At 35.0% G+C, this 72,089-nt stretch overlaps 2 protein-coding genes and 1 non-coding gene across 6 annotated transcripts; 2 read left to right on the plus strand and 1 right to left on the minus strand.

The window, feature by feature from the left end:
• The first annotated feature begins 10,022 nt into the window (after positions 1-10,022).
• LOC129902149 (uncharacterized) lies at positions 10,023-14,139 on the plus strand. 2 transcript variants are annotated; one of them, XM_055977217.1, is made up of 3 exons: positions 10,025-10,463; positions 12,936-13,187; positions 13,427-14,139. In XM_055977217.1, the coding sequence occupies exons 1-2, from the start codon at positions 10,245-10,247 to the stop codon at positions 13,182-13,184; spliced, it is 468 nt and encodes a 155-aa protein (XP_055833192.1). In that variant the 5' UTR covers positions 10,025-10,244; the 3' UTR covers positions 13,185-13,187; positions 13,427-14,139. The 2 variants fall into 2 exon arrangements, with proteins under 2 accessions (XP_055833200.1, XP_055833192.1); XM_055977225.1 differs by lacking the exon at positions 13,427-14,139 and having other exon boundaries at positions 10,023-10,463; positions 12,936-13,379.
• A 6,313-nt stretch (positions 14,140-20,452) lies between these two features.
• On the plus strand, positions 20,453-20,524 carry TRNAW-CCA (transfer RNA tryptophan (anticodon CCA)). The gene has a single exon. It is a non-coding gene; the product is annotated as a tRNA-Trp (tRNA).
• Positions 20,525-26,222: 5,698 nt separating this feature from the next.
• Positions 26,223-36,739, minus strand: LOC129902164 (E3 ubiquitin-protein ligase RKP). 3 transcript variants are annotated; one of them, XM_055977251.1, is made up of 11 exons: positions 36,503-36,739; positions 34,363-36,064; positions 32,121-32,936; positions 31,035-31,195; positions 30,754-30,892; positions 29,951-30,034; positions 29,341-29,625; positions 29,099-29,230; positions 28,109-28,308; positions 27,221-27,419; positions 26,223-26,943 (listed from the first exon to the last, which is right to left on the minus strand). In XM_055977251.1, exons 2-11 carry the CDS (start codon positions 35,863-35,865, stop codon positions 26,641-26,643), a joined length of 3,822 nt encoding a protein of 1,273 aa, XP_055833226.1. In that variant the 5' UTR covers positions 35,866-36,064; positions 36,503-36,739; the 3' UTR covers positions 26,223-26,640. The 3 variants fall into 3 exon arrangements, with proteins under 3 accessions (XP_055833226.1, XP_055833211.1, XP_055833220.1); XM_055977236.1 differs by having other exon boundaries at positions 27,221-27,434; XM_055977245.1 differs by having other exon boundaries at positions 27,221-27,434; positions 36,471-36,739.
• Positions 36,740-72,089: the final 35,350 nt, after the last annotated feature.

A 72,089-nucleotide genomic window follows, 5' to 3' on the forward strand; every position in this document is an offset into this window, starting at 1 on the left:
GCAAGCCTCAAATCTACTTCCTTAAGAACAGATTTCGAACCAAAATAAGTTCGAATGTCTCTGTTCTGACCGCAAGTCGATAGAGACAGAATGAAAATCTGAATGATGCAAAGTCTAGAGTATGTAAGATTTCAAGAGAGTTAAGATTTTTGTGGTGCTTCTTGTGTGTATTCGAACTTGTCCTTTGATGAAGAGATAAAATTATATTTATAGGAGAAGAATGTTGGGGTTCGAGTTAGAGATTTGAGCGGGATTTGAGAGGCTTGATTTTTCAAAATCGAGTCAAAAGACCCGTTTGAAATTTGAATAAAAAACTGGTCAAATCTGCTTTTCGATAGAGAAAATCAGAACCCTTAAAAGTGTTTTGGCCTCATGCGCTGATTAAATCTTTAAAAGTCAGATAGTTATTAAGATTTGCATGAAAATGGAATGGCCAAAGTCTGTCATTGTTGACAAACTGAGTTTATACACAAAAATGAAAGAGGAAGATAAGTGAAATGGGTGAGTTCATTGGGTAGTTGGGCTGCTGCGTTTGGGCCTATTTTTGGACAGATTTATCATTGAATAAGGGCTGAATATTTGAGTTATGTTTAGGGAACTTGGCTAAAACGTATAGGTCTATTTAGGTTAAATTGCGCTGTGTTTTGGATAGCCAAATTGCTGACTTTAGACTTGCAAATGGGCTGGGGATGGACAGACTTTCATGGCCTTTTTCCTTCTTTAAATTAATTCTTTTGAGCTTCTCATTTGATAATCAATACAATATATATTATGCGATAAAAATTAATAATAAAAATGCAAAAGGTAAAGTACTAATATCATGAAATTCACCGTTAATAAAATTAAATTATTATAGACATAAGTATCGAGTTATAATTAATTTGGTAAGTATAAACTTGAAATAAAGTAACGACAATTTATTTTAAAGAAGTTGGTAATATGATAATAATAGTAATTTTGATAATAAAAAAATATAATGTTAAAGGTTGTGAAAAATAAGAATAATAAAAATTAGAGTAACAGTAGTAATAGTATATAATAGATAATGACGGTAACAATAGTAATGAACAAAAAATAGTAGTGAAATATAAAATATTTGACTTATTAGTAATTTAGAAGCTATAGGAAATAAATTAGAAAAAAGGAGGGACAAAATTGGGTTCAACAGTTAATATTCTCTGCTATTTTCACTTGTATAAATAAATATTAGAGTTTTTATTATTAATAATAAAATTAATTTTCTCACTATGCTAATTTACTCCATTATAGAACATCATTAACTTATATACTTAATTAGTATTTTTTACTTTTTTGTCCAAAAAATAATGTTTATGCTTTTATGAAAAATTTGTTACATTAAATAAAAAACTGAAAATATCATGATTTCTAAAGAAGTAAAAACAAATTAATAATGAAAGGGTATAATAGGCATTTTAAAAAATTAATTAGGATAAAGAGGGAAAGTTTGATTATTGTTCAAAGTTAAGGAGGGGGGGGGGGTGTTTGATTTTAACAGTAAACTTGAGGGTGATAGTTTAGATGTATTTTTGACACTTATTTCTTCTTTAATTGATTCAAATCTCGTATCATTGTCTTGAGCTTGTTTCAAGCCATACATGCCTTTATCAATTTACAGACATAATTTTTTCCTCAATTACGAAACTCTCAAACTGATATATATAAATCCTCTTATTCAAATCTCATATTTTCTAATTTAGAAATTAAATAATTAAGTATAAAGTCTCTTTTTAAATTTTATTCTTAATTATATAATTTATAGTCACATCAAAATTATATATTTCTATTCTTTAACTTGAAAGAATCGTTTGAAGATTAAAATAACAATTTATGCTTCATGAGCAACAGTTTACACTGTCTCACTAAATCTTATTTACGAAATACTCTATAACTCTTGCCTTAAAAGAAAAACTTAGCTTAGGGCTTTACAAAAACTAACTTATGTCCCATGGACAACACTATACATTATTTCACAAAGTCTAATTTATGGGATACTCTATAACTTTTATTTTAGAGACAAAACATAACTCAAGGGCGTTAAAAAAAATAACTTATGCCTCACCACAACAGTTTATATATTATTTCACTAAGTTTAACTTATGGAATATACTACAACTTACGTGATATGAGTAAAAGTTAGAGCTTATGTCTAATGGGTAACATACCTAAGATCTAACTTTTGCCGAACTTCTAGTCAATTATATTGGTTACTTGAAATATCCTAAATGCCTTAGAACCCATTTGGATGGGCTTATAAGTTGGTCAAATCAACTTATAAGCCATTTTTAGCTTATTGTGGTGTTTGGCTACCAACTTAAAATGTTAAATTTAAGTCATAAAATTCTTAAAGTCACCCAAAAATGAAAAGTTGGAAATCCTAACTTTTTTTGGAGGGCTTAAAGTCATTTTCTTTGACCATGGAAATTACTTTTATATCTCTTATATTTTATTTTAATTTCTAAAGTACCCTCTTTAGCCCTAAAATTCACATTTGCCAAACACATCAACAACTTATTTTCAGCATAAACACTTTTATCTAAACACTCAACTGCTTATTTATAAAAATAACTTTCAGCACTTAAAAGTTCTAAAAGCACTTCATATATAAAAATTACTTTTTTTAAGTCCATCCAAACGGGTTCTTATTAGCGAAATTTGTTTAGTAAGGCCGAAAACACTTTTTTGATGGGAGAGAAAATATCTCCATTTTAGGACCATTTTTGAAATTGACCCAACCCACCTTCACAAATTGGGATCGACTGGTACGGTAAACTCCAGCCCCTCCAGACACTCTTATTATAGGAGTTAGGGGTGTACAAATCAAATTGTCAAGTTAAATCGAACCAACGAATCAAGTTAAATCGATAAAAATATGTAACTTGTGGTTTGATTTGATTTGGTTGATTTGCCGTTGAAAAAAGAACTCGACCATTCTTGATTTGATTTGGTATTAACAGAAAAAAGTCAAACCTAACTCAAACCAAACCAACATAATATATAAATAATTTTTATTTTTTATATACACAAAAAGTTTAATTATAATCTACTTTGTAAATATTTCTTAAATTAGTTTATATCTTTCAATGTTTACATCTGTATTTTAAAAGGTGGGGGCATGAGGCAGGGCGTTTTATGCAGTATAGGGCGAGACGTAAGTCTCAGGGATCTATGAGGCGTATATTTCATGTATCTTCAATTTTATAATTTTATTAGTACTAAGAAATTAAGCAAAAGTAAAGCTTTCAATAATTCTGCAAATAAATTTAAATAAATCACCAATAATACAAATTATTATTTGAGTAACAACACAAAAAATGATTATAGTCATCATTCATCTCCACATTTACTAATCTTTCCACCATCAACTAATATTTGTGTTGATTATTGTTTATATATTTCAAACAAGGAAAGGATAAAAGGAGTAAGAGTAATGATGACAAAAAATGAATAACGTAGCCTAAGAAACATAGTGCTATGAATCTCTATCATATTAGTTCGAGGCACGATTATCTAAAAATTTATTTATTGTAGTGTCATTTTCTATGAGAGGTTCTTTATTTATTTACATATTTTAGAAAAAATTGCTACAATCTGGAAATATGATAACATAAAGTATAAATATCATTACACCCATAGTAAAAATTTTAAAAATATGATTTATAGCAAAAATATTTTAAAAATAATAAAAGTCATAATTAACGATCAGGTACATTTTTACGCCTAGGACTTATATTTTTGCAGGGCGTAAGCTCTATCGATCTATGCCTTCAAATTGCCCCCGGAACATTTTTCGTACGTGTCACGACCCAAACCCGTAGGCCGTGATGAGTGCCCGAACTGGACACTCGCGTATACCCTTGCTAACTATAAGTAAACTTATCCCCTGTTTGAATTATAATGTATCAACAGGCACGATAACATATAAGCCGACGAGGCCATCATAACTGTCACGCCCCAGGAGGGTACCCTACACGCGACCGGCACTCGAAAGCCATTTCTGACCTTCAAGCGAACAACCTGATTCAGTCACACTATCATACAATCACATTCACTCAAAAGAGGGTCCAATCATAACATACTATTCATAATATGAGGGCCGAAGGCAAAACATTATCAACTCAAACAAAATAAGTATAATAGGACTCCTCAAGATAACAGTCCAACCTCCCCACACTCCAGTCTATGAAGCCTCTATCAAAGTCTAGGAGGTGCCAATGACAAGCCCATGGCTACCAACAATCAAAATAAGGAGACAACACGAAACTATGCAGGGAGCTCAAGATCCTCCGAAAACTAGGATGACTCACCAAGTAGCTGGAAGTGTGTAGATAATCAACGGTGCGCCGGTTGATGATCTCTGGTACCTGTCTCTGCATCATGAAACGATGCAGGCCAAATGGCGTCAGTACGTGGAATGTACGAGTATGTAAAATGGTCGAAAGAAAACAAACATCAAGAAAACATCAATATCGACTCAGGATCTCAACTCATATATATACATAACAACTCACTCAAGTGTCCTAAGTCTAACAAGAAATGGTTTAGACGGGACCAATCACAAGCCACTCAACTCAACTGACTCGGAGCACTATCAAGACCTAAATGGGAGTTTCTCTTATTCGACAACCATCACCTATGAGCCAGTGATAGTACAACAATCAAACGTTGTTGCCACGTCCGTCCATACCTTTCCAGGGCATGAACGTCTCCCTAATCATGGATACCATCGATTAGTCAAGTCCTATCATTTTAGGACGATAGAATGGGAAACATCCGACTTTAACGGTTCGATCCCACGGGAAGCATCCGACTTTAACGGTTCCATCCCTACCTACGTTGGCGGCGTAGTTTCTGGAGTTCGAGTAGGGACTATACTCTTACCCGCTTCGGTGCTCGATACTCCTACCATGACTCCATGCTCATAAAACTCCCTCTAATCATCTCAAACAAGCCCTCACGGCTAGTTTTATGTAGAACATTGCCAACTCATCAACTCTATTCTCATTTCAACTCAATGAAGTCATAATGGCAAGTCTCATTTAGATAAGCATTTATAACATCTCCTTAAGACTCATCACAACTCTAAGGCTTTATCCCAACAATTCAAGTAGAATAGCACATTTAGGGAAATTGACTTATGCAACATAATCACATGGTTAAAGAGATCAACAAAATATAATAACAAGTCATCTCCATCAACTCATACTAACATGGAGGTTTTAGGAACTTCTTAGCTCAACAACATCAACACAAATAAAGTCAAATTAATAGGAGACAAAACACATTCAAACACAAACCATATCAAGAAACTCCATTCTCATGGACCTCTAACCTCAAAGCAAGAGTAGGGCACATGGGTGGACTCAACCCATGTTTTGGATGGCTTTACATACCTTAGAATAGATTCTTGAAGAGTCCTTGTTGTTGGGTCTTCAATGGAAACTTGAAGTCTTGAAGCTCTTGGAACAAATCTTTGTTCAAAATAGAGAAGAAGAAGAAGAAGAGAGAGTTTTCTAGGGCTTTTCTAGAGAAAGAGTGGGGCTGAAAAAATGTGTCCCCAAATGCTCAAGGATGATACATATATAATTTGGGACAATTCCCAAATTGCCCCTTCTCAAAAATTCTGAAAAAATAGGCTAAAACGCTCCTGGCGCGATAGTGGCGCATCGCGCCATTGTAGTGCCAGGTCGATTATGCTTAAAACCTGCACATCTGTTAGTGGCGCACCGCGCCAAGGACCAAACTACTGAGGCATGTTCTTGGCGCGATAGTGGCGCGTCGCGCCCTTACGGCGCCAAGGCCATATTTTCTAGGTTCTGGAAATTTGGCTTGAAAAACTCTGCACACCTCGTAGTGGCGCGCCGCGCCAGGGACCAAACTACTGAGGCATGTTCCTAGCGCGGTAGTGGCGCATCGCGCCACTGTGGCACCAAGCCCAGTTTTCCAGCAATTGCAACCCAGGCCTGAAATTCCTGTCGTGCTAGTTCGTCTTAGGATCGCTATATCTTTTGACTCCGAACTCCAAAAATTACATTCTTGGTGGCGTTGGAAAGAAGACTTGATGACCTTTAATTTAATAGGTCGTGCGCCACCCAGATTGTCATCCTTCAAAAGATAGGGTCATTAGAAGTCGACCCCTTAAGCGAACTCCTCCTTAAACTTAGCCACGACGAATCTTTTGGATTGAATTTGGTCCTAGGGGCCCCTTGTGACCCCACATCACCTCCAACATTCTTCAATTTCTCAGGGACTCATCCTAGCTCATGCATGCGCTCCTCAATACTCGAGTTCGACCCTACCCGAATACAAGAAGGGTCCAAATATTAGGGAAATTCTTTTGAGGGGTGTTACAGTAACATATAGGAATAATTGTACACACATACATATACAACTCACATACATGTCCACAGATCTCTACGAGTAAGAATGGTAACATAAGGCAGGATAGGGCCCCCGCCGTACCCCATGAACAAATAAATATATACATCAAGGGTTAGTATCAAAACTAGGCTCCGGCACAATGAAGCGCTTTGGAACTACTGAGTAGAACTCCTACGCTGGCGGATCCCCAAAGTGTGTATCTATACCTGTCGACATAAATGAAGCCCCCCGAGAAAGGGGAGTCAGTACGACATATGTACTGAGTATGTAAAGAATAACTGGAAACATATCTGAAATAGAGAGAGTCAGGGGGATAAATACGTTACTTAGGAAAATATTGTACCTGTACCGTGTGGATCATGAAAACATGCATGCTTATATTATACAATATAATCGGCCCTTTTAGGGACTCGGTGAATTATAATTGTAGGGCTATCTTAGGGCCCGGCGCCATCACTATCTTATCACATCACATCATCATTATATATATATACATACGTACCTGACCCTCTAGTGAGGGACTCGGTGAGTTGTTCATGTCATTGAATTATCATGTCCTCGTATAGCGTATCTGGCCCTTTAGTGAGGGACTCAATGGATAATGCAGTAAACTGCGCATGATTACGTACCCGGCTCGGGACTCAGTGAAAGAAGGGTTACAGTATACACGAGTAGAGTAGTGAGTAACCATATGCAATTTAAAACATTGTCAAAGACTTAATGAAGTAATAAAGACGAATTGTCATTTGAAAATCAGGACGATAGTCATATCAATCATCCCTCAAATATCACTATTGATCATGCCAAAAGAGCCTTAGAAATCATAGGCATGAATCAAGACGATACAAAATAACTCATAAAAGTTAAGGACATTAACTATCGGAGCATTTTTAAGAACAGAAATCATGAATCACCCTCGAGACTTATGAATAGAATTACCCCTAAAGCTCATATTAATTCTTACTTAATTCTAAGACATGCCAAAAGAAAAAAGGGATGGCTTTACATACTCTCTACTTTCCCTCATGTAGTCGTCATATACATATGTGTTGAGGAACGTATGGCCCGATCCTTAGATAGTAACATATGCCGAGGAACATTCGGCCCGATCCTTATATAGTAACATATGCCGAGGAACGTTCGGCCCGTTCCTTATATACATAAATTATACCGGGCCCATCAGGGGACTCGGTGCCATAAACATCTCATCATAACATCATATTTATGTCAAGGACATATCAAGAGAAAAGAAGGGTAGCCTCACATACTTATGCCAAAAACATGCCAAGAGAAAAAAGGTAGCTTCACATACCTCTTATGGATTACCCTTAACCACGTTCGCCTCGTCGTCTTTTGAACCTATTTAACATGAAAGCAATACTAAGGTTAATAACCTTTTACTTACCAATTTCCAACTCTACAACCAAGTATCCATATGAATTATTTCCTTATCCATTTCCCTCGACTAGTTTATTACTAGTTTCGAAGTTGTCGGAAATTGGGCAGCATCTCTCCTATAACTTGCCCTATCCAACTGCTAATCTTAGCAATCATATCACCACCAACAACAAGCAGCTATATATACAATCAAACCACTTCAACATTACTCAATACAACTCCAAACAACTAGCTCAAAACTACGATGCCAAAATAGAGTTTTTAACTTTTATTTCGTAAAACCTTTAACAATACAAAATGGAGGGTCGTGTGGCTGCAACCAGCAGTACCCACACCTCTTTTAGAACACTTTACAGCCCTGCAACACGCAATCCAACCAGCTGCAACCGTAGCACCACAATCACAACACACTACTCGACTTCGATTTGACTATAACAACTTCAATTAAGTTTGTTTCTAACGTCAAGCATCCTTAAACAATTTTTTCACTTCCAACCTTATTTAATACATGTAATATACCTCATAACCACATCATAAACTCCAGCTTGAAAGGGAAAATCTTACCTTGCCTGAAACTCGTCAAAACTCACCTCGGAAGTTCTTTTAGCGCGGCTAAAACTTCGTGGTTGTTTGTTAACCTTTTGGTGCTTCTCTAAACCATGAATTTGCATTAATAACACCTTCATACCATCATGGTATAACCTAGACAATTAATTCACGGAACGAAATTAGAAAACTTACCATTTTTGCTCCAAATCTGTGGCTCTCTCTCCCTCTAGCTCAAGGTTTCTCTTCTCTTCTCTTTTTTTTCTAGACTTTTCTTGGATAAGAATGACTAAAGGATAAAGATGAACTAAAGGTCATAAAACACACACACACACATATATATAGGCTACTTTAGGGTGGTGACACATGTCAGCCCCTAAGTGGTGACACGTGTCAAGCCCTCATTGGGCCAACACACCGCCTCCTCTAACCATGAGCCACCATGTGGAAGGTGGGGCCCACGCCATTGCTTCAGCTGCTGCCACGTGTCACTCTCTCTTGCTGCCACGTGTCACTCTTTCCTTCTCCTCGTGGGTTCGTAATCTCGTCTTACTTTACGAACCTATGTAATCCTTGCTACGCAAGCTTGGTATGAACTCAAGTAGCTTAAGAATGTAAGATTTTCCAGTTGGTAGCTTACGTAAGTACGTCGAGTCCTACGACTCATTACTTGTCCTCCAACTCCTTCCGGATTCTTATAACCATATTTCCAATCTTTCCTACTATGGGGTGTCACATTCTCCCTTCCTTAGAGTTGTTTGGTAGCGTTATAGATTATCCGGCTCTCATGGTAACTTCTAAGAAGCTTACGAACCTTTCAAGAAACTTAAGAGCCTTTCAAGAACTTAAGAAGCTTGAGAGCTTAAGAATGCGTTCCAATACAAAAGTACGGGGTATAACAGTACGTCCCGATACGGAATTGTCCTGGGACTCACTCCAAAAAAGTTTTTAAAAACACTATTTTAGATATAGTATTTCATAATGGGGCTTGTAATATGACCAAAAAAATTGACATGTGTTGTGTCGTCTTTTCATGAGTTTTTGATATATTTTTCTAACGCAATGTCTTGAAGATGTTATTGTACATTTTATAATTTTTTGATTTAATTTATTTAAGTGTCTTAGAGATGCTATTAAACAATAGAATCGCTCATATGTGCCAATTCCCAATGGTATCAAATGTCTCTATACTTCAAATGCTATATAAATCGCATGATCAAGAAACAACTTTTTCAATTTGATCTTTTTCAATCACAAAAACTATAAAAAAAATTAAAAATTATATAAAAAAAAAGAACCTACTAAAACCAACTTTATATTGATTTGATTTAATGAACCAACATAATTGATTTAGTTATTTTTTAATGAGAAAAATCAAACTATGTATACCTCTAATAATAAGGATGCTTACCATTCTAAATGCTTCATCAATTAGCTTATTTTACGAAAAAGGATTTAAAAATGTTTAAACTATGTAAAATTAAATAAAAATATATTTTATTTATAATTTAATCTAAAAATATCTAATGTGTACGTTATACCATAATACCTTATATATATAAATCCCAATCCCAATTACAATGTGGGGCCCACTTTTTATCCCCCTTTTATTTTTGTTTGGTAGGAGAACCTATCAGGCAGCAGCACAACTTTAACCACATGTGTGAACATTACAATGACAAAAATACCCTTGATGAATTTCTGTCAACAACCAAACAGGTCCTTTTGTTGTCTTCCCCTACACATCCTTGAAGATTCTTGAAAAATAAAAATTCTTCCCTTCTTTCATCCTAATTTCCAAAAACAACAGTCTTTCTACAGTCACCGCTTTTTCTTGAAAATCCCACTAAACCCATTTACCCCCACTTTGAAAAAAATACATTTTTTTTTCTGAAGAAAAGATGTATGAATTTGGGGAAGAATTGATAATTGATAGCTTCAAGGTGCCATGGTTGATTTGGATTCAGTTACTGGTGATGATTCTTCTTGTGCTCCTTCTTTTCTTTGGGTTTAGTGTTTTGGATTTTCCAAATAACTCCACTTCTGGTGCTTCTTCCCAAGGTCCTATTGGTTCTTCTTCCCATGGAAACCCGCCTTCTAATTCAACTACAACTCTTCAGGTTTGAAAAAAAATTACTTTTCTCTCATCTGGGTGTTGATTAATTTATGTGATTTCTCTGTTTAGTTGTGATTCAAAGTGGAATTGGGAACTTTTAGTTCTTTTTGGTTGAGAAATTCCTTTTCTGTTTGGTTTGTTAACACATTTGTTTCTGGGTTGTGAAAATCTAACTTCCCAATTTGAGTTGATAATTAGATTGATTCTTTGAGTTGATTTTGGGTATTAATCAGATCGTTTCCACTTCCCTTAAAAATTTGAACTTTTGAAATCGTGTTTGGACATAAATCCCAAAAACTTGAAATATTTGCACATCAGATTTTCTGATCAAATTTCGTGATCAAACCATAATTTAAGATACATTTTCAATATTATTGTTAATTGTGCTCTGGGAAATGCTTGTTGTTTTGATGTGTATGTGTGGGCCCTTGGGCAATAATGTACAAGGGGGAAAGGTGAAATGATTGATAATAATAATAGAAGTGGTATACTAATAATATATTTAGATTATAGTATAACGAATATTTGAATAATTGTGGGATCTAAAAGCTTTTTTCTTGAGTTAATCCAGGCGTGTACATCTTCAATTCTTTTTTCCTTAATTATTTACTTAGATAATGGAAAAACTAATTCATGCTCCATTAATCTCTTTCAGAAAAAAATGAATTATTTTTGGGTGGTGGGGTTGGGTGTTGTCAAAGAAAAGAACAAGTCTTTGTCAAGTTAGGAGAAGTAGATTGCTTATGCCACCAGCCAAAGCATGGAATTCTCAGCTTTTACTTTCACTTTGCCAAGGTTGATAGTACTTAATATTTTCCTAGGTTGCTCGGACTCTCGAATAATATTGCCACACCCATGTCGGATCCTCCAAAAATGCACTATGCACTACTTTTGAAGGATCCAACAAGCACCCTATGACATATTTGAAGAGTCCGAGCAACATAGATATTTCCTACCAAAAGCAAAGGTTGAAAATAATGACCAACTCTTGTTCCAGACTGCTAGACATAATCAATTTAACTGAAAGCAAAATGAAATAGCTAGTGGGATGATAACCACGGGTTCAAGTTCAAATCCCAGCAGAGACAAAAATACTACTCCCTTTGTCTCAATTTATATGACACATATTTTTAGTCAGTCTCAAAAAGAATGAGACATTTCTATAATTAGTAACAAGCATATAGTTGTAATTTTGTTGAAAGTCGTTTCATTTCCCTTGAGTTTGGCGTAAAATACTTTCTAAGTTTAAAGTTATAAATTAAACAGCAATTGAGGCAACTAGCACAACTCTTAAAATTACCATTAAGACATATGTTCTTATCATCTGGACTGAATTTTTCTTGCATTAGCTGGCTACTAAAAGTAGAGACATATTTTGTTAGGTTGTTGTTAGCATGTCCACTTTTTTTTAATATTTGATGAAAATTTTTATTTGCTGACCACCCTTTGTACTAAAGAATTTTTTTTTGTTCTGAGACCTTTTCTTTCATAAGACTTCTTTGTTCTGAGACGTTGTATATGACACGGTCAAAAAAAGCTTTGTGTACTGTATGGATAGGGCACTCTCTTCTTTTTTACGATAGGTGTTCGGACCAACAAAGATTTATGCTACATTAGTCATATTTAAGAGAGTGGTAAAAAAATTGGAAAAAAAATGTTTTAAGATATTTTATGAAGCCGTTATATTTTATTTACCCTTTTTCTTTACTTGATAAGTTTCACCTATATTTGTTTTCTATGAGCTACTTAATAAAATGTGTTCATTTGTTTGTGGTTTGAGCTACTTGCAATTTAAGTACCAAAATTATGGTTTCAGTCTTCAGTGAATAAATTGTTCTTGACTGTTGTCCAACTAGAAACAGAAAGATTCATGATCAATTTATCTCTTGGTGGTTATTGCTGTTTTTTAACAAATATTATATATTTCTACACATTGCTTACAATGAGAGCCAATATGGCTTAGGGTAGAGGATACAGAGGTTGAGGACTAGGATAGAAGGTTAGTATGTAGTCGAGCTTTGTATTTTCTTTTCATACCCAATTTGTTGTTCTTTTCATGAGTCGAGGGTCTTTTGGAAACAACATTTCTACTCTCACAAGGTAGAAGTAAGGTCTGCGTATACACCACCATCTCTTGAGCCCACTAATGGGATTATACTGGGTATGTGGTTGTTGCTCACTGAGAGAGGCAAAGTAGATGGTATTTGGAATAATAGAACTTTGGGCTGAAAAATCAAGGTTTTTAGCTGGAATAATATTGTTACTAACAAGTTGTATTTACTAGTTACTTAAATGCATCTGCAACTTAGTGTTTCATAATACATATAATTTGTGAAAGTTGTGAACATTTTCAAGTGATGTAAGATGCAATTACGATTATTTCCTTTTGTTGATTCAAAGAGATTAACTTCATTTCAGTAGGTAGATCATTTTCTCTGTGCAAGTGTCTTGTTTCTGAACATACTAGTATTTCCAGCATCGGAACCAAAACCAACATACTAAAAGGGAAACGGAAGCTAGCACAAGCCGTGAAATCGCAAGGGCAGATGAATCTCAAGAAAGAGAAGGATCTGCAGAAAAGGACACAACCGTTTTCAAGCTTCTTGTACGTCCGGAGCACCCTTGCAATTACTTTGGACTAGCCAAACAAGCATTTCTCAAGTGTTTGGGCTTTGATTCCGATCGCGACAATTGTAACACCAGAAGACATGCTAAAGAAGACTAATATGTATGCTCTTCTTCACAAGTTCTCTCCCTCTCCCTCTACTCCACACCTCATCTTTTTCATAGTAAATATGAAGAAAGTAAGAATTCTTGGTGTTCCGTGAAATAGTCGAAGTGTGCAAGCCTACTCAGACACCACCGCTCTAAAGAAAAAATAATACGCTTTTCCAAGTGCTTCATATTAATTGCTTTCAAACTCTTGTACCTACTTTGCTGTTAAAAAATTAATCTGTGGTTTTGCAGGGGAAGATGCTATATTAATTTTAGGTTCTTGAGATGCACAAAGATTCAGGTCTTGGAAAGAGTTTGATGCTGCTAGGTATTTTAAAGTGTATAGTGTAAGTCACATGACTTTTGAAGTCCCCCCCCCCCCCTCCTTTTTTATGACCTTGGTGTCTGGATTAGCTTTTGGGCACCTCGATTAATTTCATCGGATATTTGCCATCTCTCACTAGCAACATGTCACTCTGTCCACTAAAGATAGGACAGTTGAAAAGAATCAGCTAGTGTTTTTATGCAATTTAATTCTAACCCTCAATATTGTTTCTTAACATGAAGCAGCTCTTTCATGCAAGCAAATACTAACCCTTCGTTGTCTTCAAAACCAATTGTCTATCTACCATGCATGTATATAGCACTTTTATATTGAGCATTATGCCTTGCCAATTGACATTATATGAGCATGCAGTATCTATTCTTGTAGTCACATGTTTCATATGTGACTTGGAGGATTTGAATTTTATGGTTTCAATCTTTTAAGATTTTTAAGCATTGTAATCAATTATGTTTTTAAAGTTATGGATTTATATCTATTATTTATTGTAATTTAAAAAACTTTTATCCATAAATTTATGTTTGGCATCGAAAGTAATAGGTTCATCTATTTGCGTGTATATAATGGACTCGATACAAAGGTTTAAGGTGTAAATTGGCTAATATAATATACTCCTTTTTTAGTATGTTTGTCGTGCTTTTCTTTATTGTCCATTTCAAAAGAATGTTTTTTGCCTTGTTTGACAATTTTTTAATTCTAACTTTCATATTGCGTAATTTAAGATCACAAAATTAAAAAATATTTCAAGACATTTTAAATTTTTTTATGTTAAAGTAAAATTAGACAAACAAATTTAAATGGAGGAAGTATCGGTAGTTCTTTAATACTATATCATAAAAAATGGTAGAAATTATAGTTTAATACAGAAAACATTATATCCAAGAGTTGGTTTAAAAAAGAAGAATTTGCAGGAAAATCATAAAAATATTAAAGGAATTAAAAACAAGAAGGAAAACATATAATTAAAGTTGAAATAGATATATTTTCACTGCAGTTTAAGAATATAATTTATAATAAAATTACTAATTTCTAAATCTAAAAATAAGCAAAAAAAACCTGTTAAAAGTATCAAACTCCTAAAGTCTATAAAATACTACTTATTCAAAATTCAAATAGTATTCAACTCCTAATTAAAAGGGCTAATTAGTTGATTAGGTCTATCTTAATAAAATTACTGCAATAATAATTTAATAATTCTAAAGAAAATATTCAACACTCCTCCTTATTTTAGAAACTGTAAAATTTTGATCTTCAATCTTGGGATCTTCACACTTGATAATCGAAAGTGATCTTGTGACTAAATATGCAGATTCATCTTTTGGCTTGTAGTGAACCAAGTTCACTTCTTGTTTTGAATGCAACCCTTGAGTACTAAAAATTTTTGACATTTCTTCCTGCTTCTTCATTTGTATTTTCAATCTAAACTTATCCATTTTATTTTTCTAAAACATAGATAACTTCTCCATTGCTTCAATTCCTTTAGGAACATTGAAAGCTCCTTTAAACCTAGCAGGTTCACATTTTGCTTGTGCTTTTTCAATTGGAAGATCATGTTCTAATTTTTTCAGCCTATGATCTTTTTCATGTTCTACAGAAACATCTTCCATTGGAACTTGTTTTGATGACAACAGTTCCTTTTCCTTCAACAAGAATCTGGTCACCATTTGCGATCCTAACTTCGAATATTTCTGTAGGCTTTAATTATTTAAACAAACTCTTGTCATAAGTCATGTGGTTAGTGCAACCACTATTAATCAACCAAAAATTTGTTGAAATCTTACTTGAAATACATGTTGCACTAAAAAGATGGTCTTCTACTTCTTTTTCATTGACCACATGTGCATTTACTTCATAGTTCTCAAATTTATTTTTGCAAATCATTATTTCATGGCCAAGCTGATTACACTTGCTACGCTTCGCGTCTGGCCTTTTTTAACATCTGTATGGTGGATGACCCATTTTTCCACAGTGCTCATAAGGTGGATAATTTTTGAAATTTTTACCCCTGTCTGGGGATTTATGGCTGGTTACTAAGGATCCTTCAACCATACCTGCCTCATAAGTATTCTTTGTTCTTGTTCCTGAAAAAAATTAACTACTCTGTCAAGGTAATCTTAGATTTTGTGTATTTTTTAAGGTAGTTATACATGTTTCATATCTTTCCGACATAGTAACAAAGAAGTTTTTCAACATTTCTTGAATCTTTAAATTCAGTGACTAGTAATCTTGCCTTGTTAACTATGCCAAACAATATGTCCGAATATTCTTTTACTGTTTCAGAATCTTTCATTCTTTGCAACGCGAACTCTCTATTAAATTCAATACGTGCATTCCTTAAATTCTTTCATTGCTGGCATACCCTTTCTTCAGATACTCTCAAATTTCTTATGGTGATGTAAGAGACATAATTATTGTGAAAATAGTTGTTGAAACAGCAGCAAACAAAATTGCTTTTTCCTTAGACTTCGTGATTTTCTTTTTCTTGTGACTCTAGATTTGAGCTATGATAAGATTATTTGGCAATGAATTAATTTCATAATCCTCTTTCATAACTTCTCAAAGATCAAGAGCCTCCAAGTAAGTTTCTATTCTTACATCCTATAATTGATAATTTTCACCATAAAAAACAGATGGTGCCATTCGTGAAAATTATTTTTAGAATTCATCTTTTCATTAATAGGTCTCTCAAAAAAAATTGTTCTGATATAAATTGTTGATTTTAAAAAAAGAATTTGCAGGAAATGAATAAAAATATTAAAGGAATTAAAAACAAGAAATAAAACTTATAAACTGAGGTTGAAATCAATATAATTTCACTGCAGTTTAAGAGTACAACTATAATAAAATTATTAACTTCTAAACCTAAAAATAAGCAAAAAAATCTGTTGAAAGTATCAAACTCCTAAAGTCTATAAAATACTGCTTATTCAAAATTCAAATAGAATTCAACTCCTGATTAAAAAAGCTAACTAGTTGACTATGTCTATTTCAATAAATTACTGTAGTAAGAATTTAATAATTATAAAGCAAATATTTAACACCAAGTCTGAAATATTGTTAGTTGAATGAATTTGAATTTTTGAGAATGGTTTGAAACAATATTGTTAGCTGAATGATGGAGAGACATGAGTGTTTTGGTATACAACAACAACAACCCAATGAAATTCCACAACGTGAGTCTGGGGAGGGTAAAGTTACGCAGACCTTATTCCTATCAAGGTAGGACGATTATTTTCGAAAGACTCTCGGCTCAATAAAAGCATAAAAAGAGGTTAGATAAGGCTAAGAAGTTTAAAGCGTTATGGAAAAGCAAATAACGAGAGCGACACAGATAAAATAGAGTAATCAAAGTACAGAAAGTAATAAATAATAACAGAAATCAGAGCACAAGAAATTATAGTGCGCTAATGCACCTACTAATAAGGGAGAATAACGAGACTATGTACTAGCCCTTCACCCTAATTTAAATAAAAATAAATTATTTAGCACTTTTAAAATAATTATATTTGTTTGGGTTTCATTTTCATGTATGTGATATGGGTTTCATTTTCATGTATGTGATATGAGTTTCAATCATATATGATTTGAAACACATGTAAAATTGGCTAAAATTTAAGCGTGTGCATTTAAAAATTGTTAATGTATGCATGCGCTTTGTCATACCTGATCGAAACACATGAAAAATTAGATAAAAATTTCAATCATGTGCTTTTGATACTTTTTTACCAAAAGATAATAGTTTTTGTTCTTCGAATTTCAACACTCAAAACTATTTTAAATAAACTCAAATTTAAAACATAAGTTTCATGTATCATAATTCAGAAAAAACAAATTTCAATCATTAATTTGTCAAACAATAATAAATCTAACAAATTATTTAATATCATTTTATTTTTTTCATTCATGATTGTATGTGATTGATTAATCATACATGACTGAAACACATGATAAGATTGATTAAAATTGAAGGTATGTACGTCCGAAACTTTTTGTCAACTATGATAATTTTATTTTTAACTTTCAATATTAAATCTATTCAATATAAGTTCAAATGTAAAACATAAATTTCATCTATCATAAATAATAAATTTTAAAAAATCGCTTATCAAAATAATAACAACTTTAACAATTCATTTAATACTTTTTCAATTTTTTCATGCATCTCTTTGCTCAATCATATATAACTGAAAATATGTTAAAGTTGACTAAAAAAATTTCAATCGTGTATCTAAATGCAGAAGCAAAGCGAAAACCAAAAATAAGCATAAAATAATTAACATGTATTTTATCTGAAAACTATTTGATACTAGTAGATATCCATGCTAAAAAATACATAAAATGTACATTAATTAAAGGTAAAAAGTGTGACATACTCCTCAATTTTGCTATTTAGAGGTGATATACATTTTGTTATAAAAATGGCTCACACGTATTTCTATCATTATAAAAGTGGTTCATATATATTCTTTTTTTATAAAAATGGCACACATATACTCTTTTCATCTACGGAGAGTGAAAAAAATAATTTTAAATATTTTTTAATTTTTGATTTTAGAAAGTTTCATGAAGGGTATATATGAACTTTTTCACGCATGAATTATCTTTTGACTTCTTTCTTATCATGATTTGAGTTTCTTATTCTTCATTTTTTTTTCATTCTTTAGTGTAAAAATATGAAGAATAAAAAAAAAGTAAGAAAAAAACTTAAAACTAATTTGTTTGTAGCTATATTGTAATTTAAAACTGTTTTTTTTTCGCATCTTTATTTTAATTTATTTTTTATATTTGTAAAAAATAAATTGGGCATCTATAATAAATTTTACAAGAAAAATAGTAAAAAAAATAAAATTGACCATTAAAATAATAAATTCAAGTTAATCGTTGAATAAAGAAGTAAAAAAATATATGTGAGAAAGATTAAATATACCCCTACAAGAATTATTATTTTTTAATAATTGTTTCTTAATCTGCTACTTGATTTTGAGGCACTTGAGCCGAGGGTCTTTTAGAAACAGTCTCTCTACCTCCTTGAGGTAGCGATAAGGTCTGCATACACTTTATCCTTCCCTGTACATCTCTGTAATGGGTAAATCTCCATAAAAAAGGGACAACTTTCGTGTAGTTTGTGATTGGATGTAACTGTTGGATTTTCCTAATGAACTTGCTATATAAGAGCAATTGAGGAAGTGAAGCAGACGAAAATGAACATGTTCTATGAATTGTTGACAGGTGCACCATCCTGACTTTTTCCTTTTTTATTTGGAATGGCGACATTCTCTAACTCCACTTAGTTGGATTTCACTAGGTATGTTGTTGTTGTTGTTGTAATAATTTCTTAAAAATTAATGTTTTACTTTAATGAGAAGAAAATAGTATATATGAATTATTTGTATAATAATATGAATATATATAAATTATTTTTATAATTAAAAATATATCAATTCTAAATAATAAAATTGAGACCTTGTCCCGTAATTAAATAGATTGACCAAAATAGGGCGGCTCATTAAATTTTACTAAATTTGAGATGTCATGAGTCAGACATAACATACGTGTCATTCATCTAACAAATGTTTCCAAATTTTGTTACATTACATATGTAAAACTTTAACGTATTACATCATCCCACACCATATACAAGACATTGTGTAGAAAGGAGTAGATATACTTGTCATCATCATCAAAACACAACAAGGAAGAAAATGGGAGAAAATCCTTGCAATATTTTTGAGAGATTAATTAAATCCACACTAAACTTTTTTGGATATGGTAATACCCAAATCTCCAACTTTGTTGTCTCCACATATTCTCACCAACAACAAGTGGAAGAAATAACATCCATGGTATATAGTTTCGATTAGATGAATTCAAGATTTAAATTTTATATATTTATAATTAAATTTAATTTTATTTTCATATTAAAATATTGAGTTCAGATAAATGCATCCTCCATATAATATTAATTGTTGATGCAGGAAAATATAGAGTACATGACAACAAGGTCTACAAGTGTGAGAAACTCAAGTAGAGGAAGAAGTCCTCCAAGGCCACCAGTGCAATCTGGAGGAGGTGCTCAAACAAATTATTCTTCTTATTAATAATTATTAAGTAGTTCTTTCTTCTTCTTTTTTTTAGTCTTATGAATATATATCTTTTTGTTATTTTAGCAAACAATAAATTGATCTAGGATATTTCTTTTAAATATTTCTAGTCTAAAAGTGATGTTATTTTATATGTCCTCTTATTTTATTTGGAGTTAATTATTAACTTGATTACATTTTGGATTGAAGTTAGGATGGAAAAATATTACACTCACACTGTCACAAATATTAGAATTATCTGATTTAATGTATATATGATTTTTCTTATTTATATTTCCTCCTTTTTAATTTATGCGACACTTTTATTTTAGTCAATTACAAAAAAAAAAGGGTCAATTTTTATATTTAATACTAATTTAATTTTAAAATATTCATTTTATTCTTATGATGCATCCTATATATTATGGATAACTTACACAAATTTCACTATTTTAGGAGCTAATTATTTAGATTTACGTTAACTTGTAATATTACATTTCTTTATCATATTTTAAGTCTCGAATAAGTATATTTACCTCTATGAGATACATGTACTATGTTTATTTTAAGGTAGATTTTCCATATATTAATGGGTACTCTCTAAGTTATTAATTATTAATATGATGCATCCTATAAATTATCTCAAAAGACTTTGTCACCTAAATGGTGACAGATAAAGTAATTAAACAGAAAAATGTCATATAAGACTTTGTCTATGTATGATTTATATATTTTTTGTATGAATATTGTGATGATATAGCAGGTTATATAGGTCAACCACTAGACTGCAAAAAATATCAGTTCAAGTTATTACTTATTATATATAAAGTATTTGATTCAGTAAAGATACATCCAGGATCCGTGGCGCAATGGTAGCGCGTCTGACTCCAGATCAGAAGGTTGCGTGTTCGATTCACGTCGGGTTCAAAATCCCGCTCTATATTGGATCCCTTTTTTTTTTTTTGACACAAATAATTATGAAAAAGGATCTCCTAAACCGACATGAAACAATTTGTAACCTTTTATAGATGTTGTTGACTTTTTCTGTTAAAAAAAAAAACTTTCATTTTTACGCATGAAATATCTGAAGATAGTAACATGAGACAGGTGCAGTCATTTTTCCTATTCAATTTGTTTATGACAAGAGAATTTGCAGCTACCATTCAAATGTGCACATGGTAGACCATATTCTAGTGTAATAACAATAGCCAACAAAATACACAGAAGATAGACCACATTAGGTAAGCTGGCCCTATACAATGAGTTCAATCAAAAAGGTATGTTGAGGGGTTCGACTATGAGACCCTTGATGAGAGATCCCCCGTTCAATTATTTTGACCACCCTTACGAGTTGAAGATCTATGTTTATCGATTTGCCATTTCAAACAGTACTTTGTTAAACATCAAACTCTTAGCGACGATAACTTCTTTAGCCTAGTTTTCATAGTTCTTATTCCAACAATAACATATTCAGTGAAATCAAATCCAAGTACGAAGAAGAATATAGTAGTGAAGAAAACATAACAACTATTAAAGGAAGCAATGCAAAGCTTATAAGAAAGGAACAAAAACAAGAACAACAACAAACACCAACAAGCTTGAACCTTCGTAAAGCAAGACAAAACATCACTATCTACTAACTTTCTACCCTAATACGTGTTCTCCACACCTTCTTATCTAAAGTCATGTCATCAGTAATTTGAAGTTGTCACATGTTCTGCTTAATCGCCTCACCCCAAAAACTTGTTGCTTTAACTTTTTGACTTTTCTTGCATTCTCCCACTTGAAGATTTAATTATGAATCTATTAAGTCTTCACACCATACTTTCTACCCAAGTACTGTAACGTTACGTTTCTGCTAGGCCAATAGAAGATCGACACCATATGAACTTGTTACATTTGATTAGCTTTGTAAACATATCTGCTAGGTTGTTATTAGTGTGAATTTTCTGAATGTCCACACTACCTTCTTCCACCTTCTCACGAACAAAGTGATACTGAACTCGTATATGTTTTGTCCTTGAATGAAATGTCAGATTCTTTGCAAGATGCAAAGCGCTCTGACTGTCACAAAACAGAGCAATCTTATCTTGTTTGTACTCGAACTCCTCCAGTAACATCTGCATCCATATTGCCTCTTTGCTAGTTTATGTAGCTGCTACATATTCTGCTTCCGTCGTACATGTAGCCACGATAGATTGCAGTTTTGAAACTCATCTTACTGCTCCTCCAACAAGATTAAACACATAACCTGTGGTGGACTTGCTTTTATCAAAATCACCTATATAATCTAAATCAACATAACCTTTAATAGTAAAGTCCGATCCTTCATAACACATTGCAACATCTGAGGTACCCTGGATATATCTCAGGATCCTCTTAACAATATTCCAATATTCTCTACCAGGATTAGCCATGTATCAATTAACCACTCCCACTGCTTGTGCAATGTCAGGTCTTGTGCATACCATGGCAAACATTAAACTTCCTACTGCTGATGCATACGGTACTCTAGACATCTCTGTCCTCTCTGCTTCATTGCTAGGACTCATTCTTGAGGATAACTTAAAATTAATAGGAAGTGGGATAGAAATTAACTTACAGTCTTGCATCTTGAAGCGTCGCAATATTTTCTTCAAGTAGTTCTTTTGAGAAAGCCAAATCTTCCTATTATTTCTGTCTCGGTGAATTTACATCTCTAGAATCTTGTTTGTTGGTCCCAAGTCCTTCATTTCAAACTCGCTGGCCAATTGTGCCTTTAAATTTGTGAGACAATCTTTGTTGGGGCCTGCTACCAACATGTCATCAACATACAACAGCAAAATAATAAAATCTTCATCATCAAATCTCTTGTAATAAACACAAGGATTTGAACTATGTCTGTTGTATCCAAGGCTTATAATGAAGGAATCAAATCTCTTATACCGACATCTCGGCGCCTATTTGAGATCGTATAGAGATTTTTTCAACTTGCAAACCAAGTTCTCTTTTTCCTGTTCTTTAAAACCTTCTGGTTGAAGCATGTAAATTTTTTCTTCAAGTTCTCCATGAAGAAATACAGTTTTGACATCTAACTGCTTCAAATACAAGTCAAATGTAGCACACATCGCTAAGACCACTCGAATTGTTGTAAGCCGAACCACTGGAGAAAATATCTCATTAAAGTTTATACCTTCTTTCTGAGCGAATCTTTTTACCACCAATCTTGCATGATACTTCTCCACTTAATCATTACCATTGCATTTGATCTTGTAGATCCATTTATTTCCAATGGCCTTCCTTTATTGTGGTAATTGAACAAGATCCCATGTTTTATTTTTATGAAGAGCTACAATTTCTTCTTGCATTGCTGTCATCCACAGAGATAATTCTTGGCCTTCATAGCCTCATAAAAAATTGAAGGCTCTCCATCCTCTGTTAATAGACAGTATGCAATATTGTCGTCTATAGAATAATCTGAGTGTCAAGCTGGTTCTATTCTCTCCTAGTTGACCGTCGAACTTGTGGAGTTTCGATCTCAGCTTACTCTTGTTCTTCGTGCTCTGATGTTGCTTTAGAAGAAATTGAAACGTTTTTTATTTCTTCAACTTCAACTGTAGTAGTCTCTGATTTTTCTTTTGAAGTGTTACCTTCTTTTGCTTGTATTTTTTTTCAACAAACACAACATCCCTGCTGATTACCACCTTGCGGGCAATGGTATCCTACAAGCGATACTCCTTGACTCCATCAGCATACCCTAAGAAAATGCATTCCCTGAATTTTGGATTCAACTTCGATTTTTCTTGGGTGTTGTATATATCATAAGTAGGACTTCCGAATATATGTAAGCGAGAATAATCAGTTTGTTTTCCTTTTCACATCTCCATTAGCGTTTTCAGATTAATTGCAGTTGATGGTGAGAGATTGATCACATAACAAGCGGTTTTGACTGCTTCTGCCCAAAATAGTTTTTCCAACCCTCTAGTTGCCAACATAGCTCTTGTCCGTTCCAACAAGGTTATGTTCATTCGCTCTGCTACTCCATTTTGTTGTGGAGTATATGCCACTGTGAACTATCGTTTAATACCTTCTTATTTACAGAAGTTATCAAATTCATCACCAGTGTATTCTCTCTCCTCCATTATCTGTTCTCAAACGCTTGATCTTTTTCTCAGATTCAAGTTCTACCCGCGCTTTGAACTCTTTGAAAACTGAAAAAACATTTTTCTTTCTCTTGATTGGATACACCCAACTTCTCTTGGAGTAATTATCGATAAATGACGTGAAATATTTTGCTCCTCCTAGGGACTCCACTAGTGCTTGCCAAATATTAGAGTAAACCAAATCTAATATTTCCTTGTTTTTAGCGGAGGAACTGCTAAACTTCAGTCTATTTTGCTTATTGGTAACACAATGCTCACAAAATGGTAGTGAAACCTTTTTGAGCCCTGGAAGAAGCTTTTGCTCAGCAAGAATCTTCAAACCTCGTTCCAACATATGGCCAAGTTTATGATGCCATATCATCGTTGATTCTTCAAATGAACTTGCTGAAGCGGTTGATGCTTCTCCTTCTTTGTGTGTTTCACCTTTAAGCACACATAGATTTGCACCAAGTTTTTCTGCTTTCATCACTACAAGCTCTCCTTTGGATATTTTCATGACTTCACCATGAGTCTTATATGAATATCCATTATCATCTAATTGTCCCAAAGACAATAGATTCTTCCTCAAATCTTTTACATGTCGTACCTCCTAGATGGTGCGTATCGTACCATCACACATCTTTATTTTGATGGATCCAATACCAATAACATTCAACAGATGATTGTCTCTCATAAACACAGACCCTCCTAAGATAGGATTATATTAATGGAACCATTTTCTCTGGAAAGTCATGTGTCATATTGCTCTTGTGTCCATGATCCAAACATCAGTGAAACATTTTCTGCCTTGATTATTTGATATTGCTTCACTACATAAAATATCGCCATCATCCGAGGTACTTGCAACATTCCCTTGAGCATTTGATGACTCAGGGTGTTCACTCTTCTTCTTGAACCGACATGGACTCTGCCATCTGAAGAGTATACAATCTTCTTTTTAAGAAGATTTTATTATGCAAAGATTTGGTCTTATACAATCCTGTAAGAGTATCCCATATCTCCTTCGCCGTCCATTTCTCAGCCACACTAGACAATACTTGATCAACTAGTGCCAAGTGTAGATCAGCAACTGCATTATTGTCTATGTCGTTCCACTTTCTGTTATTAGTAAAGTCTGTGGGTCTGCCTTCAATTGCAGCTAAGCAATTGTCATTTCTCAATATTACTCTTATTTTCATTTTCCACAATGAGAAATTAGTCTCATTGAATTTCTCAATGTCAAACTTTGTTGTACTCGACATTGTTATTTGTTTCACACCCTTCTAGATCGTTTCTGAATATTTTTGCGAACAATCATGACAAACTGTATCGTCACCAAAATTTACTATTCACATATAGTACCTTTGCATAAAACAGACAGAATAACTGAGGGCTCTGATACCACTGTTGGGAGGAGGAAGCACCACAACTAAAGTTTGATATGATAATATATAACAAAAATAAATTGGACACGAGAATTTTACGTGGAAACCCTTCAAACAAATAAAGGAGAAAAAACATGGGGTAGAAGAATCTTACTATGATAATATGAGAGTACACTGCTCTCAAATACAAGGAGAAAACAACAATTAACACTTCTCTCTTGCAAAAGGAACAACTACTAAAGAGGATACTCAAGACTACAATATTTCTCTTGGTGTATAACTCTCTTTGTATTTTTTATTCTCTTTTTCTGAATGAATTAAATGAGGGCACGAGGCCCTCTATTTATAGGAGAATGAAAAACGCGTAAAAGGAAGGATTTTACGCGTTTTCGTGTTTTGTTAAAATGCGTAAAGAAAGTTGCTGGCCGGCAACCTTTTACTTTTCCTTCCTTTCAAAAATTGCTACTTTTACTTTTCTTTACTTTGAAAAACTTGCTGCTTTTTACTTTTTGACTTTTCTTGCACCTACTATATCCACCCTCTTTCACTTCTATTTTTTCACCTCCCTAGGAGCTCCTTTTTTGCTCCCTTAATGATTTGAACTCAAAATTTTTGGAGTGCTTACTATCCGAACAACCCCCTCTTGTCAATCTCTTCACATTTCTTATTTTGAAAAGCATAATATTGTCCCCAAAAAAATATTCATTACTATAGGAATTTGGTTCACGTATACATGCGTCTTTTTTCAGAGGACTACAAAACCAATACGAGTATATGACCAAATTGAGGACAAAAGATGATTGTTTAGTAAAAGTAGACGTGGGAGGTGTCTACATCCCTCCTCTTGCAAAAGAATTTCCATGGTTACATTTTGTTCTGCAGATTATCCATCAGGTTTCACAATCCAGTTTGATTGTTCAGGTTTTTCACCAACCCTTGCTGCTAAAACATGTATTACAAAGATCATAGGTAGTTTTAAATTACCAACAAAACTCTCTTTAACTTCTCTACGCTTTGTGGAGCTCTCCCTACTTCCGCTCGCATAAAATGCACATCATTTCACAGCTTGGGAAAACAAGCACAAGCCAAAGTTGAGCGACGCGTAAAAACAAAAGAAGATTGAGCAGAAGAAAAAGTTTTTCTTCAAATTGACATCTCATATATTCACAAAACAATGCCCTTGCCTCGACACTACAAAAACTTTTAGCCAGAGCGATGCTGCCGCCTTCCCATAAAACTTCTAGCCGGAGCGATGCTGCCTTCCCATCCCATCTACTCTGGTTAATTAAACAAAGCTTATGCCTTCTAATTCTAGTTGTAATGACTAATAATAACTTAATTGAAATTATTCGCCTTTTACAACGATCTTTCTTGCATTTTTATGGGACTTCGAGATCTAAATTCACAGCTCAGAGCCCTCAGTTGACAACCAAGTACTAGCCTATATCTAACCACTGTTTTCATTCACCAATTACCAGGAAAAAAGAGAAAGGCAACCCCCAGTCCAACTTTACTCTTCCAAGTTTGAGAAATGTCCTCAATCTGCATTTGCATCAGTCTTGAGAACTTCTAAAACCGTTGCATTGCAAAAGAAGCATCTCTCGCAGTTCAGAAGGTGTCTTGAAATGCAGCCGAAGCAAGAAACGTGCGAACAGGGGACAAATTGAGCATTTACTTGACACGTATAACAGATGCAGCAGATGCTGTCATCATATTCTGTTTCACCCCCATATGCTATTCTCTCAACTTCCACTACCTCTGACTGACAGATAAGCAGACCTGAAAATATCTCCAGTTGCCTGATTTTTTTCAGATAATCATCTCCCCTGAATAAACTAGCCTGAAATTCATGAGAAGATAGTTAGGATACAGATGAAGCAACCAAAGAGCAAAAACTATTGGAACCCTTTCCAAAAACATTAGCACATATAGGCAGACAGCAAAAAGGGGCAACCGAGCTCAAACCAGTCAACCAGAATTCAGCTTTCTAATTGCCAAGTCTATAAACCACAGTACTCATAACAATTTTCTTGGCTGGATACCAATTTTCCATGCCAGTGTGAAATAGGAAGTAGCTTAGGTTACAACCAAATTAATTAAGTGAAGTAAAGACTAACCCAATTGTACTCCAAAAGATACTGAAACCCAGAGACTACAGTATCAGAGTCCATGCTGGCAAAAATCCCAACCATGTCATTATCTCCAGTATCTGACTCCCTGCTAGCATCCAGCAAATTAAGAATGATTCCAGCTAGGGGTGCCAAAATCATGCCTCTATTTAGTTTCTCTGGGGGCTGACCTGGACGCCTTATGAAACTGCAAGAATGACAACTGAAGACCCCAAATAAGGAGGAACCAAGGCACACACATACACAAAGGGACTCAATACATCCATGTTACAAGCAAATATAATATCAAGCTATGGTGAAAAGAAAAGCAAGAACCAACCATATTCTGATGATGCATGGAATGAGTGTTGCACACACAAAGATAAAGAAGGGTAGATGAATGCAAGCTAAGAATTTTTTAGGCGAAAGCAAGTCTGTCGATTAAAAATCTGTTTTTTTCCAGAAATATCAGGTCTCAGTCTTCTCTCCTAATATCGATCTCCTTACTTGGCTGATAGGGATTTGATTCAACACAAAAGAAATAACAGTCTGAGGAGTGATAAACCACAACCAAAAAATTTAACCATCAGAACATAGAGCACTGTTAACTGAATAAAAGTATCAGTATCGTCACCTAAGATGGTGGATGCCAGTTTACAGTTGAACGTGAGGCAGCTAGTTCAAAATAAAATAGGAACTCATAAAGGATCAGCTCAACTAGACTGGAGAACAGATCTTTTATTCATTGGAATAAGATTGGTCTTGGGTTGTGTCGGACACAAAGAAGAAATAAGCAGATTTGACTTTACACTCCCTCACTCTAAAAATACACAATAAACCAAAATTTTAAAAAAATGAAAAGGCAAAAAGCTGTTCCACATAAATGTTGAAACTTACAGGTCAAAAAGTTCCGGATCAGCTGCAGAAATTAAGTGGTTTAGTATAAAGACGATCACTTCAGTCAGCCTTCGCAAATTTGTATCTACCCCAGAGAGAAACGCTTGAGGCATCTCATGGGTACAAAATTCTAAAACCCTTGCAAGATTGCATGATAGGTCAAATATGATGCTGCATTTCCTTTGCTGAAACTCCAACACCTAGAAAGACACTTGAACATTTCAATACACACCAGAAAAGAAAACAACAACAAAAGATTCCTTCAATCCCATAAACTACTACTTCACCTTTGCAAGACAGTATGCAAAGCCACCTTCAGTTTAAGATATTCAACACCCCCACCTACCCCCCACAAAACCAAGATACTACAAATAACTAGTACAACATAGGTAGAAACTCCAAGCTGGATATAAAGAAAATTAAGTTGATTTTTTATTTTCACGAGGATATGCTTTGTTTTTTACTGGTACAATATTCTACTCGAGGACTTAACGAAAGAAACCATTATCAGAATATCATCAGAGGCAATTCACTAGACTGTATACTTAAAAAAGCATTTGTGGAGGTAAACAAAATACGCAGGATGTAAAACATTTTATTTTGTAACCATATTCCGTAATATAGAGCACAACCTCTCAAACTTATTATCAGCAAATCCGTAACGAAAGTTATTACCATCGGAAAATTAGAAACGACACATAACAAAATGATATTGTAATACAAGTCAAAGACAAAGAAATTTCCTGTGTGGTCAGTTGAAAAGAGAATTATGGGGAAGGGGGGAAGTAAAAGTAGAAGGCAAACATAATTTCAAAACCCCTTGAAATTGGACAATAAAAAAAAGAACCTCTTTTTGGTGTACATAGCACTTAGCAGTACCACAAAACAAACATAGACAAAATATTAATCAATTAGCTGTACCCTCTTTAGCTTTCCTCTCCCCGATTGATCCAAACATAGAAGGATAATAGACGTTTAAGGGAACAATACCGTGTAACTTTCCTGCATCTCGCGAACTGAAACTGAAAATTCCATCATTGCCCAACTCAGAGTGTTGAACAAACGATTCAGAAAGGTAGAAAATAGTTCTTCATCATGCATGCAAACCTCTCGCAATAATTTCTTCACATTATTAACAAGGACAGAAGAATTAGATCTACAAGTTACTCTCAATGTGTAAGCAGGACAGAATGGTAACTGTGTAGACAAAAGATGAACTATCATCAAGTCACCTGATATATAACTGATGAAGAGGAAGATGATTCTCCATGTTTTGATGAACCAAAGCCTGAACCCTTGCACAGACGGAGAAGTATATTTGTTACAAGAATCCATGATCTATTGTCAAAAGCAGACAGTAGTGCTTTAGGCATTCTCTGCATTGCGGCTTCATTACATTCTAATTCAGCCAAGAACTCCTTGTACTGCACCAAGACAGAAATAGACTGCAGAAGAAGATCTCGCAACTCCGCACTCGATATCCTTGGATCATTGAAGTGAGTGACAACGAAAGTAACCTGAACAAGGAAAAGTTAATAGTAAATATACATAACAGAATGAAGCCCAATGATCTAGTACATAACAGAAATAAGTACGAGAAGGAATCTAGCATTGTGGATCATTCCTGAACCAATCTTGCTATATTAAGAAAATCTTCTTGTGCTAATTTTTTTACTTATAAATATTTCTCTTATATTACATTATCTTTAGAGGGTGTTGATGAATTCTATATCAGCATATCCAAAAAGTCAACCACGACACATACCACAGGTATGATAGACTTAGTCCTAAAAGTATCATAGAAAGAAAAGGCATGTGATTAGAGAGAGAGTTAAGACATACAAAGGATGTGAGTCCTTGCTTGAGAAACATTGTAGCAGGAACGAAAGGAGGGTCACTTTTACGAAGTACGTGGAAGCAGTCCACCTGTCATTGAACAACAGAAAGGAAGATTACTTTCACTGTTTCACAAATGTGGCAACTAATAAACCAACCAAATAAATGACATGAAAATAGCCCGAAAAAAGACATTTGCCCATGATGAGCACTCAAAAGCACAAAGCATTTTACATATTTTTATGCCCAGAAATACATAGAGACAACTGTTTCAACTTTTTTATCCAAGATCTTCCTTTCACTTTGCAGATCGATACACGTCCAAGATCAGTTAAGGGGAAATGAAGTAAAACTCAACGTGCATGAAAATGAAAGGAAGAAGGGAAAAATGCAATGTAGATAACATAAAGACAAGTCAGGTTTGGTTGATTTATTCAGGCCCGTTCCCCTAAAAGCTATCCAAACACAACATACTAGCAATGCAAGGTGCAGAGATGGAAAGGCAGATTGAAGCAAAGCATGGAAAGAAAAGAGTAGGCAAGCGATCGCTTGACTATTAATAACTGCAGATATCCAAATTCCACATAGGATATCACACCGTCTATCGGGGGAAGTCATATATTCTTCTTGGCTTCACTATCTACACCTAAAGAAAGTTAAGTGGCACTAGCAAAGAGGTAGAAAAGATTCATGCTCAAAGTCAAAAGTAGAGTAAAGCCTTAATACAAATGATGAGTCACTCTTTGATGCAAGAAAATACAAACTAGTCTAGATTTCCAAATAGTATCCAGAGCAGGAAATTTTATTACCAAAGTTTCCAAATAGTACTCAGGAATATAAATGAAGACTGAATCCTCTTTGCTAAGAATTAAAAGCAACTGAACAATCCACATGCACGCTGCATACATCCCCCTCTGCTTCCACCGAGAAAACAGAGAAGCACGATACCTGTTAGATGATAGAGAGAAAGAACTAAGCTATACATCCTTGAAAGCAGATAGCAGCTACTCATTAATATGGAAAACATAGTAATGTATAATAGCCATAACATTATTTGGAATAAAACAAAGATGTACAATGATTGTATTACCAAGCACAATGTCTGACACAATCCATTACTTCTTCTCTATATACACCACGAACCTCCTTCAGCCGCTTTACATGTTCCCCGCAAACTTTTTCTCTGATCTGCTTATCAGTTTCTTCCAGAAGAGAGATTGACTGTGATTGCCGAGACATATACAATGATGCCTACAATTGATCAGTGAAACCGTTGAAGTCTGATGAGAATCCATGAAACTTGATAAGGAAGATACTTATATTTTTGCAGCACTGAGTTCAGGTGCCGCAAGAATGGGCAGAAAAGAAAGAAAAAATGATCTGGCAGGGCAGTAACATGCTCGACAAAAGTGAAATACAATAACAGGAGCCATGCCCCACATGAGAGAAGCAGATAGAATTAGTCTCACACGTAGTATATATCAATGAACTATGCATCAATCCCATATTTGTGGGAATCTATCATATGATTCCTGTGTCCACTCCACTAGGTCCATTTTCTTCTTTATCAGACAAATCATCATAGTTGGACTATTTTTATACTGACCACCAACCTTCCCCAGTCCTACCCCCCGCTAATTGTTTGGGCCATCATCCTCGCCACTATTTTCAAAACCTAATATACCATAAAATAAATTATCATGAAGAGAGAAAACATGAAATTCGACTTTTTGACTCCTCCCTCTTGCGGTACAATTACCAAATTCACATATAACACCTTAGCCAATGGGACAACAAAGAAAGATGAAACTGTTATAATTGCCCAGGACATTAATTTTAAACTAACAGGACACTTAGAAATATTCCAGCATTACCAATATATAGAGGACATAATTTTGCAAGGCCAAATGTCGAGAAAGTGGTTGCTTTTGAAACTTTAGCTCCAGTTAAAAAAAAAGGTGCAATGCCCATGGAAGGGACACTACCTTAGCATATGGTTCTGCAAAACAGCTTAATTAAACACCACCATATAAATCCCTTCATTTGATGTCGTGTTCAATGGGGAACATCCGGAAATCAAACAAATGGTGTCTGTACCTCATTTGCACCACTTCAGACATTTCAAACAATAAGGCAGCCTAATCACTATCTTTTAGTAAGGGGGAAATCTAGTCACCTGCTTGAAATTGGGTGCAAGACCTAAATTATACAGCAAAAGCATGGCATCCAGTAGCTCCTCTTCTTTTAGTGTTGCTGAAGAAACATTGTTCTCTCTGGGAACATATCTCATTTGCTGCATAGGAAGGAAGCCAAACTCTGATTCGGACTGGTCACTCGTGCTTGGTTTATCTGCTATATCATCATTCAAACTACTGGTGCTGCATTCTGCAGCAACATGAGCAGACCTTTCACGAATAGAGCTGCAATGTCCCCGTGACAATTTTCCCATGTGTCTGATAGAATCTTTGGATATTCTTGTAAAATCGGTATCATAAGTAGAACAACAACACGGCTTCTGCTTACTTAGATGTGTAACCCTATCTTCTACATCGTCCATACACCCTTCTTCCCACCGAATCACTTCCTCATGCTGCTCACTACTAATAGGATGGGACTTTGCTAGGTGATTATATGAACCACCAAGCCTAGGAATATCAACTCGATGAGGATCATTCTTGAGAAACAAGCCTACAGGAAAAGCTTGCTGGCCTCCTCGGTGTAGGAAACCAACATCAGATGCTCCAGAGTCCTTCATCCAATCACAAATGTCCCCGAACCCCTCAGAGAGGAAATGGAGTAAGATACCAAACAAAGAAACAAGTACAGAATTGCTTGAAACACCAGGTGGTGGCAAATCTCGATCTGCACCCCTGTTTTTTAGTAGAATGTTTTGTAAGAATTTCTTGAATACAGATCCAGGTAGCTGAGGTGGTGATGTGGGTGGCATGAACTGCATTACCAAGCGGCAGAGGTCCCTCTGCTTCTCTTCAACCTGCAGAAGGAATGTGTTAATCTGCTTGTGGATGGAGAAACATATAATGAAATAGCAAGCCCTTTAAACTTGTTAGTAGAAGGGAAGGGTATGTGAGATAGATCAAAAACATCATATGTAATGATTCTTAAGTGAAACATGAACAGAGAAAACTGATAGATGCACTCATTAGTGGAATCAAGGCAGTTACAAAGGCCAGATAAACTGGAAAGCTGGGCAAAGAGAAGATCCATATGATGCAGTAAAATCCATCATATCACCGTCTAAATGTAAGATTTGACAAGAGCACAAGAGAAGCCAAGAAACTATAGAATTTTGAATAAGACAAGACATCAGCCACCCAAATCATGTGACTAGGTAGTGCAGTATTGTACACTTACACATCTCCTATGCATCTTATTCCACCTTTCTACTATTTTACTTAAAAGACCGAGCAAAAAAGAATCACCAGAACTTCAAAAGGTTAGATTTGTTGTCCGTTTTTATGTGCATTATAATATTTTTACTTGATGTCCAAAGCCAGCATTACGGATGAAAATTCATATTACAATTTCCTGAGCAAGTCAACCAAAACTCTCTCTTTATTCTAACATATGCAGCTCAGTGTAAAACTGGATCAAGTAGGAGAGCAATTCAAGTCAAAGCTCTGGGCCATATGGCTGCGAGTATTGCATTAAGTTTCAAATTGCTAAGATATGTTCCTATTAAACTTGAGCAAGTGAGAATATATCAGTTTAATGGTCAAGACATACTTTTGGCTGATAGGATAGATTAATTTGTAATATTGCTACATACAAAATCTATGATGCTATTTCTCCTCTGAAAGCAATTCAAAGGTAATGTTGAAATTGGAATAGGACATGAAGCTTCAAGTGCTCATTACATCACTGACTTCAAGTAGGAGAGCAATTCAAGTCAAAGCTCTGGGCCATATGGCTGCGAGTATTGCATTAAGTTTCAAATTGCTAAGATATGTTCCTATTAAACTTGAGCAAGTGAGAATATATCAGTTTAATGGTCAAGACATACTTTTGGCTGATAGGATAGATTAGTTTGTAATATTGCTACATACAAAATCTATGATGCTATTTCTCCTCTGAAAGCAATTCAAAGGTAATGTTGAAATTGGAATAGGACATCAAGCTTCAAGTGCTCATTACATCACTGACTACCATATTAAGAGATTTGAGCTTCCATTTCAACGAAAATATTCCAGTCACTTATACTTTAAGGACATAGAACAATTGATTCACGTCTAACTTGTTCCAGGACTTTCAAGGAACACCATCAAATGCACTTACATCTTATTCAAGTATAAGGTAGCAATATTAGATTAAGAACCAACATGAGCATGGACCAATGCTGAAGGGACAAGGAAGGACATAAAACACCAATATAGGTTCCAGTCCATCCACAAATAGAATACCTTGTTAATTGCTTCTGACAAAGCAGCTGTAGTCAGGACCAGGCTAGCCTCATCCTCACACGAACCAGGCCACCATACAGAAGGCATCAGACCTTGAAGATCCTGCTTGTTAGGACTCTTCCGCGACAAAAACCCTTCAAATAAGAGGTCAAAATCTGAAGATCTCCACCACAGTGTCATCATTTCTTCCCTCCTTAAGATGTGGCATGCCAAGGCCAGATATATATATGAACCTGAGTATGGACAATCTGTAAGGCTAAATGGTGCTGTTTTGCAAAAGGTCGAGAGCGAACTTATGATATGTTCAAACAAAATTCTCGACTCTGGGAATTCTCGAAGAGAATCGAGTATGCTGTCCAAACTCATATAGTCATGTGGAGGATGCATCCTAAAGACATCCATTATCAGTGATAGAAGTGGACCACAAGCTATATACTTTGTGCTTCCGTCTTCAGCAGCAAGTGTAGAGAATAACTCCTCACATATCCCACGAGAGACAGGGTGCGAAAGTTTTTCAAATGATACAAACCTTTTCAATCTTCGCAATTTCTCAACAGAACTGAACTCTGCCCTTCCCACACACTGCATTTCAATTAGCCTTCTAAAACAATTAAGCAAATCAGTAGCAATTGAACTTCTGGTTGGTGGAGGCTGAATGGGAAGGAAACCTTTCACTGGGTACCTGAAAGGGATTTCCCCAAAGTTTAACTCACAACGTTCACCTTGAGAAAGAGAAATGGCTGGGTAATATCCCAATCCAGGTACCATCTTACGAATACCAATAAATGCTACACCAAGTGAAACTCCATTTCGATAAAATGATATCTCATCACCATCCAAATCAATACAACATCCAATCACATCACCAACAACCCATGGCTGACCATAATCCTGAGCTTCCTTATTCCATTTACTGACCCTTTTTCCATCATATGCATACGAATCATCAGCATCACCCACACCCTTGTGATCAGTGAATGGGCAGGAAAGAGTCGCCCAGCCTAGCTGTTGTATACCAGAAGTTTCAAGAGTTACTTCATACATCCATTTCCCTTTCCAGACACAAGCATTGGCCCTTGCACTGCTGAATAGAGAATGACTCTCCATGATCAAAGGCTGTTTGACTATTCGAATATCACCACAGATGCTTGATTCCTCTAATTGAATAACCTGATGTTTACAACCATCACCACCAGCAGTCAAAACCCCTTCTCGTTTTCTGTCTGTACCAGTCTTCTGATTTATTTGGTACTTCAGAAATTCGTTCTTTATAACTGAGCGAACCACTTCAGCATCTATTGAACAAGAGAGTGGCTTAATAGACTTATATGGAAGATCAAAGATGTGCTCAAGGGTTCTTTCCACAGATTGATCGCCAAAATCAACACAATATGAAACAAGACGACTTTTCTGAGAACTCTCCTTCCTATCTTCACCACTCAATACCACAGCCAACCCAGAAGAAAGGCCACCTATACCAATACGTAGGCCGTCTTCTGCCATTAGCAACAATAGTACTCTAAGAACAATCAATCTTCACTCACCCTATTCTCAAAACAGCATCCAACGTCTCCCGTCAAAACCAAGAGGCAGAGATATCAATCATTCAACTGCCTACACAAAAATCCAATTCTCACAACAAAAAGAACACTAATCCATTCACTATTTCCTTAGTTAGCAATGAACTTGCAGCTCCTTTCTCCTACAAAATCAAAACAAACAAACTCAGAAAATTGACAAATACTAAGAGAAAAGGATAGATTTTTTCTCCACCATGAGATTAGAAAAAATGGAGTCAAGTATCAAAAACTCAAATTCAAGTTTTCTCTTTGACCTAAACTCTAATGATCATCCAAATAGACTAAATACCAAATTTTCAGTATTAAATTCTCATTCCACCACTTAAACTCACAAAAATCAAAACTAAATCGCCGCTAATTCGAATTCATTTCACAATTCATACCATACAAAATACCACAAAAAAAATACAAATAAAAAAAGAGTAAGGTACGTATATGATACGCAGCAGAAATAACGGAAGTTCAAAATTCAACGCAGATAAATAGTGTTTCTACACTTTCGCTGAAAAAAACAAAACAAATACTTACGAGTAGAGAAGAAGAAGAAGAAGAAAACATACATATCGAGCAAGGTACAAAAGGCGTTAAGCTGTAGTTTATTCAAAGAAAAAATAGAAGCGGCGGCTAAAGAATTGTGGGGTTTTTCAGGTACACCATTGATGATGGAAGAGAGAGAAAGTAGAAGAATTATTTATTTAGGAAATGAAGAGTTGGAATTTCATTTTGGTTTTTCCAATTTTTCATTTGGGGGGTTTTGCGTGTGTTTGCCAGAAACTTTGGAAGTAAAGAAGCAAATTGAACCCATGGAGAAGAAATAGACCGGAACCATACGGCATTTACCCACCTGGCGGCTAAGACATCTGGCCCGACTCGTGCAATATTTTTTTTTTGGTCACATTATGAATAATGTTGTTACATCCGTCTCGGTGATTGAGTTGGTGTAGCAAGGGTAATTCATAAGAAAAGCTAACGATCAAATTTTTGCATTCTCAAGAAATGCCTCAAAATTTTTTGATATCTTTTCAATCGAGCTCGTCGTATAGAGTTTGTATTGTATGGTTTATATTTGTTTATCAAAAAAAATATATTATATACGCAACGTTTAAAATATAAAAGGTATTTAATACTAAGGATGTGATAAAATAATCAATAGACGATCTTATATGTTAAACAAATAAAAAACTAGAGTAGTTTGAGATGATCTGATATCGATGATATTGTTGTTGGAGATATCCCTGAGGTAGCTTAGCTGATGCTATGAACTTAATCGAACAAGTAATGAAGTTGTTAGAGAAAATGATACTAATATTCATTAAAGTCTTGACCGATCTTTTACGTGCAAGGTAATAACCCTACAACTTTTGCAAGGGTCATTTTTTTAGGAGCTGATTGCTCGCAATTAATCCTTATAACTCATGATAAATAGCGCAATTAGTGACTTTTAAGAATAAAGGGTAGTGTCTGACTTCTCTTATGGGATGATTTCATAACGCCTAGTGCTGGCTGTTGGCTTTTCCTCGAGTGTACCGAGCTTTTGGTCTAATTCGTCTCCTATGGTGTGAATCATATCAACGATCTTCAGAGTGATATTATTACTTCGATCAGTACCCACGAGTTCTTGTCTATTGAAAAATGTGTCTCGTTTGATTGTGTCATGTGTAACTTCTACTGCTTTTCACGTGTCATGACTCTATTGGTCCACGTGTTTATCTATTTTTACTGGGGATTGATAATATTGCACACTGAGAAAGCACAAATTTTTTTATCTACACGAGAGACGATTGCTATATCTGGATTGCACTCTGAAATCCTAATAACCTCTGATCCAAGAGTAGTAGTTGGAGGGTTATTTGTAAGTGTCATATGTTGGGATGTGATTGGATGATTCGCTTCGGAGAGATTTCAAGTGTCATGAGGCACGAATCATACCTCAACAACTACCCTAAACCCACAACATTCAAAAATATGTATGTTGCGTGATTGCTAGCGAATTGTCGTGCAGCGAGCAGCTTGTCACACGTGAATTTTCACCAGATGCTTGTTCCCAATAAAGCTTTCACGAAAATCAATATTTTCACACGAAAAATCCTAAATTTCGTAAAAAAAATTGTCTAGTACTAAAAGATTTTCACGTGAACCTAAAAATTTGTTATCTTTTCAGAGGTTTTTTACTCCTTTTTCTATTTAAAAGATCTTTCATAATTTTTACATGATTTTGAATTCAAAAAGGCAAGTATTTCGAACAATAATAAACATAAAAATAGGACAAGTCGCTTAAGTCGCAGCCACACACTTTTAAAAAATAAATAAAATTAAGGTAAGTTTCTCAAAGTCCAACGATTTACTAATAAAATTTAAATGGATAAATAACTGTTTGACGATCTGTTATAAATTAGGACAAGTCGCTCAATGCCGAACGAATTATCCATTTTGATTAAATAGTAAAATAATGTCCCTTTATGCATTTTATTTAGGAAAAGTGGTCATTTTGGGCTCCGAATTCTACTTTTAAAACTGATAATATAGGTCATACATATAAGATTATAGTAACCTTATCATTAATTAGATAATAATTTAAAGAAAAATCCTAATAAAATAGAACAAAAGAATTTGTATTTCATGATCTTTTTCGAATTGAAGTAGTATAAACATTTTTTGATATATTACTTGATTTTAAAGTTAATATGAAAATAGGATCAACAATATCTCCATTAATGTATTTTTAAAGATATTTTATGATTTAAAGCAGTGCAATATTTTTTTGTGTTTTATGACATTATGATTGTTGTATTTTAATTTTAAAACCAAGGATTAAGCAAATGTTATCCTTGTTCAATTTGAAAAATATTTCCTATTTTATTAGAAAAAAAGAATTTTGTTTGTTATATAAATAAAATTAGTGATTAATTACTATGATCTTGTATATATAAAAGTTAATGACGAGTTACAACATTTTTATCTTAAAAAGAAGGTGTTTTAAAAAAAAATACATTTATTTGGAATTGGATATTTTTTACTATAAAAGTAACAATAGGTGTATATGTTAACCAAAGTATTGATATCGTGGACATTTTTGACACCAAAACATTAATGAGAGGTATTTTCATTCAATTTCACATAATTTAAGGATATTTTTTTCATCTTTTTTCCCCTATATTTGATCTATTGCAAGAATAGAATTGTACTCTACAGACATTTTTTCCAAAAAACAGGAATTGTAAAAATATCGAAGATCTTCTATTCAATGAATTAAGTAAATTATCCCAACTTAAATTTTGAGACTAAATTTATATATTAAAACTCACGAAATAAAAATGGAATTGTAGTGTAATGATTGCAACTCCATTCTATATGTGGTGGCAAGATGTGCATTTGGCTAAGCTATCAAAATAAAACTTATTTTAAAAAGTATTTTTTATTAAAAATATTTTTTAAAAAATATTTATTTAGTGTACATGCGTTGAACATGTACATGTGTATCATGTTATGTAACTAATGAAGATGCAAATATGATTAATTTTGTTAGTATTTGAATCTCAGTTGACAATTTTTTACAAACAATGTTGTTGGTTTATGTTTTCTTCCATCGTTTTAATTGCATTATCATTATTAAAATTTTATTATCATCATTGATAGTCCTTTTGAAAGTGCAACATATATTTGTCCATGTAACATATCATATTGGAGTTTCATACTTATAATAAAAAGGTATAATACATTTAACTTGATTTTAACTCGTATATATGTCGTCCAATTTTGGGCGTGCACAAGTAGATACGTAAATTTGTATAAAGTTAATCAAACAGATACACATTAATGAAGGTCTAGGTCTTAATCTTAATCATTCAGATCTATTTTTTTCAAGGTCTGAATCTTAATAATTTAGATCTTATTCATTAATAGGTGCATTTGTTTTTCTTATTATACAACTACTTAATGAGCCTGAATAGATCTGAATGGTTAAGATCGATAACAAAATCTTAATATCATTAAGATGTCTACTTAAGAATTTCTGCAAAGATAATAATTCATTGTTATTCCATTTACTTTTACCCACAACCCACAACTACTAATTCAACCACAACTACCACTACCGTCAATCATCCCCACCTACCATCCACAATCACTATCCTCAGCCTAACCACAACCACTATTACCGTCAATCACCAAAATCAATCGTCATCACCATTAGTCATACATCATTGACAGTCACCACCATCAATCATTATTATATCCACTAATCACTATCGCTAATTACTATCATTAGTAAATATTATGGATCGTCAATCGTCATCATCATTCATCACCGTCATTAGCTATTAGTATCATTCCACTGTTAATTATTAGCCGACACCACTAACAACCACGATTAATCATTACTATCAACCACTATACCATAAGATACTATCACAAAATCACTATCATCAGTCAACACCATCCCAAATCAACACACATAATCGCCACAGTTAGTCATAACCACCATCAATCGCCATATAAAAATTTTAAAATATTATATTGATATAATATTAAATTAATTTAATATTTTTGAATTTTATATTTATTATTTTTTAAACAAAGACAAATGTTATACATTTAAATATTGAAAACAAACCATCTTCACTATTTAGTATTCAGATCTTAATATAACATCTTAATATTCAGATTTAGACCTCTAAATCTTAATGGCTATCTTAATATGCAGATGTACATTCAGATACAGACGTTTTAATCTTAATGAAAACAAATGAGGAATAAAGTAAGCTTTTGTCATGACCTCGACCCGCCGTGACTGGCACCCATACTAACCCTCTCGTGGGAGAACCATTACTACAACCCAACTAGCAATAATCACTTTGCTATAGCAATTTTAAAGATGTGGAAGTAGGTTTAATCAACAAAATAATAGGCTGAGTTCCTATAAACTCAAAAAAATCTAGTTATCAACCCAAACATGTGGAAATCATCCTAGGAACTGAAAGTCAATCGTACCAAAACTCTAACAAATATTAAGTCTAAGAAAGGAATGCAATTCCCAAAGAAAGTCATTAAATAACACTAACGTCTGAACATCTAAGTCCCAGAAGAAGGGCTAGAATTAAAGAGAGAGTTCACGGCAGCCTGAAAGAGTAGCTCACCCTTGAACTCGAACACTATCACTCCTTTAGGCAAGATCTCTCCGCAGCCAGCTGAATATACCCTATACTCAATAAAGACAGAGCAAGTGTAGTATCAGTACACAAAATCAATAATGTACTGGTAGGATCACGCGGCTAGCCAATAAGAAAGTCATGGACAAGTAAACCTAACATTGTAAGCACATATATACAAAATAACTTAACTATTTTCATCTCAAACAGTACTAAGCAATATCACAGTTCATCAATCCTAATATCATGAAATTTCACATATGGGACCTACAAACACTTAATTTGTGTCAGAACGTGACACTTGATCCAAGGTTTGTGTCGGAATGTGACACCTGATCCAAATGTGTGTTGAAACGTGACACCCGATCTAATTATATTTTAGAATGTGACGCCCGATCCAAACATACAAAGCAATCACAAATTATCAACAATAGTCAACATTATATAACCAAGAACAAGTTCATCACAAAGTAGTGATCATTTCACATAGTTCATAGCATGCTCCCTATTCATATACACATATGCATACAATGAAGTAATTTAGCAAGTACATGAAACATATACGGGAAATAAAACCATCACCTACCTCAAATTCGAGCTTCAACAATTCTAAGTTGTAAGAACTTTTTCTTTTCGGGTTCGTTCCGCTTGTTCTTGGTCTAAAAATAGTAAATACATATAAAGGATCAACAAAATAGCCTAACTAATATGAATAATAACACAATACTCGTCCTAGGAAAACTTATGATCCTAACCCCCATTCTAGGGCTACTTTCCACTGTTAGTTTTAAAGCTAAAACCCTCCCTCAAGATCACCCACCATAGATTATGGGTTTTAGGAATCAATTTACAAGTTTAAGGAGTAAATTACTTACCTTTGTCATAAATTGGGGTGAAAACCAGTAGGAAATTTTCCTAGGTCATTTCTGTCCTTTCAAGAATGAAGTGGGAATGAAATAAATCGTTCTGGAGTTTTTCCCGTCTTAAGTTTGCGTCATTCTCGCCACAACAGGACTATCTCGCTCTGATGGCCCCGCTCTGGCGGGAATAATCTCGCTCTGACGGATTACATTGAAACAGAGAGTTCAGAACTTGAGCTCCAAATTCCCATTTCAAACACACTCTCATCCCATGGCATCTAAAATCACACCCTTCAAATCAAATCAAATTTTGAGAGTTTTACTCACCCAAATGCGATTTCGTAAAGCCGTAACAGTTTTATATTGTCTTGGGTATTAATTAACTCAATCAGATTGCTCATTCTACCTAAGACTTCACTTGACTCAGAATTTATCCAAGTCTGGCCTAGGATAAAAAAATTTGAAGTTACTACTCAAAATTTCTGGCCCAAATTCCTTTCCTATTAGCCTATCCATAACGATGAGGAAATATCATTATAATAGATACCAATTTACTCACCACTCGTCCCTAAGTGACCAACTAGGGAAAATAGGGCTAAAGTAGAGATAGAGTAGTACCTTCTTCGACGAACAGCTGAGGATACTTGTCCCGCATGTCCTTTTCAATTTCCCAAGTAGCTTCTTCTACTGAACGATGCTTTCATTGCACCTTTACCATATTGATATCTCTAGTCCTCAATTTCCAGACATCACAATCAAGGATTGCAACCGGTTCTTCCTCGTACTAAAGATTTTGTCTAAGAGTCCTATTTAATGATGTAATCCCCAACTCCACGGTTGTTTTTCAGCATCGATACATAGAATACCGGATGTACTCCAAACTAGCTAGGTGGTAAGGTCAATCGGTACGCCACTAATCCTACACAATCAAGAACCTCAAAAGGGACAATATAGCAAGGACTAAGCTTGCCCTTTTTACCAAACCTCATTATCCTCTTAATGGGTGACACTCTTAGGAACACTTGCTCATCTGCCTAGAATGTCATGTCTCTGACTTTATGGTCAACATACTTTTTTGACGACTCTTAAGCCGTTAAAAGCTTAGCTTGGATGCTTCTTACCTTATCTTGAGCATCTCTCACTAAGTCTCTCCCCAAAGGCACGACTCTAGCTTCAAATCATCATATGGGAGACCGACATCCCCTTTCGTAAAGAGCTTCGAAGGGTGCCATCTCAATGTTGGAATGGTAACTATTATTGTAGGAGAACTCGCATAATGGCAAAAACTTATCCTAATGGCCCCCAAAGTCGATCACACATGCCCTCAACATATCTTCCAGTACTTGGATAGTCCTCTCTAATTGTCCATTTGTCTGTGGATGGAAGGCAGTGTTGAAAGTGAGCTGAGTGTCCAACTCTTCATGCAACCTTCCTCAAAATTTAGAAGTGAACTGCGGACCACGGTTTGAAATGATAGAAAGAGTCACCCCGTGTAGCCTTACTATTTCCTTCACATAAATCTTTGCCAATTATTGTGCATTGTATTCCACTCTAACCAGAATGGATGTGCTAACTTTATCAAGCTATCAACCACTACCCAAATGGATTCATACTTTTCCAAAGTCTTGGGAAGTCCCACCAAGAAGTCCATGGTTATTCTCTCTTATTTTCATTTAGGAATGGACATTTATTAAAGTAACCCTACAGGTCTTTGGTTCTCATATTTTACTTGTTGGAAATTCTAGAACTTGGCTACATATTCATCTATGTCTCTCCACCAATATAGCCGTTTTAAGTCTTGGTACATCTTGGTTACTCCAGGGTGAATAGAGTATCGCGAACCATGAGATTCAAATAAAACTTTCTGAATTATTCTATCTACCTAGGGAACGCAAATCCTTACCCTAAAGTTGAGCACCCTATCTGCATCAAGTGCTGAATCTTGAGCCTTGCCCATCAAAACTTTTTCTCTAATCTCATTTAAATTTACATCTTCAAACTGTTTGACCTTAATCTCCTTTATAAAAGTGGGCCTTAGATTAATACTGGCCATCACTCCACCCTTCTCTAAGATGCCTAGCCTCATGAACCTGGCCTCCAAGGCCTGAATCTCTCTAGTCAGGGTCCGCTTGCAGGCTCCTAAATAGGCTAGACTACCTATGCCAACCGGTTTCTGGCTTAATGCTTCTGCTACCACATTAGCTTTACTTGGATGATACTAGATGGTGACATCATAGTCTTTTATAAACTCCATCCACCTCCTTTGTCTTAAATTCAAGTTTTTCTGGGTGAACACATGCTGCAAACAGCGGTGGTCAATAAACACTTCACATCTGAAGCCATAAAGATAATGCCTCCAGATTTTCAGGGCAAACACTTCCGTTGTCAACTCCAAGTCATGAATCGGGTAGTTCCTTTCATGCACCTTAACTGCAACGAAGCATAGGCTATAACATTATTATCTTGCATCAACACAACACCCAAACCTAAATGCGAAGCATCACAATAAATAATGAAGTCTTTACTTTCAACCGACAGGGTCAAAATAGGTGTTGTGGTTAGAAGAGTCTTAAGCTTTTGGAAGATCTCTTCTCATTTGTCAGTCCATCGAATGACACCTCTTTTGTAGTCATTCTGGTCAAATGAGTAGCTATAGAAGAAAAGTTCTTCACGAACCGATAATAGTAACTGGTTAGTCCCACAAAATTTCTAAGTTCACTCACGGAACTAGGCCGAGCCTAGTTCTTAACTGTTTCAATCTTCTATGGGTCTACCATTACCCCTTTCTTTGAAACAACATGATTCAAAAAGGCAACTGAAGGTAACCAAAACTCACACTTAGAGAGTTTTACGTACGGCTTTTGCTTTTTTAGAACACCTAGAATAATACGAAGATGATCTGCATGTTCCTGTTCACTCTTTGAATACACTAAGATATCATCTATAAATACGATAATGAATGAATCTAAGAATGGTTTGAAAACCCCATTCATTAAACTCATGAAGGTTGCAGGTGCATTGGTCATCCCAAAAGACATCATCAAAAATTCATAGTGCTCGAACTGGTTCTAAAAGCTGTTTTGGGCATATCCTCAGACCTAATCTTCAATTGATGGTACCTAGACCTAAGATCAATCTTTGAAAAGACTGATGCACCTTGCAACTGATCAAAAAGGTCATTAATATGCGACAAGGGATATTTATTCCTGATGGTAACCTTATTCAGTTGTCGGTAGTCAATGCACATTCTCATGCTACCATCTTTTTTGTTAACAAATAATATTGGAGCACCCCACGGAGAAGCACTGAGACAGATGAATTCCTTATCAAGGAGTTCTTGGATTTTAGCCTTAAGCTCTCTCGACATTGCTAGAGCCATATGATAGGGAGGAATAGAAATTGGACGAGTGCTCGGCTCTAAGTCAATGCTGAAATCTATATCTCTGTCAGAATACCTACTAGGCAAGTATGAAGGAAACACTTTGGAAACTCGTGTAGTATCAGAATTGACTCAATAGAGGGAGACTCTACATCAACATTCCGAATATGGGTCAAATAGAATAAACAACCTTGCTCCACCATTTTTCTAGCCTAGAGAAATGATATGACCTTAGCTGGCTTAGGTTTGTACACCCCTTCCTACTTTAACCTTTCCCTCTCCGGGATCTTTAGAGCCATTATTTTTGCATTACAATTAAGTACAACAAAATTAGGGGATAACCAAGTCATGGCTAAGATTACATTGAAATCAATTATGTTTAAAATCACTAAGTCTACCCAAATCTGAAATTCCATGAACATCACAGAACAAGCACGATAAACATAGGTGACTATGACTAACTCTCCAATAGGGGTAGAAACATGGATGGGGGCATCAAGTATATCACACAGTGCATCAAAATTCAATGCATATTTCATGGACACATATGAATAAGTAGGCCCCAGATCAAATAAAATAGTAGACATCCGGTCACATACAAGAATATTACCTAAGATTACTACATCAAATGCCTCTGCCTCGATCTTACCCGAAAATGCATAAAACTAAACTAGGTCATCTTGACGGTCCATCTCTTTGTTTGGCTGTGTTGCTCCTCGACCTGCACTATCATTACCTCGATCCCTACGATTTCTCTGGTTTCCTCCTCGCCCACCTCGTGGTCTTACTCTATTATTGCCTCCCCCGGCCTCGGGTACTACTGCTCTAGTCTGCTAGGGTGCTGAAACTATCCCGCGGAGGTGAGGACATTCTCTTCTTATATGCCCCGGCCCTCCACAATTGAAACAGCCGCGATCAAAAGACGGCTTGCTACCTGGGAATGATGCTCCTTGATCCTCATGGGCCGTATGCTGCTGTGGAGTACCTGAAAAACTGCCAGTAGAAGTGGACAAAGCTGACTGAATTGGTTGGGCTGTAATTACCGGCTTGCCTGACCCTCTAGAATGGGATCCCTGAAAATTTTCTATGTTCTTGGGCTTCTTAGACAAAGCCTTGGCTTGCCCATCTCGCCTCACACCCTCTACCTTCTTCACAAAATTAGTAATTTCATTAAAACTCCTGCCTGACGAAGTCATATGTACTGACAACACCTACACTTTGGGGTTCAACCCCTTCACAAATAACCGTATTCTTTCTTTCTTTGTAGTTACCAGCTGAGTAGCATACCTGGACATCACACGAAATTTTGCTTCATAAGCAGCCACCGACATACCACCCTGTTCCAAGTCCATGAACTTATCCTTTTTGTGGTCCCTCAAGGTGCGTGACACATATTTCTCAAGGAATAAGGCATGAAACTGGATCCAAGTAATGGGGGCAAATAAATCATTCTGATTTTTTTTCCATCTTAAGTTCGCGACTGTCCCCCTACAGCGGGACCATCCCGCTCTAGCGGGAATAATTTCACTCTGGCAGGTTGCACGGAAATTGAGAGTTCGGAACTTGAGCTCCAAACTCCCATTTCACAACACACTCTCATCCCATGACATATAAAATCATAACATTCATGCCAAATCAAATTTCGGGAGTTTTACTCATCTAGATGCGATTCCATAAAGACGTAACAACTCCGTATCGTCTTGGCTATCAACTAACTTAATAAGATTGCTCATTATAACCCCCCCCCCCCCTTATTACTGGTCACCTAAGACTTTACCTGACTCAGAATTTGTCCAAGTCCGACTTAGGCTAAAAAATTTTGAAGTTACTACCCGAGTTTTCTGGCCCAAAATCCTTCCCCATTGGCCTATCCATAACGACGAGGATAGATTGTTACAACTCTTTGTAGGTAAAGCACAATTTTGAATATAATTGAACATTACGGTTAATTAACTGAAAACTTCTATTGCATGCCTATAACAATACTTTATATTTAAATAGTATTTGTTCTATATTTACTATATTGCATCCTTCAAATATTTTTTTTTATTTTCCTCTATGTTTGTGTAGCAATTTTATGTATCTCAACATTCATAAATATTATTTGACAAAACTTTATAGTGTACACGAATCATTATTATATTATTAATACATTGACAAACTAACCTAGCATAATCACACATCTTATGCATTTAATCATAATATGTCGAATTTTGATATTTTAACTATATTTCAATTAGGTCCTTGTTTGTTAGCTTAGTTTTGATAGTTAAAATGTTAAGAATTTTAATATAATTCAAATAATAAAAGACTTAAAAAGTAAAATTTTAATTAATTTAAAGTATTAATTATTAGGAATTGTTGTTCTGTTAGTACTCTTTTTCCGAATAATTAGATAAATATTTCATTGAGTAACATTGTTTAAGGAAAAAAGGCAGTAAGGAACTACTAAAGGAACTTCACTTTGCTCTCGCTCTATTTAGATCTAGAACAACAAATATTTTGTTTCGCTCACTTAGATCTAGAACAATAAATATTTTGTTTTTTCTCTTGATTTTTTACCTCTTAGGAATAAGTTAAAATTACGAAGGATGCTTATAAGGTAAAATATTAGTCTATTTTAAAGTTCTTTTATTTTAGAACTTTCTACTTAGTTCAAATAAGAATAAATTTAATAATTAAAATTTTAGTTGATTTCAAAGTCTTAAATATTATAAAGATAATTAACTAATAATTTGAGGAAATTAGTAAATAATAATTTTGTCTATAGGTTTTTAATGAATTAAAATAATAATATAATAATTGAAGAAAAATGATGTATTCTTATTTAGTTTAAATTAAAAAATTTAAGTTAGACTCCATTAAACAAGGGATGAGTACCAAACAACACGGTACCCAACAAGTCGACTAGCAAAACAAAGCAAATCTAATAGGATATACAAACTTCTTTCCAACCCAACCGAACCTTCATAACTACAACCTGCACAGAAAATCAGCCCAACCTAATAGTTCATGCTAAACAGTTCAAATAATGCTCAAATCACTGTTCAGTATCATAAGTCGTAGCGTACAAATAATCACAAGTCAAGTACAAGTATCAAGTCTACCACATAGGATATGCAGGAATGTATATGCACACTCAATGATCATGCATATGAGCAATCACCAGCAAAGTCCTCGACAGCATAATCTCGCCGAAAATGATCTCAACCTCATAATCGCCGAAAATGATCTCGGCATCATAATATTCCATCGGAAATGATCTCGATATCATAATATCCCACCAAAAATGACCTTGGCCTTACAATCATGTGCATCTCATCATAGTGTTTCAAAACAAATGCAATCAGCATGCTCACATAAGTAATGAGGAATATATCAAGTCAAACAATCCACAATCATAAACAAACTATCAAAGTATTTCATCAAATACACATAGATATCTAGATCACAACATGTCATACTCAAATCTCTACAATAACACCTATTATCCTTTATTTGCACCGTCAATCAATTTGGATTAGTTCATATCATAATTCAACATGTAACCTCATCCCCGTCACTCTCCAATACACACAACAAGAAAAGTTTGAAATTCTAAAAGATTCGCGGAGTTTTAGGAGTCCATTTACCTTAGCCAAAAAATCTATGTCAATCAATCAATGTGAGCCTTTCCCTTCCAAATATACTCAAAAGTGCCACAATCTATTCAAATAGTGTTTCACAATCAGAAACCAAGTCCAACGACACCAAGAACATAAAATTTGGGGAAAAGGGTCAAAAGGCTCAAAATTTAATTTTGAAAATGAGGTTTAAATTTGAGAATTTTTACATGAAACGTTCCTTTAAGAATTAGGAACTCATTGGTGAAAAGTATTTTGAAAAACAAGCTCAAATCAGGTCAAAATCATCATTTGAGGAATTTCTCAAAGTTTTTGAAAAAAGGTCATTTTCACTAATTGAAATCACCAATTTTCCAGTTAGAATTCACAATTAAGCAATGGGTTATGAAGATTAGGGGTTTAAATACCCAATAGGTTTTCCATAAAAAACCCTCTTGAAATTGCCTACCCAAGCTTTCCAAAACTCAAAAATAGTAAAAATAACATAAACCCCAGACAAAAACCCTCTAAGTTATCGCTTAAGAGACAGTGGATTCTCTTTCTTGAACCTCGCTATGCGACCAGAAGCGAATCCCGCTTAAATGATCTGACTCGCTAAATAACGGGTGTATCGCTTAAGGGGATGTTCGCTAAAGCGATGGTAACGACTTAGCCTGTCGTTATCAAAAATATTTGCGGTAAAGGTATACAAATTTTATTCGTCATAAGACTAGGATCAATTCATTGGTATGCGAGCGCATTAGTTGTGAATTAAGGTCGAACATTATTCTTATCTCCAAGTTAAGTTGAAAGTGTCTTTTCAATTTAGTTTCAGAGTTGAGTTTAAACTTGGGTCAACTTCAAATGACCAAAGCTATCATACTATAATGAATTAAGTGTCCCATGACCTATTAAATTAAAGGTATATGAGTCTTTCTTTCCAATTCCACCAAATGTTTTTCATTTGGAGTTCAGAGTAAAAAATTGTGCCCCTTTTACTGAGCACTGTCCGTGTTGGGCCGCTAGAGCGGGATTTAAGCTGTTGTGGCAAAAATTGATGGGAGAGAATGGAAATAAGGTGTCTTTTTATTATCTCATTCTTTTCCTAAGTGACAAAATAAATGAGGGTTACTCTAGAAACCCCCAAGAAGTTGCTCTAGGCTTGGAGAGAAGGGAAGAAGAGATTCCTAGCTCAAGGAAGGCTACAACTCATGGATTTCAGGCCCGTCTTCATAGATTCTCCTTTCGATAATCAAGGATCATGCTATAATCCTTCTACAATTGCTTGGCACCCAGGTAGGCTAGTTTTCTCAATTGAGTAGTTATAAATTCATTCTCATTGCTTAATATAATATAGATTGACAGGAGATTTCATGTCTAGGCCTTCAAACATGAAGTCTAGATGGTTAAATTATTGTTAATTGATGTTTAGAGTGGGAATGCATGATGTGGATCATGATTATTATGTGACTAGTGATAAAGGTCCAATCTTTGAATGTTAACCTTGGTGAAAACTATTTAGAAAGCCAATGACCCTTGCGGGATTAAATATATACTATTGCTAGGTTATTAGGAAATCTTGAGACATGTGGGTTATGAGTTATTGATGTATATAAAGGAATGTGATTATATCAATAATTGTGTGTGTTTTTGCTGATTAATCCTTGTGAATTACTTGAGTAATGTGAATCATGAAATAAAGGGGTGAATGAAAATGACTTAATGTTGATAGATCTCATGCCATGAATCTATTTGATTACCTATGACTGTAGGTTATGATTTAGTCTATATCATAGAGAGATCCTTAATAGCGACTGAATAATAATGTGATGTTTATCATTCATTTAATTATTGAGGTTGGAAGATTGTTATGTTGTTGTGATGAGTCTACAAACCCAAAACTGTGAAATCCAAAATCTTGAACTTGTTCTACCCAAGAGTGATGCCTTAAATAAAGAACGCTTGATGAATTATTGTTAATGAAGGAAAAGATAGAATGAAACTAATGAAATGAGTATTTGTGAATAACTACCTGCAATGAGCCTGATTACTTGATTGTGCAAGCATGTGAGCTATTCATTGTCGACTATGATTATACATTGTGATTGTGATATTGGATCGAGAGTCGCATTCCGACATATATATTGGATTAGGTGTCAGGTTTTGATATATATATTGGATCGGGTGTCGGGTTCCGACATATACATTGGATCGAGTGTTACGTTCTGATATATTCTAATTATTGGATCGGGTGTCACACCGACACACTAGCAATTTGAGTATGGATTCCATGAGAGAATCATTATGTAGCTATCATCTGTGAATTGATATTGACTATATGTGTGATGATAAAGAAACTGACTCGATTATAATTGAGCATGCCCATCTTGTGTAATAATTGATATGAAAGGACCGGAGGTCTAAGTGCTACCATGTTGACTATTGTATTTGAGATTTATATTGTGAAACTGTATATTGCTCTGAAATGGTAAATTAATAATGTGTTCATGTATATGCCCATTCGGATTATGTTATGGTTGCTAAACTTGTCCGCATCGTAGGTATGAGATCGTGGGTAAATAAGTGTAGAGAAATCGATGCATTATTAAGTGAAATTAGTGACTTAAAGTCAGATATTATTGATGTCCTGTGGGCACATATGTTAAATGGGGGTTTTGAAGAGAATTTGGAGCTTCTGCCTTTGGACATGTCACTCTAGAGGGAAGAATCTCACTGTGACGAGGCCGTCAGAGCGGCATAGGTCCCACCACAGCGGACCAATACAGTTATGAGGTAAGTCTTAGTCCACATAAATGTTTTCCTCTTTCAAGTTTGTTACTAATTATTCTAGGGCCAAGTGTTGGTGTGAAAGCTAAAAGTAGTGGACTGGTTAGACAGAATTAGTGATGGTCTGTAGTTCAGAAACTCCTCTATGTGATAGAAGAACTAGGCCTTGATCTATATTAGAGTTGACAGCTGACCAACTAGAAAGGATAAAAGTTAGGCTTGAACTACTTTAATGAGGTTAATGGGAATGATAAGAGTTTGTGCATAAAGATTTGGTGAGTATATTTTCTTAATAGCATGTCTTCTTCTTGTTAGTTTTTTTATATTATGCGGTGGGTATCGGATTGACTGATGATACCTACCAGTACGTGTTGTTTATACTGATACTACTTTTGCTATGCCACTTGGTATAGTCTGGTTGCAGGGTCAGTCATGTCTCTTAGGTGAAGACGAAGATGATTCTCCAATAACTTATGCTCTTTCTTCCTTATGGTGGGAGTTGTATCATTATTTTATTGTATGTTGTACCTTTAGAAGTTTTTGTACTGTTTAGACTAGTATCCTTGGAGGTGTTAGATTGTTCCTTTAATAAACCATTAGAGTTTTTAAGTTGATATAAAGTGATTTCATAACTCTTTTGGCCTATTATTGGTAATTATTAAACTTTCACATGATATTTTGTAAGGATTCTTCTATCTAGGTGTTAGAGTAGATGCCCGCACGACCTGGTGGGTTGGATTGTGACAGATGGACACCTCTCTTAAGAGAAGATCGCTAAAGCGGCACCCCCTCACTTTTAGCGAGGGCACCAGATATCAGCAACCCAAGCAAAAGCACTAAGTCACAAAAGTCCCCGAATGACTCTCGGGATTCGATCGGAACCCCATATAAATAAATCATATACGCAACCCTACCAAATTCGGCTTTTCAGACTCACGGAACCGTCAGAATTCGATTTTACTTCTCTAAATCTAAAAAGGAGAAAAAAGAGGTCTCCTTGATCCGAAACTCAATAAGTTGCAACCAAACTAATCTCAAACCTCAAAAAGACCAAAATGAGCTTGGGACCTCCGAAAATTCAATCGAGAGCACCCCTAGACTCAAAATCATCCCCCGAATCCAACGGAGTCATCAGAATTCAATTCCGAGCAATGGATCTCTAAATGTTGCCCAAAGTCAACTCTATGATCAAAATTTCAAAAATTACCAACTTAAGACCTCAATTCTTTGTTATAACTGCAAAAATAATTCCGTCAACTATCCTAGATCAATTTTCATATTTCGGAGCTACTAGAATTGACGAAATTTCATTCTAAGACTCGTAGCTCCAGTTGGTCCTAATTACCACTTTTGAACACTTAAAGCCTTTTAAAACTCATAACTTCCCAAAACTCATCTTGTTCATAAAATTCCCCCAAACCCACATCTGATATTAATCAGAACGACTCGAGATAATAATAGAGAGGGGTAAAACGATTATTTTGCAAAAAAATTCAAAAATGACCTTCACAGTCATTACAAAAACAATATTGATATATTTGAGTAAAATGTTGTTTCACTATTTTGAGTGACATCAATTGTTGAACCTTTATTAAGTCTTTTCTCTAATATATTGTATTCATTACACAATTTGATATATTTCACACATTTTTTTGTAAATTTTGTGTCAAATTCCAGCTATTATATGAATTAGTAGCTATATTGTTTTTTGAATTTGTAGCAAATCATTTAAAATTGACGTGCAAATAATAATATGTATACATATTTTCATAGCAAATGAAGAACTTTTGAGCTATAATTTATATCTCGTGGCAATAACTTGTGAAATTTTAGTTACAAAAATTTTAATTTGTAGCTATACATATGCTCCTATAATTGCCACATATAAAGAACATGGCTAAATGTTTTTACTTTTCCTAGCAAATAATTTTTATTAAGCTCCAATGCTATATAATTAATGGCTAACGGTATGAAGTTTTAGCTACAATATAAAAATATTTGTGGCAAATACATTAAGTTATAGCTATGAATTTTTTTAATTCATAACTAAATATGAGTACTATTGCCACGAGATAAGTTACAGAATTAGCTACAAAATTTAAATTTTTGTGGCAAATAAATTAGATCTTTTGCTACAATACAACACCTTGTGGCTACTATATGAAGGTAGCTATAAATTTTATTCATCGTAGCACAAGAATAAAATAACTTGCTATAAGTATATTTTTTGTGGCAGAAACTTGTTCGCATTGTAGCTACAAACAATTTTTATTTTGTAGCTATAAGTACAACTTCTTAGTCATGGATCATATAAAGTTTGTAGCTAATTTTTAGCCACGCTACATCTTGGTATGAATGCTACGAAATAAAATATTGTAGGTAAAGTGTTTAGCTACGGAAATAAATTATATTTAGCAACAATGTGTTTTGTAGATTTAAGTGCACTTTCTTTTAGTGAGTGCAACGAGTGTACCAACGACTTCGACTCGCCCTCAGCTCTAGCCAATGTTCAACACTTGAAGTTTCAGGCTAAGCGATTCCTCTTAGCTCGTGTTGGATTCTCACAGATTTGGTATTTTAAGATTATATATCGTTGATGTGATGACTTTCAGATTTTGAGAAATGCTATGTAATAGACTGTAGTAATTTTTGTTATTTCTTACCTTCATAAGTTTGAGCTTTCGCAATACTTCCGTATTTCATAAGTTGAACAACTAAGATAAGTTGGAGTTTGTATCATTGGTTCGCGGTTAAGTGTGAGTGCTACTCATAACCCATTTTTGATCGTGACAGTTGTTTGGATATCCATTGTTAGATATATTGCAAGACATTAATGTGAAGACGATGAAGAAATTACTTCCGAAGACACTAAAAAATATATAGAGCACCTAAAATTGTTGAGTGTCAATTCATCTTCAAATCAGAAGGTTTCCACTTCAAAATCTGTTATATATATCAATTAATTGGTTATTTAGGCCTTTAAAATATTTCTTTATATCATTTGAATAGATATAATATTTATTTTAATGTCAATAGCTATGTTTTTATTAATTTTATTCTTCTTATTATAATTTATTAATTGACGCAAGACACACGTGCAAAACACGTATTATAAACTACTATATATATTAAAATTATATTGCTATAAATAATAAATATCTTTTAAATATGATATATTAAAGTAAGTTTTCAATAAACATTATGAATTTTAAATAATGATAATTGGGCTAACGGACTTCCCTTTTTCTAGTATTAATAGAAGACCAAAATACTAAATAAGGAGAAGTGCACAAAAACAGAATGAGCTCCAAGTTCCAACAACAAAAAAAAGGAACCTGAAATAACCCTAAATTCTCTCACCCAACATGCCTTTTCTCACACACCCCTAATCATCAAGTACCCCCCCCCCCCCCTTATTGATATTTTGCGAAATAGTAAAAATAATAATCATCTTATTAATAAATAAGTAATGTTTACATTCATTTTTCTATTTGAGAGTTTTGAAAGATTTTTAGTCATATAATTAAATAATTTTTAAAGGACAAATTATTTATGAGGGATGAATATGTATTTGATTATATATGTTACGTATGCTTTTAGGGCGACATTATTTATTCTATTTTAAAATTGATCATAGGGTAATAGGATTCTAATTTAGTTTAAGTATGTTGTTGAAATTTTGATTACAATTTAAAGAGGTACTAGTGCCTTATCCCTATTAATTTCTTGATTGTCTAGTTGCAAATTGAATATAAATTAGGGACTAGACTAATGGCTGATAATTTGCCATCTTCGAACTGGTCATGGAAATAGCTTAATGACAAGCTAAAAACAGATTAACGACTACTAATGTAGTCCCTAATTAGGTACCAGAAAGTGTTGGGTTTAAGAAAGGTGTGAATTGAAAAATGAGAATTGGAAAATGTGGTGGAATCAAGTAAAGGGAAAATAAAAATTTATTTCTCTCTTATTGATAGAAGAAAGGAAAGGTCTTGTCCTTATATTAGGAAACACTTCTTTTAGCTCTTAAAGGTTTAAGTAGAGGGTGACCCTCGCACCGTCGTTGTCACTCGGTCGGCTGTGGCAAATGATTGATTGATAATTTTTAGACAAAATTTATTTATCAATCAAATTAATCAATTTCCTTTTTCTTAATATTAATCTGCTGATTTTTTAATAAATTAATTAATTAGCTGAATTAATTTGAATTAAATAAATCACGGAATTAATTTGAGTTAATTCGCGAAACGGAATTAACTAATTAATTTGAAATTCGCGGATTCAAAAAAGACTTGTTTCTTCTGAACATACATTTTTTTCTTTCAAAAGACACAACATTTATTTTGAACAGATAAAACTATTCTGAACAGATAATCTCACACTTATTGTTGTCTATAAATAGAAAGGGTTAGCTTCTTGTTAGATGATTAAAAAGTCTGATTCTTTAAATACATTAAGGGACAACATAAAATAACACTAACTGCTTTTGCTTAATGAGTCTATCGACGAAAAAATCTGAAAATTATATCATTAATGTAAACTAGAATATAAACAGTAATATCAGCCATTGCTCACCATTTCCCACCAATTGCAAATGTTATGACATATGATAACACATGTGACTTCTTTGTCATTCATTTTTTAATTAAAAAACACAATAATACAAGTTCTTAATTACGTAGCTCTCTTTTCATTCTAAAATAAGTGTTATCTCAATAAAAATTATGTTTATTAAAATATTAATAAATATAATATATAGTTTATTAAATTATATCTATTTAATAAATGCCTTTTGAAATTTAAACACTATTAAGTAGATATAGTATAAAGATATTACTGAAAAATATACTAATTTTTATTTTGAATTTTTAAGATAATACTTATTTTGAGACAATTTATTTTTTGTCAAAACGACATTTATTTTGAGACGAAGGGAGTATTTGATTTGACATGCTGACTAATTAAGTTTGGTAATTAAGCTTAGTGGGACCATTCATGTTGGTTGACTTGTAAACTCAAGATTGTGAGGGGGCAATAATCGTAAGGGTGGACGGATTTGAAAGCAACACATATTATTGATGATTTATGACAAAATGCTAATTAATTAACTAAGCACCAATCATTCAATTTTAAAGCAGAAACATGTAAAAAAAAAAGTTGATCTTTTGAGTGCGAATATAACATTTTGTTAGAAGAAAAGGGATGTAAAGAATTAATATTATTTTATTTGATTAATGTGTGGTAGTATCTTCAAGTATATTAAATATCCTTATGTTTGGTCGTTACCTTTCTAAGCATGTGAAGGAGCTCAACTTTCCAAGAACAGAAATATCAAAAAGGGTATGTAAAAAACACTTCTCTAATTTGATGAGTAACCATTCAAGAATATTAATTAAATTCATATTGTTAAATAACTATATGACTACAGAGTATTTCGTGTCATTAAATCCATGGCTCCACCATAGCTACACACCAGATATGGTGACAAATAATAGCATGGCCGTATTAAATATATATTCTTCATTCTCAACACGCCAATAATATGCCTAAAATTATGGATTTTGGCAAGTATATACTGTTTGGCTTGACAAAGATAAAAGAATATAGACAATATATATATATCAAAATTTTAATGTTGGATATATGATATTAATTACTACTCTAAATATATGAATTATGAAACAAAGGAGTAGTAGTTCAAATAGAACATAAGTTCTCTTAATGTCAAAGTCACCTACAGTACAACATAATCATTATTCCCTCCGTCCAAAACTTTTTATCCAAACAAAAGTAAAAGAATTAGTCAAATATTAAATTGTACTTATACTTCTTCTTTTTTAAAAAAACAAATGAAAATTAATTATGGTAAATCATAAATGTATCTTTCCTTTACCTTCATTCAATAAATTATTACAAAAAACCATGGGTTAAGCACAAGCTTAACTGAATATATAAAGTTACATACTAAAAAATTTTTGGTATTTGGTTAAATACTGAGACCTCAAAATCAAATATCAAATTGAATATTGAACTTTTAAAAATTAGAAAACTGAAGGGAAAATTTTAACATACAGTGTCTTTATATTAGTTAGAACAAATTCTAATTTCAGACACATTGTCTGAAGTTTATATGATTAAAGTTCCGGAAAAAAAGTGATCAAAGTCTAATTATTTTACTTGAATTTCAGATAGAATGTAATGACCCTGAAGGTCATTTTTGGAAATATTCATAAAAAGACCATTTTATCCTTTCTGGTAGTTTTTTCGAGTCATATTTGATTGATATCTGATGTTGATTCCGTACTTTTCTTGAAAAGTTGACATTTTTGGTAAACTTTGAATTTTAAAGGTTTAGAATGACTCAAAAGTGGTATTTGAGGTCATTCAGAGTTCCGAGTCTCAAAACGGAATTCCGTCGATTTCATCAATTCCAAAACATTGAAATTGGTTAAGGAGAATTGATGGAATCACATTTGGGGGCATATCGTGGATTTGAGGGGTTGAGTTGGAAATAATTGAGTCCAGAACATCAAGTTTAATAGAGTTGCATATATGATTTTTCTATACGGAATCCCGAATGAATCCCGAGGATTAATTCAGAGACTTTGAGACTTGGTGAAAGTTGCTAGTTCTGGTGACTTCGCTTAAGAGAAGGGGGGTGTCGCAAAAGCGACCTTTGCATTACACCATCTTCGCTTAAGCGAATACCCTGATACGAAAGCGAAGGTCCGTATTTTTATGAAGGGTCGCGAAAGCGACTGAGGAGGACGCTTTAGCGAAGGGGCGGGGGTCACAAAAGTGACCCAATTCTCACAAAAGTGAGGGTCCGCTTAAGCGAACCCTTGTCGCTTAAGCGCTATCTGAGAGGAGTTTTGACCGGGTTTTATGTTGTTTTCTCTATTTTTGAACTTTGGAGCTCGGTAGAGGCGATTTGGAGAAGGATTTCTCGTGGAATTTCATTGGGTAAGTTATTTTGGCTCTACTTCGTCATTTTCCAATGATTAATTGATGATTTTAACATGTATTTGGGGATTTCAATTGGTGAAAATGACCCTTTTTTCAAGAACTTTGAAAATTTCTTAAAATGGTGTTGTGACTTGATTGGGCTAGGTTTTTGAAATGGTTTTCGCTATTGAGTACCTAAGACTAAGAGGAACAATTTCATCCAAAAATTCCCCAATTTAAACCTTATTTTCGAAGTCGAATTTTGAGCCTTTGACTCTTTTGCACCGAATTTCACATTTTTGGTATCATCGAGTTCGGTTTCTGATTGTGAAAAAATATTTGAATAGATTGTGGCAATTCAGAGTATAATCAGAAGGTCAAGGCACACGTGGATTGATTGATCGCGTCTTGGCTAAGGCAAGTAGACTCTTAAAACTCCTTGAATCTCTTAGAATTCCCGAATATTCCATTGTATATGTGTTGGGGTGAAATGGAGATGAGGTTACGGGATTAATTGTGATATGAACTAATATAAAATAAACTGACGAGGTTAATAAAAGGTGATGTGTGATATTGTTAAGTATTGAATATTACATACTGTAATCTAGATATCTATGTATATTTGATGAAATACTTGATAATCTAATTGTAATTGCGGTTAGTCTAAATTGATTATTCCTCATTACTTGTGTGAGCATGTTGTTTGCATTGGTTCTGAAACACTATGATGAGAGATATAGGATTGTGAGACCGAGGTCATTTCCGGTGAGATTATATTATCGAGATCATTTCCAGTGAGAGATTGATAGGCTGAGGTCCTTTTCGATGACATTATATTGTCAAGATCATTTTCGATGAGAGATTGATAGGTCGAGGTCATTTTCTGCGAGATTATATTGCCTAGGTCATTTTTGATGAGAGATTGATAGGCCAAGGTCATTTTCGGTGAGATTATATTACCGAGGTCATTTTCGACAAGAGATTGATAGGCCGAGGTCATTTTCGATGAGATTATATTGCCGAGGTAATTTCTAATGAGATTATATTGGTGAGGTCATTTCTGACAGAATTATATTACCGAGGTCATTTTCAGTGGGATTAGATTGCCGAGTTCATTTTCGGCGAGAGCATATGGCCAAGGTCATTTCCGATGAGGTTGTGGGACCGAGGTCGTTTTCGATTATAATTTATCATGCTGAGGTCTTTGCTGGCAATTGCACACATGCATGATCATTGAGTCTACATATACATATTCTGCATATATGTATTGACAGTTTGATGCTTATTTGTGACTTGTGAATACTTGTATGGTGCATCTTATGATATTGAGTTGTGATTTGTATCTTATTGAAATGTATAGTATGAACTGTTAGGTTGGGTTGATTTCTGTGCAGGTTGTAATCTGGAGGTCCAGTACGATTGGAAAACGAGTTCGTATATTCTTTTAGATTTACATATTGTTTCTAGTTAGCTTGCTGGATACCTCATTGTTTGGTACTCACCCTTACTTCTACACTTGTGTAGGTTCCGAGCTTAGAATTTGATCACCATCTCTGTTCTTGATCATTTGAGGCTTTTGAGACAGGTAGCCATTGATATCCAGCGAACTCTCGTACTTCCTGTATTTTTATGCTTTACTCTATTTGAGAGTTGAAGTAATATTATGACTTGTACTTTCATTTCAATTTTTGATATTTAGCGGCCTGTACATGTGACAACCAATCTTTGGGGGTATTTAAGTTAAAAGACTTCCTCTTTTGGTTTAATATTTATTTATAAGACTGCTTCTACTATATTTATCAAAATGTTAGGTTTGGCCGGTAGAAAAGGACAGGTGCCATCACACCTGAAATCGGGTCATGACAAATTGGTATCAGAGTCCTAGATTCATAGGTATCACGTGTACAAGTCAAGTCTAAGTAGAGTCTCGAGGATCGGTACAGAGGCGTCTGTACTTATCTTTGGGAGGCTATGAAGACTATTAGGAAAGCCCTTCACTTCTTGATTCTCTATCGTGCATTCTTTGTCCAATCTAATTTCTACCGTTTCACTATGTCCTCTCACTTATAGTGATGTCCCGTTCTTGTAGTTGAGATGTCATCACTTGGTTTCAGTTTTGGATCTTATATTGAGGCGGAAGTGATATATTTATGGAAAGGATGTGTGGTCGGACTTGGTATGAGAGAGGATATGGTATTTAAGGATGAACGAGGGTTGAGAGACTTCATGAATGTCATACCCTTCTAGTTAATTATTCAATCACAGGGATAGTACTTGTGTGGATCATACGATATTTGAAGAGGTCCAATAATTCACGATGGTATGATTAAGGGAATAATTATTTTATGAGCACTATGACCATGAAGACTATAGTCTGTGAAGTTCATCAAAAAGGAATGAGTGTATGGTCTATATCAGAGAGGGTAAAAAAATATGACTGCTACAATGATACTTCTGTTCTCTTGATTAGGGTTATGGTTTGTGTTTCTTCTGCTATCGGCCCGACTTACGGAAGGGTGCATATAGCTTTTAGTTGAAGATGGAGATGCTTGGTACTGCTTTTACAACTACTTAATGGGTATAAATGTGTGGACTGTTAAGTATAATTCTCTCAATGGATACGATGTGATAGAGTGGTGATCCAATGGATGTTCACACTGTGGTACAAGTGATATATGGAAATAGAGATATCCAAGGAATTGTCAACTGTTTCACCTACCTAGGTTATGAGGTCTGATTTTGCATTATCAATTGAGGAAATCAAGTGGTTGTTACTATGAGCGCTTGAATTAAGCATTGATTATAAGGAAAGTTATAGTGGTGGATCGAGTGGATTGATCCCTTCTTGTCTCTTTGGAAAGGTACGACACCATAGTTGGCATGATTATATTAGGGACTGATTACTCCATGATAAGTCGAAAAGGGTAGAGTGATATTGAAATACTAAGCTACGGGTAAGGAAATTCTCAACAAATATACTGGTGCGAAGGAAGTTGGGGATGTTAGTGAGGAAGTGCAATTGAAAATGGGGCTAGTCCTTTGGATATGGTTAGTATAAATTGGGAATAAGGTATCCTGTAGATGACAGGGTTGACTTTGAGATGATAGCAAGGTTACTAAACATAAAAGTAAGAGTTTAGGATATTCTATGATTAGAATAAATCTGTATGATAGGAGCTTTCAGTTAAAAAGACACAGAATGATAAGGATGATGCCTAAGGTTGTAATTTAGTACTACCGGCCGGGTAGCATATGTCACGATCCAACTCCGTAGGCCATGACTGAGGTCCGACCTGGACCCCCGTATATATAATTATCAGATATAAGAACTATACATAAGACACCAATGGGTCATAACATCTTCTTATACACGTAACCTCTTTCGTTTGTATCATAACATGAAAGGGCACGCAAGCCGACAAGGCTGCAACAACATAACAACACTTACAACACGTCGTATAGGCACAATTGAAACAAACTTACAAACAACCCACATACATAAGTCTACAGAACTCTAAGAATATCAACGGTAATATATGGTGGGACAAGGCCCTCGTCGTACCTCTGAACAAACAAATATATACACGAGGAGACCAATACCAAAAAGCTAGGCTCCAGCACAATGAAGCATTTCCAAAAATGCTAACTGGAAATCCTAAGCTGGTGGATCTCTAGAATGCGTATCTGTACCTACGTTCATGAAACGTAGCCCTCCAAGGAAAGGGGGGTCAGTACGATATATGTACTGAGTATATAAAGCATAACATATCATAACTGAGACAACAGCTGAAATAGGGATGCAGGAAACAAGTATAATAGTTAGCAAATCACTATACCTGCACTTTATAAAATGAGGGCAAGTATATCATCCTCACATACTGTACCTGGCCCACTGTGGGACTCGGTGTTATAAATATATCATTATGTTTTCATATGCATGTCTATATACTGTATCTGTCCCTTTTAGTAAGAGACTCAGTGAAGAGATTAGCGTACATATAGTGTACAGTTATATTGTATTCAGCCCATCATAGGACTCGGTGCCATCCGTATCTCATCATATTTATCATACCGTACCCGACCCTCTAGTGAGGGACTCGGTGTCGTTATTTCATCATATCATTGTATACGACATCATATTATCGTATATAACATCATATTATACTCGAACCGAGACTCGGTGAATTATTATATCATCGCATCATCATATCATCATATATGACATTATCTCCTCGTATATGGCATCATACCATATTCGGCTCGGGACTCGATAAAAAAAAATAGTAAAGCTATGCACGAAAAGGTTTCCGGCCTATTATGGGACTCAGAGGAAGAGGTGTTACAGTATGTACAAGTAGAGTAGTGAGAAACCATATTTAATTTAAATCATCATTTGAGACTCAATGAAACAGTCAAGTGAACTGTCACTTGAAGACCAGAGTAGCAATCATCTCAAGTACTCTCTATGCAATGTAAGGGTTACGACGGATGGGACCTTAATAAGGCAATTTCTAAGATAAGATGGACGACTCGGCTGCCTTCCCCGCTAAAAATCTTTCCCGACGGCATTCCTGAGGGAAAGTCCGCCCAATCATGATAGAACAAAGAAGCAGCCCGGTGTATTGCAACCTAATAGAAATTTTTGAGTTGACTCCCGGCATGTTCAATAGTGATCTTTTGGCCATTGAAAGGGCACCCAACGGTAAACCATGGTTTATGGAATCATTATAGCAGGTTGGTCTAGTAATTAGGGGGCGGCCGTTCGGTCGCCTATGATACTAGGACCAATAGGTTCAAAATTGGAAGGGAAGGAAGAAGTGGAACTTTGCATAAAGTTAAGATCGCTGGGGGTGAGTAGAAATGAATTGTCAACTTTCTCCCTTCTTGCTTTAGTGAAATAGAGGGCGCAAACGCGACCTTCCTTCAGCTGGCTTCAAAAGTGGAGTTTGGCACAGGTCAAAGGGGAAAGTGTTTAACTCAGACGTAGCTCCCTTCTTTTTTTGGGGGGTGTGAAGCAGTGTCAAACCAAAATACCCAACAAGCATTAGCTCTCCCTGAAAAGGAGGCCAAAGCTTAATAAGGCAGCTTTGCTGGCAAAGCCGAGGCACTAGGCTAGTAACTTATTAGACTAGTCTCGATTCTTCAAGGACCTGTTCGACAAGACCAGATCCATCAAGAAACCTGCAGTACCTCGACGTGACATGAGCGTGAAAGGGGTCAGCTTGACTCGAGACCAAGACTCCTTACAACTCGCACCAATAGCGGCACTGAGCGGCTGGAGATTGATTGAAATGACAGGCCCAGCCGACCCTCTCCCCCCTAAACGCCTATCTACTCGTATTCGTAGCTCGATCGGAGGTCCTACAAGAAAAGACCTCATGATAGTCAATATGGGGCCTCAACACCCATTAATGCACGGTGTTCTTCGACTCATCGTTACTCTAGATGGTGAAGATGTACGTGTAGGGGTCGGTCTATCCCTAAAAGGGGTTCTCCTATCTGAAAGGGATTCCGAAGCGAGCGAGTTCCCTATTCCGTATCTCGGCCATCTTATCTGCAAGGGCGGCTTCCTCCATTTCTGGTTTGCATGTCTTTCATTCTGAATTGCCAGGGTACGGCCCTGGACAGTGGAAAAATAGAATAAGATGGAGCCTACCTACTTGGTTCGGACGAAGTATCATTAGGGATCATATTAACTGGAGCCTCAAGAATCATAGACATGTATCGAGACAAAGCTAAACAGCTTATGAAATTAGAGACGTTCGTCATCGTAGAGACCTTAGAAGTAGGAGTGTATACATCTAACTACTATTCAACACATAGAAGACTCGGGGGTAGTAGTTCGACTACTTTAAGAGTTCTAGCATTCAGGAGTGAACACGAGTCATGAGTTATATCCGAAACTGATGAATGGAGCTACCTCCAAACTCATATCATATATCAATTCACTTACTTTAAGACATTTCAAAAGAAAGGAGAGATGGGCTTTACGTATACTATTTTTCATCATATAGAAGCCTCACAAGGCAATAACTCAGCTATTACAATAGTGCTAACATCAAGAAGTGGATAAGATTTATGAATTATACTTGGAGTTCTATGAATGGAATTATTCCCACATTACATATCATTCCTTACTTATATCTAAGACATGCCAAAAGAAAAAGAAAGGATAGGCTTTACATACCTCTTAGGAATTACTCTTAACCACGCTTGTCTCGTCGTTCTTTGAACCTATTTAAAATAAAATAATACTATTATGAGTACACTTTCGACCTTCCATCTTACAAAGTTATAACCAAGTAGCTATAGAAATACACTTTTCGACTAGTATCTCGACTAGTTAAGAAGTTAACGAAAATCGGGTAGCACCTCCCCTGTACCTTGCCCTATCCGAACTTTCAATTACACCTCTGATCGGTACATCTATATCAACACAATAATCAGAGCCATACACAATTATACTACCTCAATACTACGCAATACAAGCTCCAAACAACTCGCCCAAAACCACAACACCAAAATAGGGTTCTTAATCTTTATTTTGGTGTTGTGGTTTTGGGCGAGTTGTTTGGAGCTTGTATTGCGTAGTATTGAGGTGGTATAATTGTGTATGGCTCTGATTATTGTGTTGATATAGATGTACCGATCAGAGGTGTAATTGAAAATTCGGATAGGGCAAGGTACAGGGGAGGTGCTGCCCGATTTTCGTTAACTTCTTAACTAGTCGAGATACTAGTCGAAAAGTGTATTTCTATAGCTACTTGGTTATAACTTTGTAAGATGGAAGGTCGAAAGTGTACTCATAATAGTATTATTTTATTTTAAATAGGTTCAAAGAACGACGAGACAAGCGTGGTTAAGAGTAATTCCTAAGAGGTATGTAAAGCCTATCCTTTCTTTTTCTTTTGGCATGTCTTAGATATAAGTAAGGAATGATATGTAATGTGGGGATAATTCCATTCATAGAACTCCAAGTATTATTCATAAATCTTATCCACTTCTTGATGTTAGCACTATTGTAATAGCTGAGTTATTGCCTTGTGAGGCTTCTATATGATGAAAAGTAGTATACGTAAAGCCCATCTCTCCTTTCTTTTGAAATGTCTTAAACATAAGTGAATTGATATATGATATGAGTTTGGAGGTAGCTCCATTCATCAGTTTCGGATATAACTCATGACTCGTGTTCACTCCTGAATGCTAGAACTCTTAAAGTAGTCGAACTATTACCCCCGAGTCTTTCAATGTCCCGTTTGGACAATATGAATGGAATGTGATGCCTTTTGGGTTAAAAATTGCCCCTTCAGAATTTCAAAATGTCATGAATTCTATATTTAATCATATCAGTCATATATCTATTGTGTATATAGATGATGTATTAATCTTCTCTGAGGACATTGATTCTCACTTTAAACATCTTAACACTTTTTATAACATTGTCAAAAAAAATGTCCTTGTAGTTAGTGCTAAGAAGATCAAACTCTTTCAAACAAAAATTAGATTTCTTGGTCATGATCTATACCAAGGGACTTACAAACCTATCTGTAGAGCCATCGAGTTCTCTGACAAATTTCCTGATATTATCACTGATAAAACTCAGTTACAAAGATTCCTTGGAAGTCTTAATTATATTTCTATGAATGGAATTATCCCCACATTACATATCATTCCTTACTTATATCTAAGACATGCCAAAAGAAAAAGAAAGGATAGGCTTTACATACCTCTTAGAAATTACTCTTAACCACGCTTGTCTCGTCGTTCTTTGAACCTATTTAAAATAAAATAATACTATTATGAGTACACTTTCGACCTTCCGTCTTACAAAGTTATAACCAAGTAGCTATAGAAATACACTTTTCGACTAGTATCTCGACTAGTTAAGAAGTTAATGAAAATCGGGCAGCACCTCCCCTGTACCTTGCCCTATCCGAACTTTCAATTACACCTCTGATCGGTACATCTATATCAACACAATAATCAGAGCCATACATAATTATACCACCTCAATACTACACAATACAAGCTCCAAACAACTCGCCCAAAACCACAACACCAAAATAGGGTTCTTAATCTTTATTTCACAAAATCTTAACCACAAGAACATGGGGTATTATGTGGCTGCAACAAGAAGCATATAAAGATAATTTTAATCATGTTCCATCCCTGCAACATAGATAAATCACCTCTAAATACAATATCATGATAACGACAACACTAGCCAAACTTAACTCGTTAGAATAGCGTCAAAACAGTCCCTACACGACCTGCAACATCTTTCAGCCGTAATGTACATAATTTTATTTTTCCCATCCATATTTACACCCCCATAAAATGTCTAAACCCTTACTCAAACATGTAAAAAAGTAATCAAACCATACCTTAACAAACGGGCTTCCAAAACTTGCCGAAAGTTGATAAACTTCCTGTGGACTTTCTTGATGCCCCAACTATCAAATTTTATGTGGTTAAACACCTTCCTTTAGTCAGAGAATACCTTAAATAATTAATTCATAGAGAAAAAGTCGAGGACTTACCTTAAATTGTCCAAACCCGTGGTTTCTTTCTCTTACTTCCTATGTTTTTCTCTTCAAAGTTCTAAGTCCAATTGATGAAACAATGAGAATATATTCAGAAACTTACATGTATATACCTTTCCTTAGGAGGTGATATGTGTCATCCCCTAGGGCGCCACCTCATCCATGTGTCCAATCTAAAGCTGTCATGTGGCAGCTTAGGGTCCACCCCAAGTAGGTGTGTCACCTACTTGGTCCAAGTAGGTGCATTACCTACTTAGTCTAAGTAGGTGCATCACCTACTTGTTTTGAGTAGGTTCTACGTCCCCTTATTCCTCTTCTATGGGTTCATAATCTCGTCTCACTTTAAAACCCTATATAATTCTTGCTACCTAAGCTCGACATGTACTCAAGTAGCTTAATCATGTACAACATCCAAGTCGGTAACTTACGCAAGTAAGTCGAGTTCCACGACTTATTACTTGACCTCTAATTCCTTTTAAATCCTTTCACACCTATTTCCAACCATCACTACTCACGTAGAGCTAGCTTATGCAAAATTTGGGATGGCCTCATCCTCTCTTCCTTAGACTTATTTGATAACGTCGTGGGTAATACAGATCACATAGTAGCTTTAGAGAAGCTAAATAGATGTCCCCATGTATCCAAAGTGCGGGGCATAATAGCATAGTTATATAGAGAGTGTATAATGAGTTGGAAAATGCTCAAGTAGAATCGCGAGGAGTTCAACTTATAGAGTAAATGAAATGTAGTTTGACCTTCAGAAAGTTGTGAGAGCAAAATTACTTATTTTAATTGCAAAGGATAATGATTTATCTTCTTAGAGTTGATGAGCTAAATTCAGAAACACATGGTTTTATCTGTTTTACTATGGTTATGAAAATAGTATTTAGTGTTTATCAGTCGGGCTGATTATGCTTCGAGAGTGAAGTCTACGGATATACGTCTCTAGTATTGTGGTAAGTTCTATAGTAGTTTTGAGTTTTTTTGATTGGCATGGTTTTGGGTTCCCAATGAGGGACATGGTAAGATCGATGGATAGGTGTTTGATGATAAGAAGAGGTATGTGATTTCATAAAAATCTTCGAGGTATGGACTAGTGTCAATTGATGAATGAGATTGATTTACCTGGTTTGAATTGAATTCAGGTATTGCATTATAAGTCTACAATTGTGGTAGATGGTTTTGTCAAGATATGAATCAACAAGGTAAGAAACGCTTGATTTATTAGGAGGGACTTGTGCATGGTTTGAGTTATAGAGTTGACTACTTTTGATTGTAAAGGGATTCGATGAAGTTTTATACTAGGAGTTAATTTAAGATAAAAGGTATTATGCCATGGCTTTTTGGCCAAGGAACAATAATGATAAATGAGTTATGGAACGAAACAAGAGTCTTGCGCAATGGGTACAAGTTAGGAGGTGTGAAGAAATAAGATATCGCGTGTAAATCTTTAGTTTAAGGTTGAGGATGGTATGGATTTTTGCCTTTGAATTTAGATACGACAACATAAGTTAGACTAGTTTATCACAAATGTATGATGGGTCATCAACTACTTTCTAAACACCTGGTATTGATTTTGGTGATAAACAATGATGTATGAGAGGTTATGTGTTTTGAGTTGGGTCATACTATTCAAATTATGGTAGGTGACTTATGGATGCACCACCAGAAGAACTTATAGTTCTATTTAGTTAGTAAGGATCTTGAACTGGATTGCTAACTCTATTAATGGTATTAGCCAGACTATGGTAATGCGCTACATAGATAATTGGTGTTAAATAGAGGTTATGTGCCCATGGTATACAGAATTATTGAGGTGACCAAGAATTTCTATAAATTTGGCATGAGGCATATGATGGGTTGAATAGTAGTTGAAACTGGGCAAGCGAAAGATTGCGTGGAATTATGATCGATCGTGATTCAACAATTTTATCTCAATGGAAAAGTACTATGAGATTTAGAAATTTGAATTATTATCAAGTGGGTGAGACCCATACCCATCGTGGAATACTTAAACGTAGAGAGAGCGGACCATAGTTCAGAATTAAGAGGCAATTATATGTTGATAAGAATACCCGGATACTAGTGACAGTTGGCGAGTAAAGTAACTCTCCGGTGTGACCGTGATATTCTAGTAGTATTAAGAGAGTTGGCTTCAGTAGAGCACCAAAAGGGTATGAGGAAGTTGATAAATTGAGTATGTCCAAGATGGTTATGAGACCGGCCGGATTAAAAGTGAAGTCAGATAGACGAAAATGTGTGATATGGACACTATGAAAGAAATATCATGTGTTATTCGACTTCAGTTCTGTATATTCTTATGTGACCACATACTTTGTTTCAGATATGGCTTTGGAGCATAATATCCTGCATGTGCCCATATGTGTTTTCAATGGATTCCTAGTGATGGATCAGATGTACCGATTCATGCCCTCTTGGTAGGGTAATATGCTTCATAGGTTTGGTTAGTTCAAATATGACGAATTTGGTGTTGCTTTGGGGAAGTTCGGGAGTTTTGGAAATTTTACTAGTGTCACCTTATTTATGGAAACTTATCGAAGATCTACCACATATATTAGCACTGACTGGCAGTCTTATTGTATATTTTGTCACTGAGTTCATGTTTCGACTATGTATTATTGAACGTGAGGGGTCGTTGGGCCTAGTGCTTTCGCTTTGAGGGGTTGTTTACAATCACAACTACTGATTTGGCAATTTGATAGTGTTGTCCGAGGTTCTGTGTGCTTGAGGGTATCCCTCGCTAGATGGTTGCTTGACCAATTCATTCTTTGGGTTAGATAAATTTGAATTCCCTTGATGAGTACCAGATGTCTATGAATCGGGTTTGTATTACTTAAGTTTGTGGGAAGATTTGGCTGTGAGAACATGATTTTTCTAAAGTCTATAATGGTTCGTGTGTTATGTGTGGGTGGTGGCTAATTCAGGCTCACCTATGATTTTAATGGGTATTGGTTCAGAATCCTTCTGTAGTTATGTGATGAAAGACCTGTCTTTATGGTTAAGCTATGGTTTAGATTATTTCAGTTTATTTTTGGTCCAGGGAGTAGTCTGTGACTTAGAAATTACCCTTGACTGGTAGATCCACCAAGGTTTGGTTTAAAGTTCAATTTGGTAATGATTTTTGATGACATGTCAAAGGATTGGTTCACTTGGATAAGACAAATACCGAGCTTAGAGGTAATACCTCGGATTCTTGGTAGTGACAAGTATTTTTCTTCTTTTACTTTATATTCAAGGATGAACATGGTTTTTAGTAGTGGATGATGTAATGACCCTGAAGGTCATTTTGGAAATTTTCATAAAACGACCATTTTACCTTTCCAAGTAGTTTTTTGAGTCATATTTTATTGATATATGATGTCGGTTCTGTAGTGTTTTAGAAAAATTGAGATTTTTGGTAAAATTTGAGTTTTAGAAAATTAGAATGACTCAAAAGTGATATTTGAGGTCATTCAGAGTTTCGAGTCTCAAAATAGAATTTCATCGATTTCAATAGTTCTAGAATGTTGAAATTGGTCTAGGAGAATTGGTGGAATCACATTTGAAGGACATATCGTGGATTTGAGGGGTTGAGTTGGAAATAATTGAATTTTTGGCCATAGGTTTGACTTTGGTCAACATTTGAAGATCGAACTCTCGAAATTTAATTCTGACGACTCAGTTGGATTTGGAGGGTGATTTTAGACCTAAGGAGAGTTCTTGTGTATTTTTTGGAAGTTCCAGTGCGTTTTGGTCTTTTGAGGTTTAATGTTGGTTTAGTTATGACTTTTTAGTTTTTAGGTCAAGGAGGCCTCAAAATCGAATTATGATGGTTCTGCTGAGTCTAAAACGTCGAGTTTAGTATGGTTGCATATATGGTTTGTCTATACGGGATCCCGAATGAATCTTGAGGGTCAATTCGAAGACTTTGAGACTTGGTGAAAGTTGTTGGTTCTGGTATCTTTGCTTAAGCGTACGGGGTGTCGCAAAAGCGACCTTCGCTTAAGTTAACACCCTGTCGCGAAAGCGAAGGATCGTATTTTTTTGAAGGGTCGCAAAAGTGACCGAGGAGGACGCTTTAGCGAAGGGGCAAGGGTCGTAAAAGCGACCCAATTCTCGCAAAAGCGAGGGTCTGCTTAAGTAAACCCCTTTCGGAGAGGAGTTTTGGCCAGGGTTTATGCTATTTTCTCTATTTTAAAATTTTGGAGCTCGGTAGGGGCAATTTAGAGAAGGATTTCTCATGAAATTTCATTAGGTAAGTTATTTTGACTCCACTTCGTCATTTTTCAATGATTAATTGATGATTTTAACATGTATTTGGGGATTTCAATGGGAGAAAATGACCCTTTTTCAAGAACTTTGAGAATTTCTTAAAATGGTGATTGTGACTTGATTAGGGCTGGATTTTTAAAACAGTTTTCGCTATTGAGTTCCTAAGACTAAGAGGAACAAGTTCATCAAAAAATTCTCTGATTTAAACCCCATTTTGCAAAGTCAAATTTTGAGCCTTGTGAGTACCTGTATGATACATCTTGTGATATTGATCTTTGAGCTGTGATCAGTATCTTATTGAACTGTATAGTGTTCGATTGGGTTGAAAACAGAGTTCGTGTATTCTTTTAGATTTACTTTGTTTTTCTAATTAGATTGTTGGGTAACGCGTTGTTTGGTACTCACCCTTGCTTCTACACTTGTGTAGGTTCCGAGCCTAGACTTTGATCACCGTCTTTGTTCTTGATCATTCGAGGCTTCTGGAAGTTGAGAGAGGCCATTGATATCCAGCAAACTCGCGTACTTTCTTATTTTTATGCTTTACTCTGTTTGAGAGTTAAAGACATATTGAAACTCGTACTTTCATTTCAGTTTTCGATATTTAGCGGCTTG

The sequence above is a fragment of the Solanum dulcamara genome, chromosome 1 (genome assembly GCF_947179165.1).
Source record: "Solanum dulcamara chromosome 1, daSolDulc1.2, whole genome shotgun sequence".
Taxonomy (NCBI): domain Eukaryota; kingdom Viridiplantae; phylum Streptophyta; class Magnoliopsida; order Solanales; family Solanaceae; genus Solanum; species Solanum dulcamara.

Excerpts from the sequence above, each read along its gene's own strand:
- LOC129902149 (XM_055977225.1), top strand. The coding sequence starts at position 10,245 with ATGTATGAATTTGGGGAAGAATTGATAATTGATAGCTTCAAGGTGCCA. Across the intron at positions 10,464-12,935 it reads ATTCAACTACAACTCTTCAG|CATCGGAACCAAAACCAACA; the intron begins GTTTGAAAAAAA and ends TAGTATTTCCAG.
- LOC129902164 (XM_055977236.1), bottom strand. The coding sequence starts at position 35,865 with ATGGCAGAAGACGGCCTACGTATTGGTATAGGTGGCCTTTCTTCTGGG. Across the intron at positions 30,035-30,753 it reads AGTACTATTTGGAAACTTTG|GTGGACTGCTTCCACGTACT; the intron begins GTAATAAAATTT and ends GTTCAATGACAG. Across the intron at positions 29,231-29,340 it reads CTTCATCAGTTATATATCAG|AAATTATTGCGAGAGGTTTG; the intron begins GTGACTTGATGA and ends AATAATGTGAAG.